At 43.6% G+C, this 72,089-nt stretch overlaps 1 protein-coding gene across 1 annotated transcript; it reads left to right on the top strand.

Annotated features, from left to right (window-relative positions):
• The first annotated feature begins 28,267 nt into the window (after positions 1-28,267).
• LOC137533835 (streptococcal hemagglutinin-like) lies at positions 28,268-50,010 on the top strand. The gene is made up of 6 exons (XM_068255080.1): positions 28,268-29,422; positions 32,590-32,742; positions 40,295-40,436; positions 46,380-46,516; positions 47,330-47,434; positions 49,688-50,010. The coding sequence occupies exons 1-6, from the start codon at positions 28,421-28,423 to the stop codon at positions 49,835-49,837; spliced, it is 1,689 nt and encodes a 562-aa protein (XP_068111181.1). The 5' UTR covers positions 28,268-28,420; the 3' UTR covers positions 49,838-50,010.
• The last annotated feature ends 22,079 nt before the right edge of the window (positions 50,011-72,089 follow it).

Raw genomic sequence — 72,089 nt, 5'->3', positions numbered from 1 at the left:
TAAAAAAGATCTATATCATTTTAAATATAATACTCTACTACAGTATAACCTATGTGCAAAATCCAATACTTTACATATTCTTGCATACCTGTGTAATAATTCATAAATATCATATCAACCACAGTGCATTTACTGTACATTATACATCATAATTATCTACTTTTCCACCTGAGGGTGGCTGACCAGGATAGGATCCCCCAGTGTCCACTCACCCACATCTACGTAACCTTGCTACCCTCCCCCCTTTAATCTAATATCTCTATCTTACTCTTACCCCATATCCTCCTCCCCTCTTTCCCCACCAGCCGGTGGGCCCAGACGTGAACCTATCCTATTCCCCATCTCTAAATAAATAAACATTGATCCTGCCCTTCTAGCCACCGTCCGTGGAGAGTAGTGTTGGGCGAACATCTAGATGTTCGAGTTCGGGCCGAACAGGCCGAACATGGCCGCGATGTTCGGGTGTTCGAGCCGAACTCCGAACATAATGGAAGTCAATGGGGACCCGAACTTTCGTGCTTTGTAAAGCCTCCTTACATGCTACATACCCCAAATTTACAGGGTATGTGCACCTTGGGAGTGGGTACAAGAGGAAAAAAAAATTAGCAAAAAGAGCTTATAGTTTTTGAGAAAATCGATTTTAAAGTTTCAAAGGGAAAACTGTCTTTTAAATGCGGGAAATGTCTGTTTTCTTTGCACAGGTAACATGCTTTTTGTCGGCATGCAGTCATAAATGTAATACAGAGAAGAGGTTCCAGGAAAAGGGACCGGTAACGCTAACCCAGCACCAGCAGCAGCACACGTGATGGAACAGGAGGAGGGTGGCGCAGGAGGAGAAGGCCGCGCTTTGAGACACAACAACCCAGGCCTTGCATGAGGACAAGAAGCGTGCGGATAGCAATTTGCTTTTTGTCGGCATGAAGTCATAAATGTAATACAGATGAGAGGTTCCAGGAAAAGGGACCGGTAACGCTAACCCAGCAGCACCACACGTGATGGAACAGGAGGAGGGCGGCGCAGGAGGAGAAGGCCACGCTTTGAGACACAACAACCCAGGCCTTGCATGCGGACAAGAAGCGTGCGGATAGCAATTTGCTTTTTGTCGGCATGCAGTCATAAATGTAATACAGATAAGAGGTTCCAGGAAAAGGGACCGGTAACGCTAACCCAGCAGCAGCACACGTGATGGAACAGGAGGAGGGCGGCGCAGGAGAAGAAGGCCACGCTTTGAGACACAACAACCCAGGCCTTGCATGAGGACAAGAAGCGTGCGGATAGCAATTTGCATTTTGTCGCCATGCAGTCATAAATGTAATACAGATGAGAGGTTCAATAAACAATAAACAGTAATTGGTGTTGTCCAGAATGCGCACAATGCGTGGGTCGCGTTCAATGCAGTCCTAGGCCGAAGAGGTCATAGCCTAGGGTCACAAAAACCTGTTTATTTGGGCAATTTCAATGGTGGCGAGTCTGACGTACATAAATCGCAGCAATGGCCGTTAGCAACGTCTGAATCTCACGAAATGTCTCATGCAGGTAGAAGACATATTGTTAGACTTGGGCTCCAAAGATGGGTTCCCTACATCTCTGCAAACCAGAGTTACAGGGCTCCAAATTTGGTAAAATCCCCCATAGGCTTTCATTGGGCCTCCTATTTACAGTTCCAAAATCTCACATCTTTTCAAAGGGCAATTGCTCAGCAGTGGCAAATTTTCTAGCATTGTAGGGACCCTTAGGGGGAACATGACTGGTGAGTTTCGGGCCCCTAGGCCAAAGAGGTCATAGCCTAGGGTCACAAAAAACTGTTTATTTGGGCAATTTCAATGGTAGTTATGCTGACGTACATAAATCTCAGCCATGGCCGTTAGCAACGTCTGAATTTCACGAAATGTCTCATGCAGGTAGAAGACATATTGTTAGACTTGGATTCCAAAGATGGGGTCCCTACATCTCTGCAAACCAGAGTTACAGGGGTCCAAAATTGGTAAGATCCCCCATAGGCTTTCCTTTGCCTCCCTATTTCACTTTCCAAAATCTCACATCTTTTCAAAGGGCAATTGCTCAGCAGTGGCAAATTTTCTAGCATTGTAGGGACCCTTAGGGGGAACATGACTGGTGAGTTTTGGGCCCCTAGGCCAAAGAGGTCATAGCCTAGGGTCACAAAAACCTGTTTATTTGGGCTATTTCAATGGTGGCGAGTCTGACGTACATAAATCGCAGCAATGGCCGTTAGCAACGTCTGAATCTCACGAAATGTCTCATGCAGGTAGAAGACATATTGTTAGACTTGGATTCCAAAGATGGGGTCTCTACATCTCTGCAAACCAGAGTTACAGGGCTCCAAAATTGGTAAAATCCCCCATAGGCTTTCATTGGGCCTACTATTTACCGTTCCAAAATCTCACACCATTTCAAAGGGCAATGGCTCAGCAGTGGCAAAACTCACCAGTCATGATCCCCCTAAGAGTCCCTACAATGCTAGAAAATTTGGTACTGCTGAGCCATTGCCCTTTGAAAAGATGTGAGATTTTGGAAAGTGAAATAGGGAGGCAATAAAAGCCTATGGGGGATTTTACCAATTTTGCACCCCTGTAACTCTGGTTTGCAGAGATGTAGGGACCCCATCTTTGGAATCCAAGTCTAACAATATGTCTTCTACCTGCATGAGACATTTTGTGAAATTCAGACGTTGCTAACGGCCATGGCTGAGATTTATGTACGTCAGCATAACTACCATTGAAATTGCCCAAATAAACAGGTTTTTGTGACCCTAGGCTATGACCTCTTTGGCCTAGGGGCCCGAAACTCACCAGTCATGTTCCCCCTAAGGGTCCCTACAATGCTAGAAAATTTGCCACTGCTGAGCAATTGCCCTTTGAAAAGATGTGAGATTTTGGAAAGTGAAATAGGGAGGCAAAGGAAAGCCTATGGGGGATTTTACCAAATTTGGAGCCCTGTAACTCTGGTTTGCAGAGATGTAGGGACCCCATCTTTGGAATCCAAGTCTAACAATATGTCTTCTACCTGCATGAGACATTTCGTGAAATTCAGACGTTGCTAACGGCCATGGCTGAGATTTATGTACGTCAGCATAACTACCATTGAAATTGCCCAAATAAACAGTTTTTTGTGACCCTAGGCTATGACCTCTTTGGCCTAGGGGCCCGAAACTCACCAGTCATGTTCCCCCTAAGGGTCCCTACAATGCTAGAAAATTTGCCACTGCTGAGCAATTGCCCTTTGAAAAGATGTGAGATTTGGAACTGTAAATAGGAGGCCCAATGAAAGCCTATGGGGGATTTTACCAAATTTGGAGCCCTGTAACTCTGGTTTGCAGAGATGTAGGGAACCCATCTTTGGAGCCCAAGTCTAACAATATGTCTTCTACCTGCATGAGACATTTCGTGAGATTCAGACGTTGCTAACGGCCATTGCTGCGATTTATGTACGTCAGACTCGCCACCATTGAAATTGCCCAAATAAACAGGTTTTTGTGACACTAGGCTATGACCTCTTCGGCCTAAGACTGCATTGAACGCGACCCACGCATTGTGCGCATTCTGGACAACACCAATTACTGTTTATTGTTTATTGAACCTCTCATCTGTATTACATTTATGACTGCATGGCGACAAAATGCAAATTGCTATCCGCACGCTTCTTGTCCTCATGCAAGGCCTGGGTTGTTGTGTCTCAAAGCGTGGCCTTCTCCTCCTGCGCCGCCCTCCTCCTGTTCCATCACGTGTGCTGCTGCTGGGTTAGCGTTACCGGTCCTTTTTCCTGGAACCTCTTATCTGTATTACATTTATGACTGCATGCCGACAAAAAGCATGTTACCTGTGCAAAGAAAACAGACATTTCCGCATTTAAAAGACAGTTTTCCCTTTGAAACTTTAAAATCGATTTTCTCAAAAACTATAAGCTCTTTTTGCTAAATTTTTTCCTCTTGTACCCACTCCCAAGGTGCACATACCCTGTAAATTTGGGGTATGTAGCATGTAAGGAGGCTTTATAAAGCACGAAAGTTCGGGTCCCCATTGACTTCCATTATGTTCGGAGTTCGGCTCGAACACCCGAACATCGTGACCATGTTCGGCCCGAACCCGAACATCTAGATGTTCGCCCAACACTACACGTGACCTGTTCGGCCAATCACAGCGCTAGCCGAACGTTCGGGGAACGTTCGGCCATGCGCTCTTAGTTCGGCCATATGGCCGAACAGTTTGGCCGAACACCATCAGATGTTCGGCCGAACTCGAACATCACCCGAACAGGGTGATGTTCTGCAGAACCCGAACAGTGGCGAACACTGTTCGCCCAACACTAGTGGAGAGGTGCCTCAAACCCAGCATTCTCATATCACCCCATAATATCATAATAATGTTTGGTCATCTCCACAAATGGGCACCCACCTAAATACGCACCCGTACATATAAATACCCCCCCCCCCCCCAAAAAAAAGGTTCTCTTTTAATGAGATTAACAGCAGGCAACACAGAGAAGAACTTACGAGTTATAGCTAAACGTTAAATAATGTTTAGTAACGTTTATAGCTTATTGTTAAATAACAATAAGAGCCAAAGCGGACATTTTTCATACATACCATTTTTGACTGGATCCACTGTGCATGCGCAGCCCTGGCTGCACTCCTTGACCGTACTACTGTCCCTGGGAGTGTTCTGCACCAGCACAGTTAGTTAAGGCTTGTCACTGCGCAGGTGCAGAATGGAAGCGCGGCCAGGGAAGAGTGCAGCCACAGCCACGCATGCGCAGTAGTCCCCCTAGTAGCACAATAAGGGTATAAGAGGTGCCCTGGTGTAATAAAAGCATCTAAAAGCAGTTTAAAAACGGGAAATAAATTTGAGGTAGCTTACCTCAGTGACAAAAAAAATCTTTGTGTTTTACAAAGGTTTTTATTAGTAGCACAGGCAACGCGTTTCGTGGGTCAGAGCCCGCTTCCTCAGGCCAATAACATTGCCAAACTAAATGACAGATTCAGCAAAGAGAGCCTCTGAGGCTCCCTTTGCTGAATCTGTCATTTAGTTTGGCAACTAAATGACACGAAACGCGTTGCCTGTGCTACTAATAAAAACCTTTGTAAAACACAAAGTTTTTTTTTCGTCACTGAGGTAAGTTACCTCAAATTTATTTCCCGTTTTTAAACTGCTTTTAGATGCTTTTATTACACCAGGGCGCCTCTTATACCCTTATTGTGCAATCATACCCCCTTACCTCACCCGTCTGAGGGGTGGGTACAGACCACACGTGGCTTCGACCACGGCGGATATCTGTCCCCTTTCTTTTACCAAGGAGAGCGACCGCATCCAGGGCCCTAGGGACCACCCCGAGTGGAGTCGGGTTTATTGTCTCCACCTGCTTCCTGCGGTCGGTTGCCCCTCTGCAACCCACCTTTGTGAGTAGTGTCGTACTTTTATTACGTTCCATTGTTTTTGACATACTACACCATTGGGCTCCCACTTTTGTCTCATGTATCTTTTCACTAGAGGGTGTTTTGACACCCACATCCCACTACCCCTACTAGCTCAGTCTGGGACTTTACTGGGTCTGCCAGTGGCACAATGGATTTACACCGAGGGGGAGTCCCAGGAAAGTATTTATCCTTGTGGTGTTTTCATCTCAGATACACTTTAAGTGTCAAGTGCAGGCACCTAGGCTTTGTAATACGTGTCCTGCAAGAATTAAAGCATCAGCATCGCCTCAGGATATTACCTTAGGTGATAAAGAAAGACTGAGAATGCTACTCTGTGCATATTGTAAGTGTGACTAGAAAATGCCTCGGTCTCTGTATCTGGTGTGTATTTGGACTGCCGATAATCATAAAACTGGCTCACATGATTGAATAGACAAAAATGGGGCCTTTAGAGAGAACCCAAGGGACACAGATTCATGTTCACATCTGCAGGTCATGCCTCTGTGTGCCCTGACTGCCGCTCTCTGTTCCCCCTGCGCCCAGCTTGCACCCCCCAGAATCTGGCGACATTGGCCTCAATTCACTACGCAGTTTAGACAAGTCTACTGATGGTTTTTAGTCTACTGATGGTTTGGTCAGTTGCATGAAAGGGGAATTCACTGTTACCAAATGTTTTTGATCTGTTTTTAGACCTGGTCTAAACCATTTGGTAATTAGGTCGGTAAAGCAGGGAAATGATCAAAAGATGCAATTCACAAACAAGTAGCTATGACTGACATCCTTCTCCTCTGATGAGCTCTCCTCTGCATACAATTAAACTCCTGCATTATTAATTCAAAAGGTTCCATCCTCACATCTAAAATACCTCACAGAATTACTTTACCTACAGAAAAAATCAGCTGGTCTAATCTCTGACAGAAAAAGTGGGCGTGGTTACTCCTTGTTTGCCTTTGTGAATTGTGTAATCCCTGATTGTTAGACCAGGTCTAAAAACAGGTCTTAAGCCCCATCTACATGATGGGACATTGCAGCAATCCGGCGGCTCGATTAGCCGCCGGATCGCCTCTTCCGCGTGCCCGCCGCGTCCCCGCTCGCCGCGCGTGCGCCGGCATCAATACCCGCTCGATTCCCGCTCGTCCCCGCGCCGCGCCGTTTATCTTCTGCTCGATTCCCTGCCATTGTCCCCTAGCGGGGAGCGAGCAGGGAATCGGCTCGATTGATAAGGAGCATCAGCGGCTCGATTGATAAGGAGCATCGCGGCCGCATCTACGCGTGTAGATGCGGCTTTAGGCTCCCTGCACACTGCAAATTCGTTTTGCGATTCCGATTCCGATTTTCAATTCCGATTTTCCCTGAATACATTCAACAGAAAAACGGATCAAAAAATGCAGCATGCAGTAAAGATTAAAAATCGGAATCGGATGTAAAATCCGATTAAAAAGCGGTATCGAAATCAAAATCACATGCAGTTTGCAGGGAGCCTTATGCTGGGGATACACGGTACGTTTTTTTTTTTAATCAATTGAGCCGCTGATGGCTCGATTGATAATTTCCGATGTGTCCAATACCCCGCCGCATCGATTCCGCGCTCGATACCGGCGGGCAAGACAATAGAATAAACGAAGTGGAAGATAAGAAACCCCCCGCGGAGACGAGCGGGAATCGATCCGGGCGGGCGGGGATGCGCCGTAATCGAGCCAGCGGCTCGATACACGGTACAGAAACGTACCGTGTATTCACAGCATAAAACATTACACCAAACCATCAGTAGACTAAAAACCATCTGCAGACTAGTCTAAACTGCTTAATGAATTGAGGCCATTGTCGACAGACTTTCAGGAAAGGGGCATCCCACTGCAGGCTAAGGAACGCCTGCAAAACGCCTCTTCCCAGCCTCTCCGAGCCTTTTACCAGGCTCTCCGCTGCTGCCTCCTCCCCTCCTCTCCCCCGCCCCTTCACATTAATCAGCGCTGTGCAGAGCACAGGCGCTTCCTCTCCAGCGTCGTGATCCTAAGGTAATGGAACTGAAAGCAAACAATTCCAGCAGCTAGGAGCGACGGGTAGAGGATGTAATAAGCACTGCCTGGTCCAGTAACTGCCTTTTTTTTTAACTCTTAGACGCAGCTCAGTTTCTCTTTAAGTTACAAAAAGTATGTCAACCCACTTTATAATTTTGCATGTCAACTCACTGCCCATACATTTCTATGGGGCTGTTCACAGTACTCTGTTGTAACTGATCGCGTTATTCTAAATCACTGTAAGCAAGCTTTGTACAAAAGTCTATGTCCAGTCTCCATTGTAGTTCACACTCAATATAACATGTGCGTTATGCAACTGACCACTGAGAACCTAGTCTAGTGCTCTCCCCACTTCAGAGAGCTGAAGAGTGTCAGAGAATAGGAGCTCGTATTCTCCAACCACCTCTTGACTCTACACAAACCAAAGTCACTTAAACTTTATATAATGACAGGTGTAATATAGCGGTATTTTAAAGGATAATATTAAATTTGCTAAAGCATTTATACTCAACTGAGGCTTCCTTCAGCCCCCTTTAGGCCATTGGCTCCCTCACCATCTTCCCAGGCTACTCCATTCATCCACTGGCCTGCCTGTCTCTACCTCATGTCACCGTCTGCCTCACAATTCTGCAAATGCCCAGCCGTGTGCGCGACCCCATCACGCTCCCTTCACCAAGAGTGTTCTGCACCTGCACAGTACTACTATGCAGAAGCTGAATGCTCCAGGCAATGGGGGTACAACACGACTGAGCCAACTGGAGGGAGAGACCGGGCCATCCAGTGGAAGATCAGAGTGGCACGGGATGATGATGAGGGAGCTAACAGCCTAAAAGGGGCTGAAGGGAGCCCCAGGTAAGCATAAATGCTTTAGTCATTTTGATCTCCGGTACAGAGCCGGGACAAGGTCCTCCAGCACCCAAGGCTGAGACACCAAAGTGCGCCCCTCCATCCCTCCCACCCCAGCCGTCACACACTGATTGTTATTAGACTTAAGGTCCGTACACACGCCGGACTTTAGGCAACGACGGGTCCGTCGTTGCCTCCCGCTGGGTGGGCGTGCCAGCGACAGTCCGGCGTGTGTACGCTCTGTCGTCAGACTGATACGGCTGTTTCTGAGCGATCCGCCCGGCGGATCGCTCAGGAACAGCCGTATCAGTCTGACGACAGAGCGTACACACGCCGGACTGTCGCTGGCACGCCCACCCAGCGGGAGGCAACGACGGACCCGTCGTTGCCTAAAGTCCGGCGTGTGTACGGACCTTAAGAGGTGCCACAGGGTCCACAACTTCCACAACACCTTAATATCTAGTTATCTGGCTTGCAGTCACTGCCATGTATCCCCTTTTCTTATTTCTTTCTGCTTCAAACACAATTAGGAATGACAGCTGAATGAATTCTGCGCCCCCTACTAGACTGCGCCCTGAGGCTGGAGCCTCTCCAGCCTATGCCTCGGCCCGGCCCTGCTCCGGTACACTTTAATTCGGTAATTACCGTTCAATGTACATCTTCAACGTGAATTTAAAAAAAATTAAAATGTTTCTGACCAAAATGGGGAATTTATCGAATAAAAATAATAAAAAAAAACCAAAAAACAAACAAATACCTTTACCATATTCAAAGTTGCCAAGGAAACTACTTTTTTTTTTTGAATGTGCATGTTCGGTATTTGCCAATTTCTTCTCTAAATAAGAAACACTTTTATCATTTCCATATGAGGTAAAGCTTCATGAATTTAGCCCATGGTCCTCTAATGTGATTTATCTAGAGTTCCTCTTTAAAGGGTACATGTGAGACTTAAAAGTTCCCCTAGGGGTACTCACATCGGGAGGGGGAAGCCTCGGGATCCTAAAGAGGCTTCCCCTGTCCTCTTCTGTTCTCGTCCCAGCACTGGACCCCCGAATAGTGGCCTTTCTGCGAATGCGAGCTAGCTCCATCCCGCTTGGCCTCTGGCACAAATAGCCAAACCAGTTTTGGTCTGTGCTACTGCGCAGGATCAAATGGCTTGTGCCGGTGCAGTAGTGCGGAACTGATTTGGCCCGGCTATATCTAAAGAAAGCCGTGTGGTATGGAGCTAGCATGCATGTGAGTCTACAAGCGCCGACAAGCTGATTTTTGGTGGTCCCTGCACTGGAGTGAGACTGTGGTGGAGGATGGGGGAAGCTTCCTTAGGATCCAGAGGCCTCCCCTTCGTAAGGTGAATACCACCCCATAGGGGCAGGGGCGTAACTATAGACCCTGCAAGCGATGCAGCCACAGGGGAAACCAGGGGGCCCCAGGGGAAGGGGGAGAAGTTTCTTTTCTTTTCACCTGTCCGGAAAGACTGACAACTGAGGGCATGGAGAAAAAAAAAACTTTCTGCTCTCTGTACAATTGTTCTAATGACTGCATCTGCTCACTGATATGATATCATACAAAGTTTTGCAGGCAAAGTTTTGTAGACAGCCCCTATTCAGTATTCAGCAGGGTCTTGTGTACAGCTCTGCTCTACCCCCACCCTCTCTACCACTCCCCAAGTAGAGCTGCTCAAATCCGGATCCGGGAGACATCCGGTTATCTCCCAGTTACCTGTGCGGGGTGAACGGGGGGGGGTCAGTCTTACCGGTCTGACGTCTTCTTCGGTCCGTCCCTCGGCGCCTCCCACAATGCAGTCCAAGCGGCGGTTACGTGATTACAAACACTTCCTCCTTCCGGGTTGAAGGAGGAAGTGTTTGTAATCACGTGATGCGCGTGGAGCGCATCGTGGGAGGCGCTGAGGGACGGACGAAGAAGACGTCAGACAGGTAAGATTGACCACCCCGCACAGGTTTACTGGGAGATGTCCGGATAGCAACTATCCGGGTATCTCCCGGATCCGGATTTGAGCAGCTCTATCCCCAAGTGCTCTGTAATGTAGTGATGCTGGAGAAGTCTGCAGAGCCAGTTCTGCTCCATCAGAGATGGACAGAGTGAGTGTAATAAGCTGAGACTGGAAGCACACTCGTCTGTCGGTTTTCTGTATGCATTTTCTGCACACCATGGGCTTGATTTACTAAGACAAATAACATGCTTTATCCGAGTTAACATGCCTTATCAGAGGTAATATGCCTTATCAAAGTTAACGTGCCTTATCAGAGTGGCATAGCAAGCGCTGCAACCTTATACCTGCTAACTGGCAATGACGTGAGCTCCACTCGTCCTGCCCTGAGCCCCTGCAGGTTCGTACTGTAGCACTCGCTATGCTACTCTGATAAGGCGTGTAACCTTTGATAAGGCATGTTAACTTTGATAAGGCGTGTTATATCTGATAAGGAGTTTTAACTTGGATAAGGCATGTTATATCTGATAAGGTGTGTTAACTCTGATAAGGCATGCTATTTGAATCAAGCCCCATGTGTGTCTGTATGTGTGAAAACATGCACATTTTATCACAGAAGCTAATGCTTGCAGTGCTTCACTGCTGTCTGTTTTTATCTGCATGGGGAAAAAACCTTCAAGTGTGCACTAGCCAAATGAATAACATTGCTTCTCTCAGTTTACCTGTGCAGAAAGCAGGAAGGGCGGCCCCATCCAAAGTTTTGCAGGGGAACCTAGTGATTTCTAGTTATGCCCCTGCATAGGGGCACTTTTAGATCTCACAGGTTCCCTTTAAATGAGTTGGTTCACACATCAGGAGCATTTTACGTTACATATTCACAGCCAGTGTTTTGGCCGAGAAGTGCTGACTTACGGCAAACAAGTTGCTTGTTTTGAGAACTAACTAATCAAAGTATTTGACACTTGTGTTGTGAGGGCAGCTGTACTTTTTAATGGACTAACAACGTCTTGTATTGATGATGTAACGTGTCCCTCTTGTTCTGTCAGATATAGTGCACTGGCAGGCATTTTGCGGATCTCTTGAAAGGACAGTCCTTTAGCTCTGCTCATCCAGCTGACAAATAATACTGCTGGACCAATAAACAGCAACTGTAGAAACCAGAATAGTTTCCTCTTTATTTATTGATCAGTTATGCCCTGTTTCTTTTGGAAATCATCCAACTTCTGCACAGTTTGATACAATAAAGAAATACTCCTGACATTGATGTTATAAAATGGAGGAGAAGGAATACTTTGAAAAATGTTTAGCTTTATTTCTTTTTGGCAAATGGCAGTTATATTGGATGCATCATATCTCGGGTGAGAGGCATGTTTGTAATCTCAAAGCTGTTATACTGAGGCAGCAGTCCCTGCAGCTGCAGAGCAGTCTGACGTTGTGGGGGGCCTCAACTTCTTATCATCCCTCCCCTCGCCAATACACAGCACAGTGACTGTCCTATAATCTGACTTCTAGGGTAATCTGTAATCTGTTGGCGGTCTTGTTTTCTCCAGTCCTCCAATGATCAATTACTAAAAAGGTTAATGAGTTAGGACTAACTGTGACAACGCAGAGCCACCAGGGAAGCATTAAGGGACACACTGGGCCATCAGGGAAGCATTAAGGGACACACTGGGCCACCAGGGAAGCATTAAGGGACACACTGGGCCATCAGGGAAGCATTAAGGGACACACTGGGTCATCAGGGAAGCATTAAGGGACACACTGGGCCACCAGGGAAGCATTAAGGGACACACTGTCCCAGTGTAGGTAGTATAGTTGCCCCCAGTGTAGGTAGTATAGTTGCCCTAGTATAGCTAGTATAGTTGCCCCAGTGTAGGTAGTATAGTTTTCCCCAGTGTAGGTAGTATAGTTGCCCTAGTATAGCTAGTATAGTTGCCCCAGTGTAGGTAGTATAGTTTTCCCCAGTGTAGGTAGTATAGTTGCCCCAGTATAGATCGTATAATTGTCCAAATCAAACTAATGTCGTCCGTGCCCTCCACCCTTCTCCATACAGTTACCCTTGCAAGGTGTGTACTTTTGTAGTACCACATTAGATTCGGTGTTGCCAGGCCCCCATCTTCCTTTTTCCTATTTATTATATTATATTTTATCCATATGAAGGTTTGAAAAATTCTGTGGCAGGTCTTAAACAGGGATGGTCGTAGTCAGCCAACTTCGCTACGCTGGAACTACGCGTAGTTTTACGCAATTAAGCTTCGCCAAACTACGGCTTCAAAATCAAATATTCGCTTCGTATGCATTTCGTAGACTACGCATTAAAATACGCAGTTACGCGTAGTGCGAAGCGTAGTGTATGCAGATGCTTATGCCCGTATGAAGAAAATTGTACGCATTAAGTCCTTTTTAAATGCTTATCCCGGGAACTCTTCTATGCGTACATTCCCCTTTCCAATGCGTAATTTGTAAGCATACAATCGCACGCAGAAAATTAGATGCGAGTAATGGATTCGTAGTTCACTACGCAATACACATGTTAACTACGCATAGTGGGCGTAAGCTACGCATAACAGTACTTCGCTACGTGTAAATTCGTAAGCGTAGTTTTGAAACTTCACCTACGAACTACGATGCGTAGATGCGAAATACGATGCGTACATTCACACTGGCGTAGTTTCGGCTCATCCCTGGTCTTAAACCATGGTTTATTGGGACGCACTGCATTATAAATAAGATCATAGGTAATATCATCAATTTAATAATTGCAATGCGCCCCAGGACATTAAAGAGAGGCCTATCCCAATTCTTCAATTTTTTATTTATTCCATCCATCAAAGGTTTATAATTAGCAGCAAATAGACTATCTAACCTATCCTTCCAGTTCTGACAAGATTTTGTCAGAACTGAAATATATCAGTTGCTGTCAATTATATTTCAGTTGCTGTCAGTTATAACTGAAAGGACAACTGATATGCAAGGTAATGTCCATGTTTCCCTATGGCTCAAGTGGGCAATATTACAGTTTAACAGCGTGCTAACCCAGAAGCTGTTATAGAGTCATCAACATTTATAAAAATAGAAAACTGAGAATTCCATCGATTGCAGTGGACCAACCGGATACAGAAGAAGAGAAAGCAATTGATGAGTAGACTACATGGGGAGGTAAGTATGATGTGTGTATGTTTATTTTGACTTTTTTATTTTTAGTTCAGGTTTACACCCCCGATCGTAGTACAGAGATTGCCCCCAGGGAAGAAGAACGGGTACTCCCCTGTACTATGATTGGTGATATTGAAGCATCTAGCAGATGGATCCAGTATGCATGCACCCATAATGTGAGTTGAACCTGTTTTTAAAGTGATTTTAGTTGTTTTTAAATAAACTGTAACCAAGCCTGACTCCGGTGCATCTGTTTTTATGGTGACGCTCATTTGTCCCCATTCTGAGCACTGGGGCCCATATGCGATTAACTTTTTCTCTTGAGTTTTCTCCAAGGTGATCATTTTTCATCTTCTCATTAAAATAACTTTTCTAGCATTTTCGATTAAGAAAAGTACCCAAAGTAGTAGAAAATGTACTGTTAAAAGGATTTTGTGTATTTTCTTGCTAGCTGGGGGTTTAAAAGGCATTTTATTGGCAAGGTGTGAAAATATCAACTTGGAAAAAACTAAGGAAAAAAAGTGAATTGCATATCGGCCTGAGTGGGGCAGGTTGCACGGGGTGTGGGATCTGGACTGACGGCGCTGAATTTCCTTGTACTTGTGGAATCCCAGCACCATGCTTGTCAGTGCTATTTGTAACCAGAGACGTCATTAAGTCTCATAGCTAGCATATACTGTATGAGGCGTATTCCTAGTCCTGCTGTTCTGACGGAGAGCTTGTCTTGCGCCTGCTCAGCAGGATAAAGCTTTCACTTTCATTCTTAGTATGCCTCCTTTCTTCACCAAGTTAGGAAGTGTTTATATTTTGTCCGGTATATCGATCTATAGCTTGTAATTGCTGTTTCCTGTTCATTATGTAGCCCGTACAGGGTACACAAAGGCTGTTTATGCACTCATGGAACTTCTCAGCGATTCAGCATGAAGTTTTACTAACGCAGCTGGATTTGGTAGTGAAGGTGGAGCCAGTAGCTCGGCTCACAACAGGACAGCCATGGATTGCTGTGCACGTGACCTCTCCACTAGCAGCAATGGTAAGTGTATATTCTGACTCTTGTGAAAGTGGACCTGAACTCTTGCACAGGACAGAAGGAAAACCTACAGAAATGCACCCTGCATGTATTTAGGCCTGGTGCACACCAGAGGAGTTTTTCTGAGCGTTTTGAGTGTTTGAAACCTCCTGCTAATGTTATCCTATGTGTCTATGCACACTGGAGCTATGAGGTTTTGTAAAAAAAACATCCCATAGCATTACATTGGGAAGAGCTTTTGAGACCTCTAGCGTTTGGGGAGCTTTTCTGGTGTGTCTCAGCCCTTAGAGAGTTTTTCCTGCTTAATCCCCCCTTATCTGTGACTAATCCCAAACTGGAATCTCTCATCTGTGTCAGTTGATGCCACAGCAGATAAGATAATTGGTAAACACAGGATGCTAACAATATGTCTGCTTCCATGAAAGCAGGAAGTAGACACTGCAGTTTTTTGCAGGATTTGTATCAGCTTTAACGAAGAAATGTTTTTCTTTAAAGGTTATTATGATGTTGCTTATCTTTTAGAGTAAAGAGGAAGGTTGTTCGCTTTAAAGGAACACTGTAGGGGGGTTGGGGGAAAATGAGTTGAACTTACCCTGGACTTCTAATGGTCCCCGAAGACATCCTGTGCCCGCGCAGCCACTCACAGCTGTTCCGGCCCCGCCTCCGGTTCACTTCTGGAATTTCAGACTTTAAAGTCTGAAATCCACTGCGCCTGCGTTGCCGTGTCCTCGCTCCCGCTGATGTCACCAGGAGCGTACTGCGCAGGCACAGACCATACTGTGATGGAGCAATACACTCCTGGTGACGTCAGGGGGAGCGAGGACACTGCAACGCAGGCGCAGTGGATTTCAGACTTTAAAGTCTGAAATTCCAGAAGTGAACCGGAGGCGGGGCCGGAGCATCAGTGAGTGGCTGCGCGGGCACAGGATGTCTGCGGGGGACCATTAGAAGCCCAGGGTAAGTTCAACTCATTTTCCCCCGACCCCTTACAGTATTCCTTTAAGCAAGATAACCTGTCTGTACAGTAAAATACCCTAATAACAAACATCAAGGGACCTGACCAAGTAGTTTACTATACAGGAGGTCCCCTTTTTTTCAATGTGCTTTTAAAGTTCTCTAAACTACTTAAACACTTTATACAAAACTGTAACATAACAAAAATATGTAATAAAAAAAATAATACAACTTTGTATGTCTGAAATGTAACTCTAGTCATTTGTTAGTAAGGGACTGTCTGTATCAGACGTTTACTATATCAGCATTCACCATACATTGCATAGCTCCAAACTGTCCCTCTTTCAGAGTGACAGTCCCTCTTTGGGGACCAAATCCCTCTGTCCCTCTTTCTTCCTCATTTGTCCCTCTTTCAGGACCCATGTACAGATCTGTGTTAATATACTGTATGTATTTTACCTACCGAAAAATGTGTTTAATGTACTTTATTCCCATGCTTTAAATTGTTACATTTCTTATTTCCAAATGTTATGAAGGAAAATGAATCCGGATAGAAAGGACCAGTGTGATTTGAATTATAAAACATCATATTTTTCTTATGAAATGTTTATGGTATGCTTGACAAGTGGTGTGTTGGCGGTGTGATTGAGGGTGTGGAAGGGGCATGGCTTGAAAGGTATGCATCTATAGCCAGAGGTTTACTGTATTTAGATTCTACTGTATCACACAGTGCAAAGCACATTGCTGTAAGAACCTGTTTGTTTGTTTTTAAGTAAACTGAGTATATTATTTTTATTTTATAATTCCTACATAAACAAACCAAAGATTAAGGATGGTTTCACAGTGGGACATTAAAGTCCCACGTTACAGCAGCCAAAGTCCCACGTTACAGCAGCCAGCAACGCAGCCTAACTCACAGCACTGTAAAATCAATGTTGCTGTTCACAGTAACATGTTGTGTTACATGGTAACGCAGCACATTAAAAACAAAGTGATGCATGCTGTACGTCATACTAGGCTAAGCAGCGTTAGACTGTTTGCACATGCTCAGTAATGTTGGAGGAGGAGGTCTCCCCTCCTCCTCCTCTGCGGCCAGCCACATGGCTAATTAATATTCACTGCACTGCAGAGACTCGTGGTGGGACTGTAGTGTTGTCCGGATCATGAACGAATCGTTCATTTGATCGGGATCTTTTTTATGAGTCGAATCATCCGGATCATCACAATGAAAGATTCGGTTCACAGTGGATGTCTGTCTGGAAGAAACAGGAACATACAGAATGTACAGTGCAGGGAAAGTCCTGTCCTGCTAATCATTTCACCCAGTCTGCTTCCCTTGTAAAATGATTCAAATGATTCGGTTCAAAGATCCGGATCTTTTCAATGATCCGATTCAAATGATCCGAATCCTTAAAAAGATCCGGACTTCCTATGACTAACCTGGAGCGGCTGCTTTGAGAGCTGCATAACGCAGCTCAATCTGACGTCCAACTTCAACACCACCATAGGTTGCGTTAGGGGCACGTTATGCGACCATAACGTCCCCTAAAACGCAACGTCTTGGTGTGTAAGTAGCCTAAAGGGAACCTGAAGTGGGAGGGATATGGAGGTAGCCAAATTTGTTTCCTTTCTAAACATTACAAATTGCCTGGCTGTTCTGCTGGCGTACGTGTAAAAGGGTTCCAGATGTAGCCAATAAGTTACATTTCAGTTATAAAAGGGTGTCGAATATAGCCAATAAACATGATTTTGTTAATAAATATAGCCGGATAAACATGATTTTGGATGTAGCCGATAAACATAATTTTGTTTATAAAAGGGCATCAGATGTAGATGATAAACATAATTTTGTTTATAAAAGGGCGTGTTTATAGCCAATGTAAAATACAATAAATGGTATTCAAAATGATCTTTGGTATAATGTTGAAATGATTTAACCAGTAAAGATATAACCGGTATTTGGCTTGATCAAAATAACCAGTACTTTGTGTGCATTGTAGTAGCTGCAAATAAAATTAAATAAATAATGAGGCAAAAATGTAGTTGTAAAAATATAGCCATGCGTGCATGAAAAAAGGGCTTTGCTTGATAACGAAGTGGCAATGGGTGGATAACGAAATCTGATAACAATATATATCGTTGTCAAACTTGGTCAACAATAAATACCATTGTAATTACAGACGGGAAATAATAATGAAAAGATATTGACGTTAAAAATCGTTACATAATTCAACAATACAGCTTAACCCAACCCTACTCTTACACAGAACCCTCCCCTGGTGGTGGTTCCTAAAACTAACCACTCCCCTGGTGGAGCCTAACCCTAATTACCCTCCCCCCTATGGTGCCTAACCTTAATTACTCCCCCGGTGGTGCCTAACCTTAATTACTCCCCCGGTGGTGCCTAACCCTAACCACGCCCCCCCGGTGTTGCATAAAACTAACCACCGCCCGGGTGGTGCCTAACCACTCCCCTTGGTGTTGCCTAACCCTAACCACTCCCTCTGCAAAAACACCCTTTTACTCATAGAAACAATAATATCTTTGATAACTTAAAATCTGCACATACAAACAAAATAATATGACAAAAACTATAACATTGCAAGCTTCTAAAATGATAACTACTTCAAAAACTATAATGTTCTAATGTTGTTAACGATATTTTTCACAGCGCCCTTTTTTCTGCTTTTTTCGCTGTATTAACGATAATTGCATTAAAGTCTATGGTGGTGCCCTTTTCGTCCACCCTCGTCCTGCGCCCTTTTTTCCTGCTACCATGGCCATTATTATATAGTGTGAGCGTAATTGAAATCGGGTACTTTATTGTAACTACCAACATTTCCATGATATAGCCAAGATGTAAAAAACTTGCAATGTAAAACTTGCACTCTGGCCCAAAGCTCCATAGCTATGCCACGGAACGGGGGCTAAATACAATATCATATGCAATAAAATGGGGGCTGTTTCAATCAAAATACATGTTTTGCCACACCCACTTTTCCCTGAGATCTGAAAATTATATGAATGGTTCCTTCAGGCCAAAAAGGCCGAGAATAGCCGACCTAGACCATCATGGCCTCTCCGCAGCCTCCCATAGGTGGATTCTACCTTTTCTGTTGGTAGTGGAAAGCTCCTTTAATACATCCAGTTTATCTGCTGATAAAGGAGTCCTTTGCCTATATTTTAACGTTGTTTACATAATTTGCAAGCTTCTTTTTTTTGGGTTGATGGAGTTGGAAACAAAGACTTCAGCACAGACTGAGACCCAAGAGAGCTGACGGTGGAATTCATCAGCTTGTTTTCGTCTGGTTCTCTCTCGGTATCTTAATGTCTGGCTGCTCAGCTAAAACCTTAGGAAGATAGTTTATGTTCTCTGGAATGGATTTCCAGTGACCCTCCTCTCCTTCTCACTGTCAAACACATCTGTCCTGCATCTCCTGCTCATCCTGCAGGGAAGGAGACAAGTGTCAGCCACTGTGATAATTACACTAGACCTGAAAGCCAGTAATAGACCTGACTGTGTATGTGCTGCCTGCAAAAAGTTTGTGTCATTATTACACTTTCTGATTACCTGACATAGTACATTTGTTTGTTCATTAAGGCTTCCCTGTTGAGACTGCCTCGGATTCTACAGAGAGAGCCAACAAGGACTGCTGTACGGAGTAAGTCAATAATTGCATATACATGGATTCTTTTAAAGCAACCTTGGCACACGAATAAAATGGTTTGCCACAATGAGTATGGTAATACAGATAATACAATAAATGAGTTAAGTTGGGGCTTCACTTGTTCAGCTAGAAAACAGAATTTTAGGTGTTGTACTCCTATGGATAATGCTAAATTAAGGCATCATCAACCGTAATCAAAATACTGGGTGCAGCGTCAAAATCACAATACAACTCTCAATATAATGGACGCACACCATGCTCATGCGCATGGTGTGAGTGTCCATTATATTGAAAGCTTCACTTGTTCAGCCACATAAAAAGGAGGCAGGGAATTTGGGTGCCAGTTAGCAGCAGGAGTTTGGGTGCCTGCTATTTGAAACTGCATTTTTCATTGCGGGCAGCCCCAGCGCCTGCTATTTATCAAATGCCATGGGCGCCCAAATTTCATACTTAGGCTCCCTGCACACTGCAAATACGATTTGTGATTCCAATTTGCGATTCTGATTTTTCCCTGGATGCTATCAAAAGAAAAATGCAGAAAAAAACGCAGCATGCAGTACCAGTTAAAAAACGGAAATCTGAATTGCATGTGAAAGTCGATTAAAAATTGAAATCGGAATTGCATGTAGTGTGCAAGAGGCCTAATACCGATATTTTCTATGGGCTCCTTCAGGCCACCCTGATATTTATCTTTTTTGTGGCGGAATTGCTGCAGGGGATCAGTTAAGGTTAGGTGTCCATGGGAGAGGGGGTTAAGGCTAGGCGCATGGCCGGTTTTAGCAACAATGGAGCCCCAGGGCAAAATAAACCTGGGGGGCCCCCCAACAGATACCCCAGGACAAAAATCGGCATTAAGGGACCTTTTTTGCAGCTGTTGTTGTCAGGGTGTGAAGCCCCAATCGGTCGGAGCACCACATGCTGGCTATCCCAGCCTGCATGGGGGACAAGGGGTTAAAACGTTTCAGGAGGGGGGACCCCATAAAGAAAAAAAAATTGGGAAAATAGGAAAAGATGCCAGGGATCTTCATACAGCCATATTGCGGCTGTATAGCGATCCCTGGCCAAAGCGCTGCTGCTGCGGAGGGGTTTCCAGGAGGTCCATACATACTGCGCATGGACCCCCTGGAAACCCCGTCAGGAAATTTATTGCTCTTTCTTTTGATACATGTAAAATTACACTACCGTTAGGTTTGCTACTAAAAGTGACATTTACTGCATTTAAAAGTATACTTTTTTCCCTCGAAACTTTAAAATCGATTTTCTCAAAAACTATAAGGTCTTTTTGAAAAAAATGTTTTTCCTCTTATTCCCAATGATCTCTTTAACATATCCTGCAAATTTAGGGTTTCTAGGATTTAAGGTGGATTTGCTATTAACCGTTAAAGTCAGCGAGTTTTTAAATATGTATTTTTTTCCTTTGAAACTTTAAAGTCGATTTTCTCAAAAACTATAAGGTCTTTTTGAAAAAATGTTTTTCCTCTTGTAGCCACTGGGGGCCATTACACACTCTGGGGCCCTGGGGCAATTGCCTCCTTTGCCTCTATGGTAGCACCGGCCCTGGTTAGGCGTGGGGGGTCAGTTAATGTTAGGCATCGGGTGGGAAGATTTAGGGTTAGGTATCAGTAGGGGGTGGTTAGGGTTAGGTATAAGCAGAGGGAGGATTCTGTGTGAGAAGAGGATTGGGTTTAGTTGTAGTAAAATATCAGTATTATTTAACAATATTTTGCTATAGAAGTAGAATATTGGTAAATTTACTGATATTCAACTTGCTGCCCAAATTACTTGGCAACTTTTTTTCATGCATGCCATGAAACTACTGGATCACTTTTTGGGTATTAAAACCCACATCTGCATAGGCAGGCGGCCGTAGCAGAGCACAAATTACCTAGCCCATCACTGGATTCTCTCTCCTTCAGCACGGCAGCCTATCACCATGTGGTAGTGCCTCTCTGTAGGCTCCCGACACGTCATGTGACATCGGGAGTCTACAGAGAGGCACTGCCACACAGTGAGAGGTTGCAGTGCTGCTGCTAACAAACTATGACAGAGGAATTTGGGGGTGTGTGGGTGGGAGGGGCTGACAACTAGACTTTTAGGTATAAGAGAGATACCACTAGACTACTAGGGATAAGGGAGATACCACCAGACTACCCAATAATTATTAAAGGGGAAGGGGGATACTACAAGACTACCAGGAAAAGCTATTGGGGTGGACAATGGGGGTACTATCAGGAAGAGCTGTGTGAAAAGGGGGGGGGGGACTAGACTTCCAAGGAATGCCTAAAAGGAGAAGGGGGGGGGCATTAGACTACCAGGGAAACCTTGAGAGGAGAAGGAGATAACACTAAATTACCAGGAAATGCTATTGGGGTGGAAGGTGTCACTAGACTACCAGGAAGAGCTTTGCCAAAGAGAGGGACCACTAGATTACCAAGGAATGCCTAAAAGGGAAATGGGTACCACAAGAATAACAGGGACTAACTTAAAGTGGAAGGAGGGTGTCCGCTACTGTAGACAACATGGGAAAAAATTATGAAGGGGAGTGGGGCCACTAGACTCCAGGGAAAGCTCCACTAGATCTCAGGGAGAGATAAGAATAAGAGGGGGAACCCACTAGATTACAGCACAAGCTATGATTAAAAGGGGAACTATTACTATCACTATAAAAATACCATTTAGCCACATCTTATAGCCTCACACACTTTCGAAACCACAGCCCTTGCATATAAAGCAACTAATTGTGATTTCTATAAACTTTTTATTCCCCGTTTACTTATACATACTAATACTTATACATACATACTTTTTACATAATGCAGAAAATTATACCTTTATCACAAAATGTAATATCATCACCATACATGGTAGCAGCAACAAAATTTAAGTTTTATAAATGGTATAAATAGTCAAATTTAATTGGTGTATATTATCTACTGTAGTGCTTTTTACTTTCAAAGGATAATAGGTGAAAACGGAGAAACTGTATTTTCTCAATTTTTTTTCTTTGTTTTTCCTTTAAAATGCATAGGAACTAAAATCATTCCTGGCGAACAATAGCAACTGTAGAATGTCTAGTGAGTCCCCAAAAAAAGATGTATATATCACTAAGGTGTCATAAGTACCGTATTTTCCGGACTATAAGACGCACCTGGGTTTAAAGAACAAAATCCAGGGGAAAAAATATATACTACACCTGATGCATCCATGGTGAAGGTGCATCTTGTGGATTATGCCACCTCTGTACCTCATTCATCCTTGCACCTATTGTGTCTCCCCATGTCCTCCTCTGTCCCTCATGTGTCAGCCTTTATCCCCCTCGTGTCCTCCTCTATGCCCCTTTGTGTCTTCCTTGTGTCCTCCTCTATGCCCCTTTGTGACCCCCCTGTGTCCTCCGTTTGTCCCCCTCGTGTCCTCCTCTATGCCCCTTTGTGTCTTCCTTGTTTCCTCCTCTATGCCCCTTTGTGACCCCCCTGTGTCCTCCGTTTGTCCCCCTCGTGTCCTCCTCTATGCCCCTTTGTGTCTTCCTTGTGTCCTCCTCTATGCCCCTTTGTGACCCCCCTGTGTCCTCCGTTTGTCCCCCTGTGTCCTCCTCTGCATGGGCACAGTACAGGGAGTCCCCGACATTGCGGCGGGTTGGAAGTCCGTATTGGCAAGCGTTCACAAGTCAGGAATTCCCTGCATTTGGACTATGACGCAGTGGCGTTTTTTCCCCACTTTTGGGGGAGAAAAAGTGAGTCTTACATTCCAAAAAATACAGTCAGGCCCGCCATCAGGGGGGTACAAGCGTGACTGCCGTCATGGGCCCGGGGCGGGCCTAGGGCCCGCAGCCTCGCCCCCCCCCCCCCCCCCAGGCATTAACCTCCTGAGAGGTCTTTTCCCACGTCCCCTCCCCCAGCGGCCGCCGCTGTTAATACCTTAACAGCGGCGCTCTCCCCTCTCCGGCGCGTACTTTCCAGCAGCATCTCCCGGCTGCTCTGTGTGAGGCGGCAGGAAGCATGGCTTGGTTCCCATAGTAACGGCGATACAGATCGCCGTTACAGGAATCCGCTGCCATGCTTCCTGCCGCCTCACACAGAGCAGCCGGGAGATGCTGCTGGAAAGTACGCGCCGGAGAGGGGAGAGCGCCGCTGTTAAGGTAACAACAGCGGCGGGAACGAGCACCACCTACCCATACTGGGGCACTATACTGACTATACTGGGGCACTATACTGACTATACTGGGGCACTATACTGACTATACTGGGGCACTATACTTGCACGCTATACTGGGGCACTGTACTGGCTATACTGGGGCACTATACTGGCTATACTGGGGCACTATACTGACTATACTGGGGCACTATACTTGCGCGCTATACTGGGGCACTGTACTGGCTATACTGGGGCACTGTACTGGCTATACTGGGGCACTATACTGACTATACTGGGGCACTATACTGGGGCACTGTACTGGCTATACTGGGGCACTATACTGACTATACTGGGGCACTATACTGACTATACTGGGGCACTATACTTGCACGCTATACTGGGGCACTGTACTGGCTATACTGGGGCACTATACTGGCTATACTGGGGCACTATACTGACTATACTGGGGCACTATACTTGCGCGCTATACTGGGGCACTGTACTGGCTATACTGGGGCACTATACTGACTATACTGGGGCACTATACTGGGGCACTGTACTGGCTATACTGGGGCACTGTACTGGGTATACTGGGGCACTATACTGGCTATACTGGGGCACTATACTGGGGCACTGTACTGGCTATACTGGGGCACTATACTAGCTATACTGGGGCACTGTACTGGCTATACTGGGGCACTGTACTGGCGCGCTATACTGGGGCACTATACTGGCTATACTGGGGCACTATACTGACTATACTGGGGCACTATACTAGCTATACTGGGGCACTGTACTGGCTATACTGGGGCACTGTACTGGCGCGCTATACTGGGGCACTATACTAGCGCGCTATACTGACTATACTGGGGCACTATACTGGCTATACTGGGGCACTATACTAGCTATACTGGGGCACTATACTAGCTATACTGGGGCACTATACTGGCTATACTGGGGCACTATACTGGCTATACTGGGGCACTATACTGGGGCACTATACTGGGGAACTGTACTGGCTATACTGGGGCACTATACTGACTATACTGGGGCACTATACTAGCTATACTGGGGCACTGTACTGGCTATACTGGGGCACTGTACTGGCGCGCTATACTGGGGCACTATACTAGCGTGCTATACTGACTATACTGGGGCACTATACTGGTTATACTGGGGCACTGTACTGGCTATACTGGGGCACTATACTAGCTATACTGGGGCACTATACTAGCTATACTGGGGCACTATACTGGCTATACTGGGGCACTACTGGGGCACTATACTAGCTATACTGGGGCGCTATACTGGGGCACTATACTGGGGCACTATACTGGCTATACTGGGGCACTATACTGGGGCACTATACTGGCTATACTGGGGCACTATACTGGCTATACTGGGGCACTATACTGGCTACACTGGGGCACTATACTAGCTATACTGGGGCACTATACTGGCGCGCTATACTGGGGCACTGTACTGGCTATACTGGGGCACTATACTGGCTATACTGGGGCACTGTACTGGCTATACTGGGGCACTGTACTGGGCGTGCACAGCAGTCTGTAGGGGGGCCCAGGCTTGATGTTGTGTGAGGGGCCCCAAAATTTCTGATGGCGGCCCTGAATACAGTAGTTATAAAGTTATTGCTGATTAAATAGGGACAAAGCTAAAATGTCCAAACTGCTCTAGTCCATAAGAGGAAAACAGATCTAGGTGTTGTGCAGACGTTTCTTGAACTATTAACTCTCTTCCCTGCTCTCAAATGTGTTTTTCTCAGCCACACAGTTTTAAAATCTCTAATTCCTGTCCTCTGATTCCTGTCCTTTTCCCTGCATGCAAATTTGGATGCAATATTATAGCCCATTGAAATATACACTATAGGCTGCTTCTGAATTTATGTGCAGGGAAAAAAAGCGGATAGTTGGCAGCATTTCTCACGTCACACATGCACATCCCCCTAGCCGTGTATGATAAGGCAAGAGAGAGGTGGGTAGGATTTTGCATCAGCATGGGTGCCATGTCCGATTCACACTTTCCAAAATCGCTCCCTTTTTTCCACACTGCGAAAGCGTATGGGAAAATGCTTCCCAATGCAGAATCACAGTGCAGTGGGAGTAATACGCGTTTTCCCACTGTGGTCCAAAAAAATCCTCAGTTAGCAGGAAGGAAGTTTGTTATAACCATATGTTAATAGTGGGTATGGCATATTATTTAAACTGATCCATGTTCTTTTCTGTTTACAGTGTTATAAAAGAAAACAGGGATGTGTATTTCAATCTCCCTTTAGATGGCACTACTCAGCACACACGTGACTTTCAAGTCCTAGTCCAACAAATTGAAGAAAACCAAGAAGCAGCCATGACTCCAGAGGCTTCTATTGAGATGATGGAGTATCGTATCACCACAGAGACCTACATTGATACTACTGCACAGATGTTGCCCTCTGGAAGGATGGAAAGTCACTCTCACGTGACAAAAACTGCAGTCAGTGAGACCTTGCCTCCACAGTCCGAAAAAGAACTTTTTCTACAAACAAAAATGGATGATTTCAGTGGCCACCAGCCCAGCACTACTGATAGTCTACCTGGTCACCAACTCATCACTGATAACCTAACTGAACACCAGCCAAAGTCTTCCTTACAGAAATTTTCTCAAGAAAAGCAAACAGTACCTACTACTGTTCCATTTACTTTTGGAACGTCCTCAACCATTGAACACATAGAAACTTTATTTGACAGAGAAGTGGATGATCTAAAAAATGAGATTATTGCAGATCACTTCACAGCTAAACAATTAGCATTTCAAGATCCAATGATCTTACCTGAACATTCAATAAACCAACCTTTCTGCGATAGTGTGGACCATCATAATTTAATCAACAACAAAGATCCTCGTGCAACAAACCTCATCAGTCAGAAAATAATGAATCAAATATTTAGTGGTGATGAAAAACAAGTTGGACAGGCAACTCAACCGACCAATTTAAATAAAATGCACCCGGAGAACTTATATGAAGATCTGTACACCGTAGATGAGGATCTATACACAGAATTTGCCAGTACTAAACAAGAAAATACTTTGGGGCTAAAATGCTATGATCAAACACCTTTTGATATGGGGAGTCATAAAGTACAACATTTGAAAGTTCAACCCAAAGAAGTGGGTTTAGTAACACACTCATTGAATGATTCTATGTTTAAAGTATGGCATGTGCCAGGATCTGAGAAGAGCAAAAATGAACATTGTTCTGTTCTTGAGGAAAATAGTAATGTTCGGAGAACTGAACAAGAACCAAGTAAATCCTGCCCTCCATATAAACTTCCATGTGATTTAGGTTCTGAAAAAGAAGCGACATTCAGCAATACATTACTGGAAACAAAAAATCCTCCCACCGCTACTGAAGTTATTGAAAACCATGATATTGCTACTGATACGTTCCCAAGGGTCCCTCATGATGAAATGTTAAATTGCACAATCAGTTGTACTGATGAATTGTACCAATGCACAAACTACACAGGTGGTCAGTCTAGCCAGTGTTCAACTACATCCACTGGTCAATTCAACAAACCAGAAAAACAAAATGATTGCATAATGTCCTGTTCTGGTGCAAGCAATAAACAGAACAATCATACTTCTGTTCTAGTCTACCAACAGACACTCATTTTGCTGGATTCATCATCATACACCTGTACATTGACTCCTTCAGCTTTGTTCGACCAGTGCCCTGAAAGCTTAACTGATTCACTGCATCAAAACAGCTCACACATGGAATCCATAGCTAAAGATGTAAGTTTTAAAAGTGCTATTTCTAATAATGCTGAAATGTTTGAGAGCACAATGCCCTCTGCTGATTACACTTACACTACCGATACAACTTTGCAATTCCCGGACTTTGCTGCCGAAACAAACACCCACAGCACAGCCTCTACCAGTGGTACACTTCTGCAGAGCACATCCTCCTCTACTGCTGGTACAACCACCCACAGCACAGCCTCTACTAGGGATACAAATCTGCAGAGCACATCATCCTCTACTGCTGGTACATCCAAGCACAGCACAGCCTCTACTAGTGATACAACTCTGCAGAGCACATCATCCTCTACTGCTGGTACATCCACCCACAGCACAGCCTCTACTAGTGATACAACTCTGCAGAGCACATCCTCCTCTACTGCTGGTTCAACCACCCACAGCACAGCCTCTGCTATTGAAACCACTTTACAGAGCACATTCTTCTCTACTTCTGGAACAACCACCCACCACATAGCCTCTAGCAGTGATACAACTCTGCTGAGCAAATCCTTCTCTACTGCTGGTACAACCACTACCAGCAGAGCCTTTACTAGTGATACGACTCTGCAGAATACATTATCCTCTACTGCTGGTACAACCACCCACAGCACAGCCTCTACTAGTGATACAACTCTGCAGAGCACATCCTCCTTTACTGATGATACATCCACCCACAGCACATCCTCTACTAGTGACACAACTCCTTGGAGCACATCCCCTTATACTGCTGGTACAACCACCTACAGCACAGTCTTTACTAGTGATACAACTCTTCAGAGCACACCCTCCTCTGCTACTGGAACAACTACTCCCAGCACAGCCTCTACTAGTGACACAACTCCTTGGAGCACATCCCCTTATACTGCTGGTACAACCACCCACAGCACAGCCTCTATTAGTGATACAACTTCTTGGAGCACATCCCCGCATACTGCTGGTACCACCACCAATAGCACTGTCTCTACTAGTGATATAACTCTGCAGAGCACAACCTCCTCTGCTGCTGGTACAACCACCCACAGCACAGCCTCTGCTAGTGATACATCTCTGCAGAGCACATCAATCTCTACTGCTGGTACAACCACCCACAGCACAGTCTCTACTAGTGATACAACTCCTTGCAGCACATCTTCCTTTACTACTGATCCAACCACCCAAAATAAAGTATCTGCTTTTGACACAACTTTGTATAGCACATCCTCCTCTACTACTGTTCCAGCCACACACAGCACAGCTTCTACTAGTGATACAACTCCAGAGGGTACATCCTCCTCTACTACCTGTAAAAGGACCCACAGTGCAGCCTCTACTATTGATACAATTCTGCAGAGCACATCTTCCTCTACTGCTGGTAAAACTACCTGGAGTACAGCCTCTACTAGTGATACAACTCTGCAGAGCACATCCTCCTCTACTACTTTTCCAGCCACCAACAACACAATGTCTACTTCACAAAGTACACCCCCTACTGCTGATATAACTTTTCAGGGCCCAAGCTCTACCAGTGAAACAAAAATTTTGAACACATCCTCCACCACTGATGCAAGCTTCCATATATCAGCATTCAACAATAAAGCAACTTTTCACAACACATTTCCTACAGCTACTGATTCAAACTTCCAGAGCACAACGCCTATTGATAAAACAACCATCCATAGCACTGCTTCACCCATTTGTGAAAGTTTCCATACCCCAGCCTCCTCTATTGATTCAGACTTCTATAACCTATTCCACTTTGCTCAGAGCATGTCCTCCTCTTCTAATTCACCCTGTCAGAGCACAACATCTTCTGCTGATTACACCTACCACAAGAATGACCCATCTCCAGATCCACCTTACCAGAGTTCAACCACCTCCTCTTATTTATCCTTTGAGAGCACAACCTCTTCTACTGACTTACTTTATCCGAGCAACATTTCCTCTTCTAACCCATCCTTGCAACAGTCAGAGGTTCCTCCTAATCCTCCCTGGCAGGGTTCAAACTCTTCTAAATCACTTTTTGAAGCTGGATCTAATCAAAACGGAACCATCTTATGTGATCCAATCAAGAAATGCTCATTAACCTCTACTGATTCAATGAATGCATGTACATTCTCCCTTGATCCATCAAATAACTGCGCAACAGCCTCTTCTGATTCAACAGATCTGTGTACCACTCCTCCAGATCTATTCACAGAACACTCTTCAAGTGATTCAGACCTTCAGTCACTGTTCGTAAGGGATGAAATAGATGAGGCAACTCCTTCCAGTAGTCAAAATACTATCAGGTTGTCAATAGAAGATGAATATGGAACTCTAATCAAGCAAAATGACCAGATTTTCCGAGATGAATTAAGAAAGATATTCTTAGACCACCAAGGTCAAGGCTTCACACTTTTAGACTCCGGGATTGTTGTGACAAGATCTGTGACCGTGGAGAACACAACTGCTCTAGTTAAACTGGTTAGTTATATTTGCAAATTTATGGTTATAATTTACTCAGGCATAGATCACTAAAATATAGCACTTTGTTGATAGTAAATGAAAATGAAATGTTATCAAAATGCATGGTCTTTCAGAATTGTCGGTTTTTTAATCAGTATAGCTCTAAACCAAAGTGAAAAAATAAAATAGTGGTAATAAATTGCTTGTTACAAATATACTTTACAGGGTATCTGAACTGATCTTTGACATGATGAGATAAACATGTAAGTATGTATAGTCAAATTCCTACATAGAAATAGGCTGTGTTCTTTTTTTTTTTTTTTATCACTGTAAGGGTAAAAAATCCAGGGCTACAAATCAAACTTTCTCTGTGGTTGGACTTGAATTGTACCATAGCGTAACTCTCAATGATAACTAATTACACACCATAAAACTCTTGAATGGCAATTCTGAGTGCAGGGAATAGATAAAAAGATCAGTAGTTCAATATTGTACCTGTGAGACATTATCGACTGTTGTAACATTTTTCGTTTTTAAACACGAAATAATTCATTGGACTTCCACAATAGTACTATTTAGGAATATAAGGTCAGAGGAAGAGGCACCTTTTGCTCTGGCTTTGATCTCTCTGGCACTTTATTCGGCCTGAGGAAATGGGCTGAGACCCAGGAAATGCGTTGCCAAGTGCATATTAAAGTTCATTGTTTATCACTCAAAATTGTCATCCTTGAGTTAAGCCATGTATTTTTTTTCATTTTAGCTGTTTTTAACGCAGTTTCATCATACCCTGGCTGCCCCCCCCCCCCTTGTTTCAACTACCCTCCCTTGGGAGGGGTATTTTATTTGGTCAGGTGGCTTACTCCACCTCTACAATCATCTACAACCTTTTGCACCAATAGAACGACCGTGTCCAGTTTGACCGGACACCACAGTGGAGTCGGGTTTGTGCATCTCCACCTGCCTACAATAGTTGGTTGCCCCCCTGCAACCCCCCTTTGTGAGTACCTCTGCCTACTCTACTTCAGTTGTCCATTGTTGTGACTTACTGCACCATCGGGGCTCCCCTTGTCTCTTGGTTTTTTGTTTCCCTCCAGGGCACTTCTGTTACCCCTACCCACCTGTATTTAGGAATATGACTATAGATATAGTTATCTCATCAGTTTATTTTCAGTTCAGGTTTACTTTAAGGCTTTATCCACAGTGGTCTGTTGCATAATACACGTGCTATAATGAGTGTGAACTACACTGAAGTCTGGACATAGACTTTAATACAAAGCCTGTATGCAGGGATCTGTTACTATGCAATACTGTGAACAGGCCCATAGAATTGTATGAGTAGTGAATTGACATGCAGAATTATTCTGCAACACACATGAGCCCTAAAAGATTTCTTTTTTACTATGGCAAAAGACCAGTATAGTTTGCAGCAACTAGAGGAGCAGTGCCATTACCTAGAGTGGGGCTTACAGACCTTTCAATGCTTATAAAAAAAACTGTTATTGGCAGATCTAAATGCAATTGTTATGGATAATGTTACTATTATTCTACTTCCTCTAGTCCTGGTAGGCCTTGTTCACATTATAAATCGCCAGCACTATCTCAAGCGCTGAGCGATTTATTGAGAGTTTTGTAAGCACTTTTCCCTGCACTTTGCGCTTAGAAAAGCTGTTCTAAGTGCCTTTGAAGAGCGATTCATTTTTTCACTTCTTGACCTGTAATTAATAAACACAATGTATTTATTCATAAAAGCGCTCAGGAAATCGCTATACCAAGCGATTTTTTTTTAAGCGCCTTGCGATTTCCCTATACCTTCCATTCAGCCAAAGCGCAAAAAAAATGGTACAGGCAGCACTTTTGCGAGTGGAAAACAATCAAACCACTCATATGTGAACACTCTCATAGGGAATCATTGCACAAGCGATTTCTAAAATCCCTGCGCTTACAAAAAACCACAAACGCTCATGGGGCTTGATTCACTAAACCATGATATGACAAATAGCACACCTTATCAAAGATAGCACACCTTCTCAAAGTTAACACACCTTATCAGAGTAGCACAGTAAGCACTACAAACCCGCAGTGGCTCAGGGCAGGTCAAGTGCCATTGCCAACTAGCAGGCATAAGTTTGTAGCGCTTGCTGTGCTACTCTGATAAGGTGTGATATATTTGATAAGGTGTGATATCTTTGATAAGGTGTGCTATTTGTCATATCAGGGTTTAGTGAATGAAGCCCATAGTGTGAAGAAGCCTTAACTCCTACTACTGTGGCTGCTGCTATTGTTACTCCTAATTTTTCTATTGCTGCTGTTAATACTACTAACTATGTTATACTCCTGCAGTTATTTTTGCTGCTAGATTATTACTGCTGATGTTTCTGCTACTGCTGTTATTACTACTACTGCTGCTATTACTGCTACTGCTAATACTACTTTGAGGCCCCTTTCACAGTGGCTGTTGTCACAGCTGGAATGCCATGGATCGAAACAGCGGCGCCACACATTATCTGCGAGTTGTTTAGGGGACAGTGAAACATAAAGTCAATGGAAAGTATGCCTCACTTTGACTGTTAAAGTGAGCGTTTACTATACCCCAACTTGTTGTGCTGCAATGCACTCGCTGCTCTATGAACATGACATAGGTGGTGCATAGCAGTGCGGTAAGATACGTTACAAAGAGGCCATTACACCACACCATTGTATGGCCTTAGTTTTATTACTGCTACTGCACTCACTACTACCATTGTTATTACTACTACTGTATGTCTGCAGCTGCTTCTATTGTTATTACTACGTCTACATTATTGGTCCTGCTGTTACTATTACTACTGCTAATGCTACAACTGCTACTTTCACTACTACTTCTGTTGGTGCTGCTGTTACTCTCTACCAGTACAGTACTCTTTCTATTGTTGCTTTTACTAGAAGTACTCCTATTCCTGTTGCCACCACTAATATTGGAAATGATATTGAGACTACTAAATTACTTTTGCTGATACAGCACTACAGCTCTTATAAGTGCTACTACTGCTGTCACTACTAGTGCTACTGTTGCTACTTGTACTACCACTGTACCTGCTACTACTTGTACTATTTCTCTTTCTATTACTATCTCTGCTCATACTAATACCAGAATACTACTGGTGCTTCTGCCATTACTACTGCTGATAACATGATTTGTGTTTCAGAGAGATGGATCTGAGCTTGGAATGACCGTTTCGCATTCAAATCTTTTTCTTTACTACCAACTGGGGAAGCAGTTTTACATCACTGAACAACTGAATGAGCATTGGTATTATGTTCAGGACCGTATAACCAAAGTTGTCATGCTGATGAAAAAGGTAAAATATATTCTATCTATGTTGCTCCCCATACCATAAATGACAACAGATTGTGCTGTTTTGTTTACTCATTCAAAAAAGTTAACGTACACCAACCCTTTCTGTTTCATTTTTCAAAAGGGGATTGAAAATGTGTTTGTACTTATACTAATGCCTCTAACTTCTCTTCACAAATGATGGACTAAAGTGAGTTTTGTTATCTAAGAGGTTTTCAGATTAGTATGGCTGCAATCCTCATCTGAAATCAGTGTGGCATTCTTAACATATACTTACTAAAGTTATTTGGTGCGCATGTGCAGAGCTCTCCCAGCTATGGAGACACGATCAAGGTTGCTTGCAGCCGGGCACTCCTGCACATACATGCCTGGAGCCTCCGTTTGTACAAAGGCGTTCGCCTCAGGTGTCCTTTAAGGCTCTAGCTGATTAGGCACAATACCTGAGGAAGTGGGCCAGACCTACGAAACCGCGTTATAAATATACACATAAAATCACATTTATTAACAAAATAAAGCCAGACACTCCCGTGAGGTAAATGTAATGCTTACTGGCAATTTGTTTATATACTATTGATTATATTTTTGGGTGCCTCATTAATATTGATTCCCAGTATCCAAGAGGGCGTGGCTGCTTTTTTATAAACATTATTAACAGACAAGACGGGTTCGCTTGCTGTGAGCAAACCTGGGAAATCCCTTTATGCCGAGTCACTTATTCCAGGCATTCTTTCCTGGTACGTGCCTGGCAATCTGCGCGCAGCCTAAAGTTTTGCAGAACTTCCAGCAAATGGTTTACCTCATAATTGGCAACATAAATTGTTTGTCGGAGAAAATTCAGCAAGTGGAATCAGAGAAGGAGAAACAACTCTGTTTGGCTTCCTTTATTTAAAATTATTGCTCAAATTCATCTTTTTTACCCTCCTCCTCCATAACTACATCTCCCCACTGCATTTCCCTAATCATGATAAATTCCTGCTCATATCCTCTCCTATCTCAGGCGCGATAGCTCAAAAAGGAAGTTCTGTCCCCCCTTGCTCATCTCAGCAGCCATTTGGCTGTTTGCCGTCATTATTTCTTTAAAATATTTACTCATGAATATTAAGCACTGCTATTAACAAGGGAACCTGCTGACAGAATCCGGCATAATGGAGACTATCATTTCTAGATATTCTCAGGCCCAACGGGAGTGTGGCAGGCTGAGGGGGATGGAGCATTTGTAATTAAAATTTGAGACTCTTCGATTAACTTGTGCTTAGTGGGTTTTTTTTTATTTGTTTTTATTTTTTGTACATTGTCTCAGAATAGATTACAGTAGCTGGGACAAGCTGCTGAATGGAAATGTGGCAAGCAGTGTTTTTTTTTTTTTTTTTTTGTTTAGTTTTTTACAGATTTGCCTATTTGTAAATGCAATCAGTATTTTGTTCTCTATTTTGCCAAGTTATTAGGTGTTTTTCCCTTGTGTATAATTGAAAATGTTAAAAATGTTAAGGTGGCCATACACTGGTCGATTTGCCATCAGATTCGACCAACAGATAGATCCCTCTCTGATCGAATTTGATCAGAGAGGGATCGTATGGCCACCTAACTGCAAACAGATTGTGAATCGATTTCAGCCTAAAACCGATCACAATCTGTGGAGCTGCCGCTGCTGCCGCCCCCCCCCCCCCCCCCCCTGCATACATTACCTGTTCCGGACGGCGCGAGTCCCCTGGTCCCAGCTGTCTTCTTCTCCGCTCCGGGCTCCAGACCATTCCTGCAGCTACTGAACTTCCTGTCCAGGGGAAGTTTAAACAGTAGATGGCGCTCTACTGTTTAAACTTCTTGCCGGGACAGGAAGTTCTGTGTGGCAGCAGCCAGTCCGGAACCCAGCGTGGAAAGAAGACAGCGGTGACAGCGGGGACTCGCGCTGGCCGGAGCAGGCTGTATTGCGTCGGTCGTTGGGCATTCAAACGCCGCTATCGACGCACTCCCGACCCGCCGGCGATCGAGAGAAATCTTCCGCACGGATGGATCGACGGGAATCGACGGGAACGATAGATTTCGGACGGAAATCGATCATTCTGTCAGCGGTGTGCACGCCGATTTCACAGCCGATTCAATCACTGTGATCGAATCGGCCGTATATCGGCGGGAAAATCAGTAGGTGTATGGGCCTATTTAGTGTAGTTATATTTAAAGGACACCTGAAGTGAGAGGAATATGGAGGCTGCCATATGTATTTCATTTTAAACAATGCAAATTGCCCGGCTGTCCGACTGATCCTCTGCTTCTAATACATTTAGCCATGGACCATGAACAAGCATGCAGATCAGATGTTCTGAATGAAGTGTGACTGGTTTTGCCATATGCTTGTTTCAGGTGTATGATTCAGACACTACTGATGCATGAAAGATCAGCGGAATACCACGCAACTGGTATTGTTTAAAAGGAAATAAATATGGCAGACTCCTTATAGCTCAGTCAGGTGGTGTGCTTTGAGTGTGCTGAAAATGGGACCCTGATCAATAATGAAATGTACTTTCATTATTGATTTTATCTATCAACCTTGGTAACCAGCTGCAGTTTGTGCTAATCACTGTTTAACATGTACTTCTAAAGTAATCTCTTTTTCTTCTGTTCCCCTTCCTTGTTGTAAATTGCCCCCTTATCATCCCTCTGCAGATGTTATAAGCACTTCAGCAAAAGCTAAGTATGAAATAGTGATTAGTCATTATTGTAATAAACAGTAAGGGCCTGATTCGCAAAGTGGTGCTAACCTAGTTAGTACACCTAAAGACTTTGGACGTGCTAACTAGGGTGCTAAGTAGTTAGCACGCAACAAACTAAATCAGTTCACGCGCTTTAGTTTAGCGCTGCCCAGTGCGCACGAAATGGCGCACTGGGTGCAACGAAAACGGTGCACCCGATGCGTCCAAAACGGCGCATTGGATGCGCCCTAAACGTTGCACCCATGCAACGTTTAGGGCACATCCAATGCGCCGTTTTGGATGCATCGGGTGCATGGTTTTTGTCGCACCCAGTGCGCCGTTTTGCATGTACCGGGCAGCCCATAAACTTAGCGCACGAGCGTTAATTAGCACGCGCAAAGTATGTTTAGGCGTGCTAAAGGGCTTTTCACAAGCGTGCTAACAGTTAGCTTTGTGAATCAAGCCCTAGGTGTGATGTGCTAGTATTTAAAAAGAGGACTGAAATAAATAATGCAAGTACTACTGATCAGAACTTCATTTTAAGTTAAGTACACTAAAGGTGCCTATACATCAGACGGTGTATGGGCAAATCGACCAAGAGACAAATCTTTCTGATTGGAGAGAGATCTGTTGGGCACCATAAACCACAGGACTATTCCCGATCACTTTTCAGCATTCCACACTCCTTCCGGATTCTCACCCCACGTGGTTGCCGGCAATTTGTGTTATAGCATACATGGCGCGTGTGTGACGTCACACTTATGCCCCATGTGCTATACCGTAATGCACTGGCACCCACGTGGGGTGCAAATCCAGGAGTGTGGAGATAGTGACAGAATAAAGTATAACTACATAATGCCAGGGGGGGGGGGGGAGTGTGTACATGGAGGGGGGGCAGCATCCAGAGGTAGCGTCATGAGCTGATTCCAGCAATATTTCATGCTGAAATCGATCAGGAATCTGCCTGTGGTTTATGGTGTCCAATCTCTCACTGATTAGATTTGATCAGAGAGAGATCTGTCTCTCGGTCCAGCTGCCCATACATCGTCTGATGTATGGGCACAGTAACACTTTAAAACCCACTCCAGGCTCAGTTCTCAATACTCTATTAGAAATCATAGTGCCCAAATAATCTGAACGTATGACCTGAAATAGCTTAGGCTGCTGCGCTGTGGGCAGGGCTACTGCTTCAGCTCCCATCAGCATTATCATGCTGTTCATGCTGCAAGGGTGGTGCAAAGAGACAGAGGAGATTGCAACTTCAAGCCCTCTGAAGCTGTCACTTGCTCTCTGCTTTTCCTATCTTTCCCATGCTTCCTTTATTTATTAATCAAGCTGGTCACCATTAACCATTAGCTTCTGAATCTGATTAGCCCTGTGCAAAGTTGCAATCATATAAAAAAAAACACAAAAGCATAGGGTTTACATAGGGTTAATATAGATGAAACATTGTTTTTAATAGCATATTCAAGCCATAAAATTAACAGTATCATATGTGTAAAAGCATCCCCATCAAGCTTGTCATAAACATATAAATAATACAAATAAATGCCTGACACGCATTTAAAGAGGAACTCCAGTGAAAAAAAAGGTAATTAAAAAAGTGCTTCATTTTTACAATAATTAATATAAATGATTTAGTCACTGTTTGCTTACTGTAAAATCTTTCCTCTCCCTGACTTACATTCTGACATTTATCACACACATGGTGACATTTTCTACTGCTGGCAGGTGATGTCAGTGGAAGGAGATGCTGCTTGATTTTTTTGGCAGTTGGAAACAGCTGTAAACAGCTGTTATTTCCCACAATGAAGTTCAATTCTTGGTTACGGTTTCTCTTTAACAGCTATAAAAAGCTTCTTCTTCAGAGGCATAGAAGATGCACTATACTGTATATCTCCATAATGTTGTAGGTAAAAAACAGACTATCGTTAGATATGCACAGGGCCAAATCTCTGGGAAGGCCTTCAAGGCCCCGGCCTTGGGCTGGAGCTGGTCAAGGGGCAGCTGGACATGGAAGAGGGATTGCTGCATATGGGAGAAGTGAAATGGGAGCAACACATAGAAGAGGGGAGCTGCTGCACAAAAGATCTGTATGTAACTGAAGGGGGCTGCTGTACATGAATGTTAAGCCCTGTCTACACTATGAGAGATTGCAGCGATCCGCCGTCTGGATTAGCCGCCGGATCGCCTCTTCCGCGTGCCCGCCGCGTCCCTGCTCGCCGCGCGTGCGCCGCATTCGATTCCCCGCTCGTGCCCGCTCGTCCCCGCCGGCGCCGCTTATCTTCCGCTCGATTCCCTGCCATTGTCCCCTAGCGGGGAGCGAGCAGGGAATCGGCGGTGCGGAGATCCGTCCTGTCGGATCTTATCAAGCTCGATTGATAAGGAGCATCGCGGCCGCATCTACTCGTGTAGATGCGGCTTTAGACATGGAAGAGGCGGCTGCACAAGGTGCTGTACAAGAAAGTTGGCCTAGCGGTGGAAAAAAGTATAAACCAGGCCTTGGATATTCATGGTAGATGCCACATCTAGTAGGTCCAGGATGTTGCCAGAATTATTGCCCCAACTGTTGATGCAGAATAAATATCTCCTGCAATAGATGTAAACTGCAAAACACTAGCAATAGTAAATGCTTGGAAATTGTTTAGAACCAATTATCATGTACTATGATTAAATATATTTTTGTCAAGGGGTACTTGTGATAATGTTTACTATGCTAGGGGGTACTTGGTGTCATACATTTGAAAAAGTCGCGGTCAAATTTAGGCGCGATTTATCGGGAAAAGAAAAATATCGTAATTTAGAAATATCGATAATTTAACGGTATTTGTAATGTAAAATCGATAATTCTGACTATTATTATTACAGGTATAAAACTGATGTGAGATGAAAACGAAAATATAATAACGTTAAATATCGTAATGTAATTCAACACAGCTTAACCCAACCCTACTCTCACACAGAACCCTCCCTTGGTGGTGCCTAACCCTAACCCCCCATGGTGGTGGCTAACCCTAAATGTACCTAACCCTACTCTGACACAGAACCCTCCCTGTACCTATCCCTAACCCCTAGACCCCCCTATTGGTGCCTAACCCTAACCACCCCCCTGGTGGTGCCTAACCTTAAAACTCCCCTGGTGGTCCCTAACCCTAACCACCCCCTGGTGGTGCCTAACCCTAACCACCCCCCTGGTGCTGCCTAACCCTAACCACCCCCCCTGGTGGTGCCTAACCCTAAAACTCCCCTGGTGGTGCCTAACCCTAACCACCCCCCTGATGGTGCCTAACCCTAAAACTCCCCTGGTGGTGCCTAACCCTAACCATCCCCCTGGTGGTGTCTAACCCTAAATTATCATAAATACTTTATATATTATCGTAAATAGAAATGTCAAATATCGGTATTACATCTGTACAGTGAATGTTATATTTTCGTAATTACAAAATTATATGTATTTGGACAGAATTTGCTTACATTCCTTCATTAAACATATTCATTTACCGTTATTACACCAAAAGACTTTTTAAGTTATCGTTATGACTTACATCATTTTTTCTTTATTTAGCGTTATGATTTTCGTTCTGATATATTATCATGAACTTTAAATTACCGATATTACTGATTCCACAACATAATTAGGAATATTACCGAGTTTACTTTGATTTATGTAAAATATCGATTTTAGGCACTTGCGCCCAAACATATGCAAAATTGAGTGTAAATTTACAAAAATGATAATTAACATTAGAAATATAGCCGCGCCCAAATCTATTAGCGCTATTTTTAGCTGATCCGTACTTGGGTACAGGGTTTTAAAAGGGGTACATACCAATAAAATGTTGAGAAACACTAATCTACAGCATTACAGAGTTTTACTGAATATTTCATCTTCTCCGCCTCCAAAGAAGTGGCTTTTTCTAGCTGTGAAACACGTCAGGATGTTTGTGACAACTGTGATTTGGATGCTTTTTGCACATTTGATACTGTTCATTTTATTTCTTTAGTATACTATTAAAAGCTATTTTTAAATATTGAATCTATAAACCCTGTGCCTTTGTTATTTTTTAAACAATTGCCCATATACTTAAAGAGGAACTTGAACCAAGGATTGAATGTCATTCCAATCAGTAGCTGATACCGCCTTTCCCATGAAAAATCTTTACCTTTTCTCAAATAGATCATAGGGGTCTGTATGGCTGATATTTTGGTGAAATCTCTCCCACAGTGTGATGTCATGACCATGGTCCTGACAGTTTGCTGTCTGTGAACTTCATTGCATTGTGGGAAATAACGGCTTTTTCCAAATGCCAAACAACCAGTATCTCCCTCTGTGCATAGAACTCTCAGTAACGAACATTCCATACAGATCACATGGCAGATCTAAAGATGTCACCACCAGTGATAAATGTCATAATGTAAGCCAGGGAGAGGAAGTATTTTGTAATGGGCAAACACTACCTAAATAATTTATACATGAATATTGAAAAAATAAGCAATTTTTTTCCTTATGTTATTTTCACTATAGTTTCTTTTTAAGAAGGGCTTACATTGTAACTACAACTATTGAATTAGCTAGGTCCTGTGCAAAATCCCGGTTTGACTCCCACTAATTCTTTTTGTGGTAGAAAAAATAAATAGTCAAAATAACCTGATAATTTGTTAAACATGCTTATGACCCTCAGAAGGGAGGGTCAACTGAAATCAATTTATCTTAATAACTAAGCACTGGAGTTTAGCTTGATTGTAATCCATAGAATCACAATAGCGTTGTCTTTCAGTAACCAGTGATAAACGTTCACTGTCCTTGGGCTCATACTACACAATTGTTATTTGCAGTTAAATACAAACCAAGTTTTATCTGGTTCCCAGGTTCCTGTTACCTCCAACTGGGTGAAACTGTTGCATAACTTCTTACTTCTGCCCAAGTACCCCAGACTCCTGACTACATATGCGGCAATTACTAATCGTGATGGCTTCATCCTCTTTCTGATGGAAGGAAGACCAGTGCTAGGTAATATTTATAAGATTCTCTGCTATGATCAACAGAATATAACTTAAAACTCCAACATGCGATACTGTGCTGACAAGTGAAAGGTACACAATATATAACACAAATAATTAGTTGGTATGCTTCTATTATCAAAACAGTCAATAAAATGAAATATAGCTAATGCTCTAAAAGTTCATGAGCCCATGTTGTCCCAGAAAGCACAGTTCCCTTCCCTAGCCAGCCAAGTGACCAACACACGGGAAAGAGCCTGTAAAAACTCTGAGCAACATTTTACTGCAGATCTATGTGAGTGCACAATTTAAACTTTATTAACATTTTCAGTATGGTTTTCCGCTGTGGTGGTTTGAATGTTCTTTATTTGAGATATAAAGGGTTGCACTTGCATGAGACTGTTACAAGAAGCCACACTGACGGAGTTTTCTGGATAAGGCCTAGATGACGCCAAAGCGCTGTTGACACAATCTCAGGGTTTATAAAAAGGGTGAGTGCTCCTTCTTACAAAGTGAGGTGGTGGTATCACCTAAGGCCTAGAGATTATCCTTGCTGCAGAAATGTGTTTGTGAAAAGTGGAGTTTAGAGGCTCTTTCTGGGACACAGTGGACTATGGACATGAACGTCTAGAGTGCTATCTACATTGATTTTTATAGACTATAATTTAAAGGATACATGAGGCAATGCTAAATAAAAGAAACGTTTTACTCACCTAGGACTTCCTCTAGCCCCTAGAAGTCTATTAGGTTCCACGCCGAAGTTCCTCTCGTCTCCAGGCCTCCACTGTCCCCCTCCGTAAGGTCACAACCCACAGCTGGCTTGTAGTCCTCGACACATGAACAGGTGCGCCACACGCCTCTCATGATTGTCCTCCCATAACTGGAAGCCCTCTACACTTGTGTAGTTCAAGTCTTTCTGCGCAAGTGCAGAGAGGTCCCAATCGAGGCAGCATGACCATGAGAGGTGCACCTGTGCATACGTAGAAGCCCCCGATGACTAAAACTTTTCTTTCTTAGCTTTGCTTAGTATATCTTTTAAAGCTACTGAGATCTAATGTTAGGTTGGGCATACACGTTGGTGTAGTGGTTAGCACTTTCACCTTGCAGCAGCGCAAATTCCAGCCAGGGCACTCTCTGCACCAAGTTATTATGTTCTCCCTGTGTCTGTGTTAGTTTTCTTCACTCCCGTTCAGTATCCCAGATCCACTAGGCAGGTACTGGTCGGTCGCTCTCCTTAGATATTTGGACACATGGTGTACCATATACTACCCCGAAGGGTTGAACTACAACTGAGAGAACTTGCTGGAGGCGCCCAGAATATAACTTATATCTTAAATCATAGGTGTAGAAGTAATCAGATCTTACCTCCATAAATGGAACAACCATATGGGTAAAATTGGTTTTAATAATGCAAAAAAAGACAATGGCCTCAATTCACTAAGATGGTGCTGGAGATAATAAGGCAAGAGATAACTTGCCACCACACAGTGAGAGAGTTATCTTATCTATTCATTCCTTAAGTTACCTCCTCTGTAGTTAAATTACCTCCTCTGCAGTTATTTTCACACACAGTTATAAACAGCCTGTCTTTAACTTTAGAATTCTGGAGTTATTTTAAGGATTGAATAGTTAATTTTAGAGATCTCACCTTAACTTAAAGACAGAAGAGTTAACTTTAGGTTTGCCTGAGGTAAAATGTTTCCTGAATACTACATGTCTTATCACCATGGTGATTACTCTAGAAATGTTATTAAAGACAGGAGATAAGCTTAGTGAATTGAGTCCAATGTGTTTTACAGGTACTGGTTTGCTTCTTCGGGTTAATAACAAAGTGCCTAAGTCTGTAGCAGTCACATCTGTGGGCGCCTCTCCCCCTAAAATTGGCCCTAGACTACGATACATACATAGACATATGACTATGGCAAGGATTAGATTGTGAGCCCCTCTGAGGAACAGTTAAGTGATAAGATAATATACTCTGTTCAATAATAATAATAATAATAATACATTATTTACTATTTAATAGATTAAACATTTGATTTGATAAGAGTATTGGTTCAAACAAGAATCTGTTAAAAACTAAGACCCTCTTTACCAACTGGTTCAGTCACCTCAGTCGGGGTCTTCTGCGCATGCGCGGGAGAGGGAAAAAAATCAAAAAGTCCTTATAGTTTAGGAGAAAATCGATTTTAAAGATATGATAGAAAAAAAAGTATATATCAAGAGAAAAAACAGTGAATTTCATGATGGGGTTTCCAGGGGGTCCATACACAGTGCGTACGATCCCCCTGAAAACCCTGTGGAAGTGGCAATGATTTGGCCAGGGATCGCTATACATCACGATATGGCTGTCCCTGTCAACTTTACCTTTTTTTTTGTTCAGAGTGTGGGAAATAAAAAAAAATGATGAGGGGTCCCCTATCCCGAGCTTCTTTATCCCCTTGTCCCCCATGCAGGTTGGGATAGCCAGAATGTGGAGCTCCACCCGCGTGGGGCTTCACACCCTGAGCTATACCATCCTGCATGGTCCATGTTATGGGGGGGGCTCTGGAGGAGAGGGGCGGCCAAGCCTACCCTTCTCCCCAGAGCCCTTTTCCAATCCACGGACAAGGGGCTTTTCCCCACCTCCTGTAAGCATGATTGAATCTGCGCGCGCATCTCCTGCTTGGAAGGCAGAGCTCCGATCCACCTTTAGTTTCCCAGCGGTGATTGCCGCTCAGAGACTGTCAGACGGCGAAACTATCTATAAGCGATCTGCAGCAGTGCTGTACTGGGGACAGCCATGTGACACGGCTGTCCCCTCCAGTACTGCGGAAGTGATCCGCTGTCATCGGCTGAAGCCTATGACAGCCGATCACACTGATTGATTGGCTGGAGGAGGGAGGTAGGAAGTGGGGGGGGGGGGGAAGAGAAATTTATTGTAAAAATCGAATAAAATATTTATTTAAAAAAAAAACAAGCTCTGGGGGAGTGATCAGACCCCGCCAACACAGAGTTCTGTTGGTGGGGAGAAAAGGGGGGGGGGGGGGGGGGTAATCCACTTGTGTGCTGAGTTTTACGGCCCTGCAGCTTGGCCTTAAAGAGTAACTGTCAGGCTGCAGAAGCTAATTTAAACCTCTATTCTCCTGTGTTAAACAGTTTAGAAGGAAGCCAAAAAGGCATTACTGAAGATAAAAATCTCTCTTACCTTTGATGTGTGCTTATCAGCAAAGCTGTTAGACCCAAGCAGGACGCAAGCCGCATACCATACTGCAAAGCATTCTGGGGCCCTCCCCTCGGCTGCTAATGAGACTACAGGATCGAGTTTCAGCAGCTTGTAATCAGTCCAGCGCATAGCACTGATAAATCTCCGGGCAGAGTACACTGCAGGAGTCCGCTATTGTTCCTAGCCACATGGCTAATTAATATTCACTGCACACTGTGTTATTCAGTACGAGCTTTTCTGTGATCAGGAAGCAGGCAGGACATGACGACACATTTGGCTTCATAGGAGACAGACAATCATGGAACCTGCCATGAGCTGTCAGGAGCATCAATCTCTGCATATACTATATAAACATTCTGTGAAATCCAAACGTGGACAGTGAAATGCATATGTAATGTAAGTACAGCCAATCTTTAGCTACTGATATATGTGTTTATTTTCTCTGAGACCTTATACCTAACAGCTCCTCTTTAAAGCTGCAGCGGCCAATTTAAAAAAAAAAGGGCCTGTTTTTTTTTTGGGGGGGGGGGGGGGGGGTTAACACCACGGTCCTCAAATAAATATGGCGGCCTCCATACACCTCTCACTTCAGTTGTCCTTTACAACAGAAGGTATTTAATTAATTTTAAACAATGCAATGTACGTTTCCGGCTGTCCTGCTGATCCACTGCCTCTAATACTTATAGTCCTAGACTCTGAACAAGCATGCAGAGCAGATGTGTAATCTGAGTCTGACTGCATTTGCACATGCTTACTTCTGGTGTATGATTTTCACACTACTGATGCATGAAAGATCAGCGTGACGCCAGGCAACTGGTATTGTTTAAAAGCAAATAAATAAGGCAGCATCCATATTCCTCTAACTTCAGTTGCCCTTTAATAAATCACCCCAGAGCAGTCATTGGAAGGTATCTCCTAGATATAACCTAACTTGCAGTATGCAGGCAGGGATCAGCTGACAGAAAATCCCAACGACATTGTTGACAAGATTCTTCCTTTCTGTTGCTTCTATCCAGCTGGGTTCCTCAGTTTGAATAAACTCTGTGGAAAGCAAGTGCTGTTTAACATTCATCCTTTCACAGCTCATAGGATTGAAAATGTTGCATTAATCAGTTTTGAGCAGCAACATCATATTTATTTTCTCTCTCTCTCAAAGCTACACATCGTTCAAGCTGGGGAATCTGAAAATGCCTTCTATAGAGAGTCCTAAGTATAGCCAGGCATGGCTGCCCCCAGTATAGCTGCTCACAGTATAGCCGGGCATGGCTGCCCCCAGTATAGCCAGGTATAGGTAGCCAGTTAGGTGCCTCATGTCCAGGGTCGCAGCACATGAGGGGAGAGCAATAGGGATGCTCGCTGAATTCCGCAGAATTGTAAATTCCGTGATTCCGGACGGAATTAGGTCATTTCTGATTCCGGTAGTCGGAACGGAATTGCTAAACCTATCAAACCTTCTATTGAATTGATCATAATGGTACATTAAAGGCCAGCTTTAGCATGTAGTGTGGTTGGTGGTCTAGGGGGTAAGACAGATACCTACTACACACTGAGATCTGGGTTCAAATCCTGGCTTCGGTATGTAAGCTGGCTTTTAAAAAAGGACAAATCCTTAATCATGCTACTTTTTCTATTGAATTGATCATAATGGTACATTAAAGGCCAGCTTTAGCATGTAGTGTGGTTGGTGGTCTAGACTCTAGAGGGTAAGACAGATACCTACTACACACTGAGATCTGGGTTCAAATCCTGGCTAAGGTATGTAAGCTGTTTTGAAAAACTGCAATTCCCTACAGGATGATGAAAATAAAGAGGAGGAGAAGGAGGAGGAGGAGGAGGAGGAATTGCAATTCCGAGCATGCCTAGAGAGCAATGGCCACACAGAGCGGCAGGGAGGGGGGCCCACTACACCCCTCCCTCACCTTGGACTCTCCCTTCAGCACTCTCAGCTCCAGCATTAATTGGCAGCAGCAAGCAGGCAGGGAACAGTGAATACGGACATACCTCTTTCGCGTTCCACTCGACAGAGATCTGGTGTTCTCTGTAATAGCGCCTCACGCTACTTCCTGATAAACGGGAATTAGCATCAGGCGCTTGCAGAGTGGAACCTCCGTTGCATGAAATGTGGAAATATGTCCTTGTTCCGTGTTCCCTACCTGCTTGCTGCTGCCAATTAATACTTAAAGGAGAGCCCAAGGTGAGGGAGGGGTGGAGTGGGCCCCCTCCTCGCTGCTCTGTGTGGCCATTGCTGTCCCCTCAGGTGCTGCGACCCCCCCTTCCCCCAAAAACAGCCCCCCGCAGCTGCATCCCTTGCAGGGGGGATTGTTACGCTCCTGGTCAGGAGCCAATGAAATCAGGTCCTAACCGGCTCACAGAGCTCTGCCGTCATAGCGATGGCAGAGTGAGGGGCCTGCGTCGATGTATGAACTGCGAGAGTGGCGGGTCTGTGCGGCAATTCGTTGGTAGGATTATTACCAGCACAGGGCCAATAGAGAGCTAATATTGTGCTTGAGGGAGGGCCCCTCCGACCCAAGGGCCCCGATGCGGTCGCTACCTCTGCAACCCTTATTGCTATACCACTGCCCCCTGTGGCTTCTGGCCCCCCTACGGCTGCATCCCTTGCAGGATCTATTTTTACGCCTCTGAGCATACCATAGAAACATGTGACTTACTTTTAAATATGTCTGCTTTGCATGTTGAGAAATTGTTCACAAAATGAAAAGCCATGTAAAATGTGTCTTCTCTGTACAGGTTTGGGGATTCCTCCACTGAGGTGTGCAGCAACCAGACAAATATGCATTTTGGGAATTATACTTTTCCTGAGATACTGCAAAATCAACAATGTGCTACCAAGACAAACGGCAGACTCCATCTTGTATACACATCAGGTAGGGGGATAGATGTGACTACAGCATTGCTACCCTGGCTGCTACTCCATTTCAGTGACTCATGTCAGGAATGGAGCTTTCTCCCGAAGAGTTGGATTTCTCCTGGGTTCTCCAAGACCCTCAACCCTCTCCCAATTCTCCTACTTTTCTCAACCCCTCTGAAAGCTCTACCCACACTGCAAATAGATTTCAACTGTGTGTATCAGCACTGGGTAAACTACAGTCCACATGCGCTGTAAATCCGGCCATCGTTGGACAGCCCTATTTCTCTCCTCCTTCCCTGCAGAGTTACAAGCGGGCTGAAAGGAAATGGGTAACTCACACAACCGCCGCTTCCAGCATTCGGGTGTTCATGGCCACAGTGATGTCATATGACACACCTGATGGCTTCTCAAAAGATGACACCTTGGCCATGGAGCATAGCAGGATCATCCACCAGGCAACCTAGGCAGGTGCATGGGGCCTAGTGGGTGTCAATGCCCCCCCCCCCCCAGGCATTTTCTCTTACCTCTCTCCACTTCAGCTTACCCAAAAAGACCACGAGGGGGCCTAAATGCTTTTACCTTGCCTATGGCCCCATTTAATCTTAATTCATCTCTGCCATGGAGACCCGACGCTGGAAGCGGTGATGAGGTGAGTTAACCATTCCCTTTCACCATGCTCACAACTCTGCAGGGAGGGAAAATATGTTAGGAACATGTCCTGTGGACTGCACTCTGTGGCCCGGGCAATGTACAGTGTGCCCAGCCCTGGTGTATACACTGACAAAATGATCAAAATGGGAACAGACTGTATTTCTCTTGTCTTTCGCAGGGTTTGTGGTTTGACCCCAGCAGTCTTGATGGCAACGATGACCTTTATGAGCTTAGAAAGAGTCTGAAATCTTTTTTTTCAATTTTTCTATGTAGAGGACAACAGGTATGTGGAGTGGATGTGGAGATTACCTTGGGAGGACTGTTGTTTGGAAATATGTTTATACATTTTACTTGAGTCTGTAATTCATAAAGCAACAAAGTTAAATTTGGACCACTGAGTTTTAAAGAATGACTCTCCACATTATTATTAGTAATGATCGAACACCTAGATGTTCGGGTTTGGATAGGTTCGGCTGACGTCATCCAGCCCACCTGCCCCCTCCCGCCACCAGGGGGCGCCGGTCCTCCCGAGAGCTGGCCTGCTCCCCCCCCCGCGCTACCCGGGCAGGCGGGCTGGATGACGTCAGCCGAACCTAACCGAACATCTAGGTGTTCGATCATCACTAATTATTATTACTACACTTTCATATAGCGCTGACATATTTTCTAGTGAACTAACTCACCCTTAGTGGGGCTTAGCTTATCTAATCGAGGTTGTGCTGGCTAAGGCGACCGCGCACAGATGCGAAAATGTGAGCGAAAACGGCCATGATATGAGTTATCATGGTTTAGTGACTCAAGCCCAATGTTTCTAATGGTTGCTCATGTGACTATCCTCAAAGCTACAGCAGAGTCTGCTGTGACAGTAGCTCGCTGCCTGCTGCAGGTCTGAGAAAAATGAAACACTGAAGGGGAATAGTGATGTAGTGAACATGAATTTACCACAAATGTTCACGGCGGGCTCTATAGACTTAAAGTGGGTACAAAAGGGGAAAAAATCAAAAAGACCTTATAGTTTTTGAGAAAATCGATTTTAAAGTTTTCGTTCTGAGTGTGGTGGGAAATGTTTTCAGGGCCGCTGACTTTAGCGGTAAATAGCCAAGCCCCCTTACATGCTAGAGAAAACTAATTTGCAAGGCATGTAAAGGAGGACAGAGGGTACAAGAGGAAACCTTTTTTTCAAAAAGACCTTATAGTTTTTGAGAAAGTTGATTTCACATTTCTGAGTGCATGAAATGTTTCCAAAGTCACTGACTTCAGCGGTTAATAGCAAAGCCCCCTTACGTGCTAAAAACACCACATTTGCAGAGTATGTGAAGGAGGACAGAGGGTACAAGAGGAAAATATTTTTCAAAAAGACCTTATAGTTTTTGAGAAAATCCATTTTAAAATTCTTGTTCTGAGTGTGGGAAATGTTTCCAAGGCCGCCGACTTTAGCTGTTAAGCTTTCATTGGCTCCTGACTGTGTGATCACTGTAAGCCAATCACAATTGATAGACAGCAAGGAACTGGCTTAGCATATGAGTAGTCAGAATGTCACGATGGACAGATTAGTGGGTAGTGGCTTTAGTCGCTTAAAGAGGAACTGTAACCAAGGATTGAACTTTATCCCAATCAGTAGCTGATACCCCTTTTCCCATGAGAAATCTTTACCTTTTATCTAATAGATCATCAGGGAGGTCTGTATGGTTGATTTTGTGGGGAAACCCCTCCCACAGTGTGATGTTAGGACCAAGGTCCTGACATCACACTGTGACAGCCTTGCTGCATTGTGTGAAATAACAAAATAACAGCTGTTTCCAAATGCCAAGCAAACAGTATCTCCCTCTGTGCATTTTGCAATGTATTGATTTATTTTTTTCCCTTTTTGCTAAAGTTCCTCTTTATATTAAAGAATACATCTATGGGGAATGTATTTTATGTAATACAAAACTATGCCTATTTTTGGGAAGGAAATTCCAGGTTAGTTTTCAACCTATCAGCTTTATACCCTCCCTTTATACCCTCTCCAACCTTTGTTACCTTTAAACGTTCTCTCAAAACTCACTTGTTCCAACAAGCATATGCTCTACCTTAGGCCGCTTCCCCTTTGTCCTGAGCGAAGTTGCACTCCTACTAGATATCCTAAAACACACTGCCTCTAGGGATTTATATTGCATACTAACCTACCTCTTATTTCCCACTATTCCTTTAGGTTGTAAGCTTGCAAGGGCCGGGCTCTCTCACCCTTTGGTGTCTTGGAATTTGTTATACATTTTATTTATCATGTTACTTTTGTCACTTTCATTACCAATTCTGTATTTTGTATCTGTTCTACATTTTGTCACCAATTATGTATTTTGTATATTGGTGTATTCCATTTGTCTGTATTATTATATACCTCATATTCGTTTCTTTGTACAGCATCACAGAATATGTTGGCGCTTTATAAATCAATAATAATATCAGGTCTCATCGGTCCCAGGGATTATCTGCATATAACATATGCTCATCAATTATGATTAGTATATAATTCTTTATTATTATTTTTTTTCAGGAATTAGATCTGTGCTTCCAGGTATTACTAGATATTGCACACCAACTCCTGGAGGAGGATAGCTGGTGGCCAAGCCAGTTACGTCATGCAAGTCTTGCATTCTCATTTCCGGAAGGATCCGTTCCGTTTTCTCTTCCAGGTGTGGATTAGCTGTCTCCGTTTAGTTCTGAAGATGTACAAGTCACCAATCAGACATTATCCACTCATTGTGGTCTCATCAGCATCATCAGAGCCTTGAATCTTTAGGAGATACATGTGACAAGCCATTGTCAGAGAGAAATTGTGGTTTAGTGAATGGGACTTTTTTTTTAAGGAATACACTTTAGAGGGGTAGGTAACCAATTATTACAATTGGCATCAGCATTACTTACCACACACTAATATATTCAAATAGAATCATCTTAAATGATTAATGTTACAATTATGATAAATTATTCTAAAGATGTAGTCTGATTGCTTTAAAAATTGATTTTGTTCAACCCAATCAAAAATGTTTTGGCTCTTCAATTCCATAAAATGGTTGCATTCGACTTAAAATTAGATTTGATTTTGCATGAATGCAATTGTCTCATTGAATTTGCAAAATTTTGCCCTTACACTCTTCCTCAGGTTGAACTTCAGACTATGGTTTCTTTGTTCGCTTTTAAGCTGGGTTGTTGGTTGCCCCATTGGACCATAAGCTTCCTACAAAGGACAAGGGTGGCCCGCAGACCTCCTGTCATGTGCTGTAATAAAGAAAGGTGCTCACCGTCATTTATTTTTTCCACCTATCAAAAACCATAATATTATATTGACTTTTTAGTATGTAGTCCCAAAATAGTTAGACTGTGCCAAGTTCTGTTTTCAGTAAATACTACATGGAAGAGGAAAACTGTAATCCACTTGAAACCGCCCAGCTTCTTCATTGTGAAATATTAGCTTTTGCAGTCTATTTCTTGTCAGTGTTTAACATGAACCCAAGAGGCACCCCAGGTCAAAAATCAAATACCACACCATCCTCCGGACATCTACCCTCCTGCACATTGCGACCCCCGCTCCTCTTTATGAACAGAGCAACTCGTTCATGTTTTAAGTTGCAAGGAGATAGACTGTGCAGTGAAGAGTTGCATTGAGAAAGAGTGAGGAGGCCCCTGTCCCACCGCTGGAGGCGAAGGATGATGCTCTACTACACCTACGGGGGTCACAGGGCCATTGCTACCATATGCCCCTGGTTCAAAGAAGTGGTTTGCTGTTACCAGGCTACCACTCATTTATTAATAATCCAAATACACCCGAGAATTTGGGCTACGTACATGTTGACAGTTGGGTAGGTTAGTGTGGATTTACCTGGCAGACTGAGTAAGCCAATTCCATGGAAAGCCTGTTAAAATAAGTCTATGATGGCTAGACTGTTGTAGATTCTTTAATAAGTTATCTTTCAGAAATTAAGGATGTTGGCTACGTGGTGAATTTTAACATACTGAATGTATTTTTTTTATGGATCTATTTAACACTGTGACATTTTCTAAAACACATTAAAGAGTACATAAACAATTCACATAACTAGTCAGTAAGGGCTCGCAATCTGATGTTCCTATCACAGTCTAGAGATATTAAATATATAAACTGCAGATGGTATCTGGACTAGGATATGTAGTATGGTATCAGCAAGTACTCCTCAAGACACTGCATATAGTCAGCATGTAGTCATTAAATACAGTATTTCAGGGTCTTGAAGGACTTGATTATCAAGGTAAGAAAAAAGCAAAACAGGTGTATTTGACACCTACAATTTCAAAAGAAAAAAAATACATACAAGAACACTACACCATTCCTTTTGTGCTGGTGACACTCTCTTCTATGCCTTGTACACCGTGGAGGTTATGTAGGCTCTTATGGGCTGTTTGACATTTAAGATTACACCTGCCTGGAGAGACTTTCATTTAGCTACATTACTTCTACTGATGTCTTAACAGATGGGGTCTGATGCATATGTATTTTGTGGTGGTAGTGTTTCACAGTGGTGGTGTACACTGCATTTATAGCTGGTGATATTGTAGCATGTCATCTTTGCTGTTCAAATTCTAGTTTTTTTTTCTAGCATTGATACAGGGGTCCTTTGAGACTCCAAAATATTCAGCCTAACAAATACATGCTGACTATATGCATCGTCTTGAGGAGTGCTTTCTGATACCATACTACAATATTGTTTGTAGTGGAGCCATCTACTTCTTAGTTGAATGCACCCACAACTACTGTATTTGGCATTAGGCTTTAAGATGCGAGGGGCCACACCCAGCCTATACATGGGCTGGGATGCGAACCTAGAACTCTAGCACTGCTAGGAGTTTATAGCAATAATTTAAAGCAATAATTATGCATTTCCTTTTTCTGGAAGACCATGGGATTTACCAGTAATTAATGTAATTTTGGTCCAACCATTGTCAAAAGATAGCTGGAAAAACTGCCAACTGATATCACCCATCTGTATTAGTAACAGTCACCATTACAGGTTAGAGGAAGTGTAATCCTATGTAAACAGGCAGCGGGTGCAAGAGACAGCATCAATATAATCGTCAAACAGCAGAGGCGCCAAAAAGTGTAAAAGAATTCCTTTTAAAGGCGTTTAAAAGAAGGGAGGGATATGGGTGGATTCACCTCCCTTAAGTAAAGACCAGCCAATGAGCCGTAAACAGACAACAGTATAATTTATTGGGGATTCTCCAGGCAATGCAACGCGTTTCACGGGCAAAGCTCCCGCTTCATCAGGCAATCAAAACGGAGAAAAACATTAGCAGGTTATGTCCAGGTTTGAGCGCCTCTATGAGACGCTCAAACCTGGACATAACCTGCTAATGTTTTTCTCCGTTTTGATTGCCTGATGAAGCGGGAGCTTTGCCCGTGAAACGCGTTGCATTGCCTGGAGAATCCCCAATAAATTATACTGTTGTCTGTTTATGGCTCATTGGCTGGTCTTTACTTAAGGGAGGTGAATCCACCCATATCCCTCCCTTCTTTTAAACGCCTTTAAAAGGAATTCTTTTACACTTTTTGGCGCCTCTGCTGTTTGACGATTATATTGATTGAGTCCACCCTGGGTGGAGGGGTGTATCCCCATCTTTTTTCCCTGTCTACAGAGAGCGACATTTTAATACCTGAGTGGGGTCAGGTTATAATTCTCCCCACCTGCCGTTTCAGTGGTTGCCTGTGCGGTAACCCAATTTTGTGAGTATATTCATTATCGATTACCTTTTTCTCCTAATTTCCTGACATACTACACCATATCGGGCTCTCGATCTCTTTTGTGTGTTTTATCTAAGAGACAGCATCAGTCTCTACTAATTACCCAGCTGCACTAGGGCTAGAATGATGATGTCATAAGGATAACCTACAATCTTTATTTTTAAAAAAGTTGTCAAGTGTTCCTTATGAAAAGTGGGTTGGAAGTGTGTATGGGTGGATTTCTAGGTGCTAGGAGTTCCTTTTTCAAGGTTTTTCTTTTTCAGTCTACTGTTGTCTGTACTGTTGAATGCCTTTGCCATGTGCACTGTTATCCAGGGCAGTTGGCAGGCTTCTGAATCTTGTCCAGGAGTACCCATCCTTAGTGAAGTGTCTGTGCCCTGGAAGAAGAATGAGCAAATGTGGGCATTGTCGTTTCACCATAAAGTTGGTACAAGTTTCACATTTTTGCAAAAATAAGAATATTTGGCAAAATATATGGTTGTACGAAAAACAATTTTTTCACCAAATGCATGGATGGCAATAGTTGTAAAAAAACAAAACAAAATGCACTGATATACATGGCCATGAAAAAAGTTCTAATTTTACAAGGTGATGGCCTGTATGTAATTCTCTTTTTCTCCTTAGTTTTTTCCAAGATTATATTTTCACAATTTGTCAATAAAATGCCTTTTAAGCCACCAGAATGCAAGAAAAAAAAATTGTAGTACCGTTTCACCTACTTTGTGGTACTTTTTTAATTGCAAAGTGCTGAAAAGTTACTTAAAACAGTAGATGAAAAATGATGATCTAGGAGAAAACTCGGGAGAAAAAGTTAATTGCATATGGGCCTTAGGGCTTGATCCACTAACGATAGCGCAGCGTAAGGCCGCAAGTTAGCTACTGTTATGCGTGCTAGTGAATTGTCGTGCCTTAATGAGGGCTCCCTGCATGCTGTGTCAGGCTGAGTCCTGCGTAATTGGGGAGAGGGCACTCAGCGCACGCTATGCTGCTGTATTGCAGCATAGCAAACGCTAGGAACTTAACGTCCAATCCACTCCTCCCGCCCTGAGCTCCTTCGGGTCCAGTCACATTAAAGGACGTGATCCCCGCGCTCTGATTGGCCCGATAGGCTGCTTGTCACTTGACAACATAGCACTGTTATGATGCTCTATCATTAGTGAATTAAGCCCTATGTATCTTAAGAAAATGCGAAAATGTAAACATTTTATATCATCTCTAATGGGTCCTTTTAAAGTGTTTGTTGTTTGAAGCCTCCACAGATTTTCTGAAAGAGCTGGGCGGTTGGGAAAGGAGATTTCTGTTAGCTTTTTGTAGTACAGCTAATTAGAATCAGATTTCTGTCTGAGGCAGCCAGTCCTGGAATTTCCAAGAGATTCTGGTTTGTCTGCAAGTGCCTGAGAACAGGTTTAGTTGTATCCGTAATGTGTACGCTTGTACCTTGAAGTTTGTAGAAGTTTTATGTAGACCCTGATCAAGCTACAGCAGTCAGCAAAATCTTAGCTGCACCCCTGGGCTTACACTCTACCTGTCCAGCTGCGAGGTAGGCGGATGGTGCTAGTGTTTTTCTCCGTGGCTACGGCAGCATCCTCCTAACACCACCCTCTTACACTAACCTCCCCTCTACTCCTCTTCTTTTCCCTGCCTAACAGGCATGGGCTCACGAGTATTTATGAGTCCCTAAGGACTTGGATTCATGATTTAAATGAGGCTTAATTGCCTCAGGTGTGTGGTTGGATGAGAAGGAGTTAGTTACTCATAAGTCCGTAGTCCTCCCTGCGCTCCAAACAGCTTGCACGCGTCCCATTGGATGCTTTGCAAGACTCACTATGTGCACTTCCTCCTTCAAGCCAGGAGGAGGAAGTGCATGTAGTGAGGCTTGCAACGCATTCAATAGGACGCGTGCAAGCTGTTTGGAGCGCAGGGAGGATGATGGACTTATGGGTAAATAACCCCTTCTCATGCAGCTGTACACCTGAGGCAATTAAGTCTCATTTAATTCGAGTCCGTAACTTCTCGTGAGCCCATGCCTGCTGCCTAACACTAACCTCGTCTTTCCTGTGCCTAACTCTTACCCTTTCCTCTTGTCTGCATACCCCTAACCTCCCCTCTCCTCGGCCTAACACTAACCTCCCCTTTTTGTCTGCCAAACACTAACCTCCCATACCTTGTGCCTAACACTAACCTCGTCCTGATGTCCTTTATTCCGCCTAACAATAACCTTTTTTCCACTCCACCTAACACTAACTTCCTTCTCTTCTATTCAGTCTAACACTAAACTCCCCTGTCCCCTTCCTAACACTAATCTCCCCTCTTCCATGCATAACACTAACCCCCACTTTCTTCTGCCTAATGGACACCATCAAATCAGCTGTTAGCCAGATCATCTGTTTGTGTGTGTAGTGTTTGTAATGGGATCTGTGGGCCTCTGTACCACAGAGTATTCTAGATTAAAATGTGAGGCCATCTGTGTGACAGCTAAAACCTAGCTGAAATTGGGTCATACAACAAAACAGTGATCTCAACCACATTCGTAAATGTAAAACATATTCCTGAAAAAGAAAAGAATTAAGGTGTTAGAATAGCCCAGAGTACAGAACTCCGTTCAATCAATATGATGTAAAGGGATCTTAAAGGATAATACATGAGGTAAGAAGAGGAAGAAAAATCACCTGGGGCTTCTTCCGCCCCCTAGAAGGCTATGCCAGTTTGCCTCGAATGATTAAAAAAGAGAAAAAATAATTTTGTGTACGTCATGTGAAAATTAATTTCTATAGAAAATCATTTTATAATAATAAATCTGAGCCTATTATATTTAATGACCAATCCAATCCAAAAAAGCTTTATTGGCAGGACCAAATACATTTAGCATTACCAAAGCAAAACAAAACATTACCATGGGGGGGGGGGGGGGAGTTTTGTGGGAATAGGGGAAGGATATAGGGGGTTGGAGTATATAGTCCATAGGTGTGTGGAGGATGTAAGGAACAGTATGGGGGACTGGGATATAACTGTCTCTTTCCACCAAAACAAATATCAATAATAATGCATTTGTTTTGCCAGGGATTGCATCAGTTCATCGTGAGCATCACTGGTCCAATTATTAAAAAAAAAAAAAAAGGCAGGAGGCTATGTGAACTGATAAGTAGAAAAGCTCCATAAATTGCATTTTTTTCTGACTTTAAACAAACTTTGTTGCAATTTCTATGATGTTTAGAAATGGATCTGCGGATTTGTGCATGGTCCAATTTCAGCTTTTGTACAAACTGTCACAAGTCACAAAATAAATAGCATCTCTCCTGGCAAGATGCAACAATGAGCACGTTTTTGTACTTGTATGCTTGCATGTTCATGTGCACTGGTGTATCAGCCTAAGATTGGAACTTTTGTTTTTTTCTTGCACTCTCATGGCTCTGCAGAGTTAAATATTAGCAAAGCCGCAATATTATTTATTTTATTATTATTTCTTTTCTTATTATACTGTTCATGCATTTCCACAGGAAAACATTTCTAAATAAATAACCAATTAATTATTATATATATATACACACACACACACATTGGAGAAAATTAGAAAAAAAATGTAATCTTGTTATACTACCATAATTACATCATGAAGATCTATACAAAATTAGTTTTTTTTACAAATCGTAACTAAAGAGTTTGTATGCAAAATACATAGTGTAAAATATCATCATCTGCTATGTGCTGCAAATCAGTGCTGTGGTCATCAAGAGTAATATCAGGCTATAGTAATGGCTGGTGAATGGTTAGTAATTGGGCCCGGTCCCGTTCAGATTTTCTCCTAGGTGATATCTTAACATTATAAATAAATGGCCTTTTAAAGAGTAACTGTCAGGCTGCAGAAGCTAATTTAAACCTCTAGTCTCCTGTGTTAAACAGTTTAGAAGGAAGCCAAAAAGACATTACTGAAGATAAAGATCTCTCTTACCTTTGATGTATGCTTATCAGCAATGCTTAGAGCTAAGCAGGACGCAAGCCGCATAACATACTGCAAAGCATTCTGGGGCCCTCCCCTCGGCTGCTAAGGAGAAGACGGGATCAAGTTTCAGCAGCTTCTAAAACTCAGTCCAGCCACAGCACAGATAAATCTCGGGGCAGCGTACACTGCAGGAGTCCGCTATTGTTCCTAGCCACATGGCTCATTAATATTCACTGCAAACTAGTGTTATTCAGTATGAGCTGTTCTGTGATCAGAAGCAGGCAGGACATGACGACACATTTGGCTTCACAAACATGGAACCTGCCATGAGCTGTCAGGAGCATCTATCTCTGCATATACTATATACAAATTCTGTGAAATCCAAACGTGGACAGTGAAATGCATATGTAATGTAAGTACAGCCAATCTTTAGCTACTGATATATGTGTTTATTTTCTCTGAGACCCTATACCTAACAGCTCCTCTTTAAGTCACCAGCAAGCAAGAAAATACTCAGAATTATTTTGACATTACTTTTTCACCAATTTTTTGGGTACTTTTCCAGTTGCAGAGTTAAAAAGTTATTTTAAACAGAAGATGAAAAATTATCATCTAGGAGAAAACGTGAATTGGATCGTGCGCAATAGGGGATGTGGAGTCGCAAGTAGTTACAATCATATAACTACTAAATAGGATGAGCAGGGTTTTTTATTTTCTGTATCACTGGGGATAGCGGATTATTGAGACTTTAGTTAATCAGGCCCAATGACTTGTGCAGCACGCTTTTTATATGTACCAGTTTTTTTTTTAATTCTTTTTTGATAAAAGGCTTAATTATTATTACCTTAAAATTATTATTCTTTTTACTAACCAGGGTTTTCATTAAATATCTTCATTGTGTAAATTTAACTTTTAACAGAGTACTACGAGAGAACAGGATTACCAGAATATAATTCATTTTAATAAGTCAATGAAAGCACTCTTTCATAATAATAACATAATAACATAGCATAACAAGTGATACCTAATTATCTCATTCATCTCATTTTTTTATATTTCCTAGTATATAGCTGAGCATTCTATTAATATCACAACAGGAAGGTAAATATTTTTTTCATTAAATTCCAGATTTAATTTACATTATCCTTACAATGAATGTGCTGCTATAAGCTCTTCTGGCACAGTGATTTCTCTGTTCATTTAATAAACTGCTGTTCATGTTGATTACTACTTTCTGATTTATATCGATATGATCAAAGTTAGCTGGATAAACATTAAATTTAATCTCTTGTTATGTTGTGTTTCAATGCTTGTATTGAAAACTTGGTGAAAGAATAAAAAGGAGCTGAATCAAACATAAAGTGTTGCTTATTATTGGAAACATTTTATCATATATGATTTGATTTGTTTAACAAAATATATTATTTTATAGCCATTTTAGGGTTAATCGCAATCGCAGGACATACGGAATTTTGAGTGTATTTGTGCTCAATGCTAGGTATGGTAGTGCTGCAAAATCGCTTTGGGGGACAAGCGACTACAAATTTAAATAAAGTTATTTATACTTACCTGGTGTTCATATTTCTCTGTGCGCAGAAGAGCCAACTGGCACGATTGAGCATGATTGCGGCTGACTGGAGACACTCAGGGGGACGGCAAAAGACGCATCTGTGCTCATGGGGCCGGAGGAAGCCCTGGGTGAGTATAAAATATTTTTAGTCTGAGATCTCAAGTTTACTTTAACTAATACGCACTTTCTACTCTCAGCTTCAGCTGCTGCAATCAGCATCTGTTGATAACTGTGATATCAGGCACCCAAAGTCGCATTCATGTTAAAAGAGCGCCGAGAAATTTGGGAACAGGGAGAAGCTGAGAAATGGCTCACCCTGCTATTGCAAATTTCCTGGCAGTGTAGATAACTATTCACCCTTCAGGCCACCATGGATTCAGGGGTAAAGCCTAATCTACACGATACGATTCTTTGTGCGATTCAATTACGATTCTATTTACGATCCGATTAAATCTGACATGTTCGATCTGGATTCGATTCAATTCGATTTGCCATTGCAAAACAATGGCAAATCGAATTGAATCAAATCGAAACCCGATTGGACATATTGGATTTAATCGGATCGTAAATAGAATTGTAATTGAATCGCACAAAGAATCGGATCGTGTAGATTGGGCTTAAGAAGCAATTCTTCTTCCAGCTATTGCTGGGGGCCTAATTGCAGTATTTTTGTTTTTTTGTAAATTGGGCTCTGTCTTTTGCCAGCACCCAAATTACCCTCTGAGCGCCGCTATAACTAATTCATATTACAGTCTATGTCCGGCGTCCTTTTTTACCCGTCTCGTCCAAAGTCACCAGTATATACAGCTAAGTTTCCCGTTTAGGAACGCCAAGGTCCAGTGAATTTATACATGATAGATCAAGGCTCATACAGTACACCACAACGATCCAAGATAACTAGTTCTTGCAGCATTAGTAGTATAATAGAAAATAAAGAGCACAGCTTTCCAGGTTTTCCGTGACCTCCCTAGAGTCTTCTGTTATTCTCAGTTAGACTAGAATTTCTAACCAGAGCGTTGAGAATTGCCAGCAGAGGGCTTGAAATAATTTCTAGCTAATCGCACTGCATTTTTCAAATGTTGACAATTTCATTTAAGTACTTAGCTTTCTAAAGAAATGCTGAAAGTCAAGTGGCTTTTGGAAGGATACGTGTTATGGACTCCATGCGTACTAGGCATATTTTAAGGAAATTTAAAATAAACTTGTGAAAAAGTCCCTTTAGAGCCAGGTAAAAATATTATTGAGCTGTGGAGATGGTCAATGAGATGCAAATTTGACGCAAACTGTAAGTGCATTTCATTGGTTGCTATCCTTTGAAAGCTTAGAATTCAAAGAGTGGTGGAAACCGGTGCCGAACTTACTAAAAATGGGAAACTGTTAGCAGTGGGGTACCACAGGAGTCAGTACTTGGTCCAATTCTTTTCAATGTATTTATTAATTTAGTAGATGGAGTACAGAGTAATGTAACCATCTTTTCAGATGATACAAAATGATGCAGAATTATCAAAGCTAAGACGGATAGTGACCAGGGCCGGATGATAGTGCCTACAAGCGCCTGATGATAGAAAGGCAGCTCACTCTGCTACTTGAGCGCCTCCCACTCTCCTTCCCTATGCAGACTCCTGATGAGAGTGTAAATGAGAGGTTACTCACCCGGCTCTCGCCAACTTAATACTGAGGGGACCTCTAGCTACCTAATACTAAGGGGAACCTGTAGCTACTTATGGTGGGTAAGGGGACTAAGGTAGAAGTGACAGCGGGGCTAGCCAGCGCACTTGTGGTGTGGTTTGGCGCGGGTTTGAAGGTTCATGGAAGGCGAAGTCTAGAGTGCCTGGACATCGGTGCCTATAGGCTTGGGAATACTGGTTGATAACAAGTCAAGTAATTGTATACAGTGCCAAGTAGTGGTAGCTAAAGCAAATGAAATTCTGGGATGCATAAAATTGGAAACAAAATCTCAAAATGATAGTATATTACTCCCTCTGTATTAATCACTTGTGAGGCCACATGTGGAGTATGAGATAACATTTTTAGGCATCACACTATAGAAAGGACATTAGCCTTCTGGAATGGGTACAAAAACGGGCAACTAAATTAATCAGAGGGATGGAAGCTTTCACTTACCAAGAAAGGTTGGACAACCTGGGCTTATGTAGTTTGAAAAAAAAAAAGCATTTAACCTCATTAGCGGTAATACTCACTTTACTAGCTGCGTGAACTCACTGTCCGTCGCCATGGTGACAGGGAAAGCCCTAATGGAAATCCCGTTTAGAACAGGATTTCCTGATGGGCCTGATTAATTGTAACGCCAGGGGGGTTAAAGAGGGCTTGGATGCTTTCCTTGCGTTAAAGGGCATCCACGGCTATAATTACTAGGTAATTCCTGGGAGAGATGACCCAGGGACTGCTATCTGGATTCAGGAAGGATTATTTCCCTTTTAAAGTTCATTGGCCCAAGCCTTTTTTTTTTTGCCTTCCCTTGGCTCAACTGGTATATGTGAGGGTTCAGGATAGAGTTTTCTGTTTGTTTTTTCTTTTTCTTTCTGGTTAAACTTGATCGACTGATCCTTTTTTTTTTCAACTAAACTAACTATGTTACAATTTGCAGGAAATTAGCATGCAGTTTTTAGTATTCACTGGTGTTCTTATTGAGCACTCTCTAAAAAGGCCTTGGAGCCCGGGGAAGTCACCCCTCGCTTATATTCCCCTCTGCAAGGGGTGACTGCCCCAGGCTCCAAGGCCTTTTTAGAGTGCCACCGATGTACAAATTCCCTGTACCCATTTGGAGATGGTTATTCTCCACAGCTGTTGATTGGATGGTTGCCATTTCTGCAATTCACCCTTGTGAGTACCACAGTCTCTATTGTACACCAATTGAGATCATGCTTGTAAATACTGCACCATTCAGGCTCCCGGTGTCTGTGTTCTTTTTTGCAAGGTTTATTCATATCTGCCATTTCTGCAAAATACATTAGTAACTAGTTTTAAATGGTCCACTGTGGCTGTGTGTAATCTATCACAGGCAGCTGTTGTACAGTGGTGTGAAAAACTATTTGCCTCCTTCCTGATTTCTTATTCTTTTGCATGTTTGTCACACTTAAATGTTTCTGCTCATCAAAAACCGTTAACTATTAGTCAAAGATAACATAATTGAACACAAAATGCAGTTTTAAATGATGGTTTTTATTATTTAGTGAGAAAAAAACTCAAAACCTACATGGCCCTGTGTGAAAAAGAAATTGCCCCCTGAACCTAATAACTGGTTGGGCCACCATTAGCAGCAATAACTGCAATCAAGCGTTTGCGATAACTTGCAACGAGTCTTTTACAACGCTCTGGAGGCATTTTGGCCCACTCATCTTTGCAGAATTGTTGTAATTCAGCTGAGGGTTGAGGGTTTTCTAGCATGAACCGCCTTTTTAAGGTCATGCCACAACATCTCAATAGGATTCAGGTCAGGACTTTGACTAGGCCACTCCAAAGTCTTCATTTTGTTTTTCTTCAGCCATTCAGAGGTGGATTTGCTGGTGTGTTTTGGGTCATTGTCCTGCTGCAGCACCCAAGATCACTTCAGCTTGAGTTGACGAACAGATGGCTGGACATTCTCCTTCAGGATTTTTTGGTAGACAGTAGAATTCATGGTTCCATCTTTTACAGCAAGCCTTCCAGGTCCTGAAGCAACAAAACAACCCCAGATCATCACACTACCACCACCATATTTTACTGTTGGTATGATGTTCTTTTGCTGAAATGCTGTGTTACTTCTACGCCAGATGTAATGGGACACGCACCTTCCAAAATGTTCAACTTTTGTCTTGTCGGTCCACAAGGTATTTTCCCAAAAGTCTTGGCAATCATTGAGATGTTTTTTAGCAAAATTGAGATGAGCCTTAATGTTCTTTTTGCTTAAAAGTGGTTTGCGCCTTGGATATCTGCCATGCAGCTCGTTTTTGCCCAGTCTCTTTCTTATGGTGGAGTCGTGAACACTGACCTTAATTGAGGCAAGTGAGGCCTGCAGTTCTTTAGATGTTGTCCTGGGGTCTTTTGTGGCCTCTCGGATGAGTTTTCTCCGCGCTCTTGGGGTAATTTTGGTCGGCCGGCCACTCCTGGGAAGGTTCTTCAATGTTCCATGTTTTTGCCATTTGTGGATAATGGCTCTCACTGTGGTTGGCTGGAGTCCCAAAACTTTAGAAATGGCTTTATAATCTTTACCAGACAGATAGATCTCAATTACAGTACTTTTGTTCTCATTTGTTCCTGAATTTCTTCGGATCTTGGCATGATGTCTAGCTTTTGAGGTGCTTTTGGTCTACTTCTCTGTATCAGATACCTCCCATTTAAATGATTTCTTGATTGAAACAGGCGTGGCAGTAATCAGGCCTGGGGGTGACTACAGAAATTGAACTCAGGTGTGATAAACCACAGTTAAGTTATTTTTTAACAAGGGGGGGCAATAACTTTTTCACACAGGGCCATGTAGATTTGGAGTTTTTTTTTCTCACTAAATAATAAAAACCATCATTTAAAACTGCATTTTGTGTTCAATTATGTTATCTTTGACTAATAGTTAATGGTTTTTGATGAACAGAGACATTTAAGTGTGACAAACGTGCAAAAGAATAAGAAATCAGGAAGGGGGCAAATAGTTTTTCACACCACTGTATATTAAAAAACATGGTGCGCTAAGGTAGACTTTGGAACTTGTTAAAGAGGATCTGTAACATCAAAAGATCCCCTGGGGGGTACTCACCTCGGGTGGGGGAAGCCTCTGGATCCTAATGAGGCTTCCCACGCCGTCCTCTGTCCCACGGGGGTCTCGCTGCAGCCCTCAGAACAAGATGACATCATTATTTACCTTCCCGGCTCCTGCGCAGGCGCTCTGACGGCTGTCGGCTCCGAACTACACGGAAATACCCGATCGCCGTCGGGTCTGCTCTACTGCGCAGGCGCAAGTTTCCGGCGCCTGCGCAGTAGAGCGGACCCGACTGAGATCGGGTATTTCCGTGTAGTTCGGAGCGGAAAGCAGCCACAGCGCCCCCGCTGGAGCCAGCAAAGGTAAATATTGCACAGAAAAAGTGGGATCAGCGCATCACCAGGCCGCCTCTGAATGGCCTCAGCTCAGAGATGCGCTGAGCCCCCCCAGAGACTACAAACGCACCTTGAACCCAAACAGAGGCTCTGCATATACACCAAAGAAAAACTAACAAGTGGGAGCAGCTGACCAGAATTAAATCAAACATAGCAAAGAAATGAACAGCGCTACTTAAAAACAGATGAATGCTTACCTGCAAAAAAGTGCAGACCCCACTCATGGGATACAAATACACAATGAGCACACATACAACCTGTCTACCACTTGGAGGATGTTAGTTTCCACTAACACCTTGCATGCAATTTGTTAGGTACTCGTCCCTCCCACTGTCGAAGAAGTCTTTCCTCCATGGGAGGGGACCTAACACTAACTAAATCCTACCTATGCACAGGGCCGGATTTGTGGGCAGGCCACCGAGGCCTGGGACTGGGGCGGAGCTAAGGCTGGGGCGGTGCTGCAGCTCTCGAAGATCAGCTGTTTCTTAATTGCTTCTCTGGGCAGAACGGATTTCTTTCTCCTCGCTTCTCTCATGCATGCAATGCACTCCCGCCCCTTTCCTTCACTCTGACACTGAGGGGAGGAGCTGAGCAGGTTAGTAGAGAGGATACCCGGGAAATTGGAGACCGAGGAACACAGCGCTGACTGACTCGTAATCTAACAGCAGATCTTCTTCCTCCACGTGTGAAACTTCAGGGGGCGGGGAGATGACGGTCAAGCAAACCAGCGAGGCTGGAACAAGACTGGAGGCAGCAGCAGCAGCAAGTGTGGATGCTGCTCTGAACGTCTGGGCGCGCTTTTACTTGCCTGTCAGCCTGCGCCCATGATGATCAAGCTGGGAATCGGCAGCCAGTGCCAGGGAGACTGCATGGGGATTGGTCTGGTCCTCAGGCTTCCAAGGCTCCTCCATGTCCCCAGTGCTGTGTACACTTTGCTCCTCTGTGCAGCAGTTGATGTTGTACGGTGTCCCCACCACACCAGGATCTTCCCTGCCAGCCACGTGTCCTTTCGCTGTCGGTGTGTCACATGATCACAGACATGTCTGCCCCAGCGCCGCTGCTATCTTAAAATGCATCCCCAGGCTAATCATACAGCCACTGCTCAGAGGGACACTCACTGTGCAAATGGATCATCACTACAACCTGACTGCCTCTGTGTGGGTAAGAATGTGTGTAATGAATTTTCGGCCTGCTTGTGCTGGAATGCTGGGGGGGATGCGAGGGAAGGAGGAGGGGGAGCAGTTCCCGGGACTCAGGGTAGAGTCTGTCTGTTTTCTGAAGTTCTGGTCTAAGCTGTTGTCCTGTCTGACCTCTGCAGTATAACACGCAGACAAGGTGTTCTCAAGCCCTGTACTCACTGCTAGATAGATCGGAGAACGATTAGCGATTCTACTCGGCCAACAAGCGTTCTCCGGTTTATCTTCCTTCCCGTGGGAACATACAATGTCACGCGATGGGCTTGAACGAGAGTTCAAACGATCGCTCCACTTTGCATGGGAGTTGTCTTGTCGGGTATATATTCAAGATCTGACGATCATTATCACCGTCGCAAAGCGTTGTTTTCCCTGATCACGCACCTACGATGCAAGCTCACAGAAATGATCGCTTGTTGCGCAAAAAAATAGTGGGTAGAAAAATTGTTCAAAAAATTGTATTGTGGGTACGTAGCTTAAAGTGGAGCTCAAGATAGTAGATAGTTGCAAAAGAAACAGTTTCACTTACCTGAGGCTTCTGCAAGCCACCAGCAGCCGTCCTGTCATGCTCCGGTCCTCTATGATCCTCCGTTCTCCCGCCGCCAGCTACTTTTGGTTTCGCCCTCGGGCCACTGTGCCTGCGCGGCTCTGGCCTTGCGTATCCTCCTTCCTATTCCAGTGCGCAATAGCGCTATTGCAGACAGGAACGTGTAAAAAATGATACTCTTGGCAGGGCTGCACAGGCGCAATGGCCCCTCGACTTACAAGTCTAGGAACGAAATGGAGCAGTGGAGGGGAACAGAGGAGCGTGGAGGACTGGCGCGGGACAGGACGGCTGCTGGGGGCTTGCAAAAGGCCCAGGTAAGTGAAACTTTTTTTTTTATTATCTTCAGTTCCGCTTTAAATTTAAAGTGGTATATGTATCTCAATATAAACCAATAGCTACCTGGCTGATTCCTCAGTCTGATTGTACAAGAGTGCCAAGCACACTACCACTCCTCCCCACCTCCTCCTTCCTAGTGACGCATCAGTCACATAAATGGACCTGATCTGGCCAGAACAGGTTGACGTCACAGTGACTGACTATGTTAAAGTTCAACTGAAGTGAGAGATATATGGAAGCTGTCATATTTATTTGCTTTTAAAGTTAAACAGTACCAGTTGCCTGGCAGCCCTGCAGATCTCTTTGGCTGCAGTAGTTTCTGAATCAGACCAGATACAAGCATGCAGCTAATCTTGTCAGACCTGACAATGTCAGAAACACCTGATCTGATGATGCTTGTTCAGGGTCTGTGGCTAAATGTATTAAATGCAGAGGATCAGTAGGACAGCCAGGCAACTGATATTGCAAGGAAATAAATAATGCAGCCTCCACATACCGCTCTCACTACAGAATCCAATGAAAAGCTGCACAGATCAGGTGCATTTATGTGGCTGATGCATCACTAGAAGGGAAAGACATACCTAAGAGTAGGTACAAGAGCTTTAAAATATTATTTCCATAATAAAAAATTATTTCCTGGTGCAGGGCAGGGGGTGGATATAGGTCATACTGGGGGTGGTGTGTGGGGTGCTGTGGGTCATGGGGCGGCTGGTGAAAGTTGGCCTAGGGCGGTAAAAAGTACAAATCCGGCCCTGCCTATGCATATGCATAGCCTGGGCGCGCTACCAGGTAAATATTGATTTTACAGTCGGGCCTCTCGCCGGCTGTTCGGAGGGCTGCAGCGAGACCCCCGTGGGACAGAGGACGGCGTGGGAAGCCTCATTAGGATCCCGAGGCTTCCCCCACCCGAGGTGAGTACGCCCCAGGGGATCTTTTTGAGGTTACAGAGTCTCTTTAAGATATAAAACTCACAAACCTTTAAATGAGGTTGTGTGAAGATCCGCTCGGCTGCCTGCACAGGCAGGCAGCTTTTTGATCACTGTTCAGGTCTGCATTCTGCAGGTCTCTGGAAGAGAGACCTTTTGTCAGTTTTGCAGCTTGCTGCTGCTGGGGAATTTGCATACGTTGGTCATGCAAATTTCCTAGCCACATCCTCTGGAGGTTTGTACTATAAATACCATGTAATATCACAGACCTGGGCTGGTCATAAGGGTTAGTCCTGTGAAACACTCCTGGAGTGTCAGCCTTGCTCATTGTTTGAAGATTAGCCTAGAGTAATTCCTGGGACTGCACTAGGCAGGTTCCCTAGTGCAGTTAGGATTGCATATCTGTTTTGTTTGTCTGTTGCGATTGTCCTGTCCCAGCGGTGGTCGACAGGAAGTCGTTCTGATCTTTGTTATTGGAGTATAGCTGGAGCAGCGGTTGCTACCAGCTATCTCATCTGATCTGTCTTGCCTGGATCGCACTCGCCTTGCGCTAGTGCTGTGGATCCATCTGATCTCCATCTCTCTTGCTGTACTTGGATCGCACTTGCTCTGGCGGAAAGAGCAGTGGATCCAGCTCGCTCTGTTTCTATACTTGGATCGCACTCGCTCTGGTGGAAAGAGCAGTGGATCGTATCTCTCACTTATTCCTGTTTTCGTGTATCTGTCTTGTCTGCTACGAACGCTTGCTGGAGGCTCGGTGAGGTAACCGTTAAGCAAGCGCTCGCATTTTCTGTTTCATGTTTGTCTGTCGGTGGTTAGTTAGGCGTGCTTGTCTCTGTTGTGCTTAACACGCGGAGACCGCGCAGAAAACGCGTTCGCTGTTGCGAATGAGTGCGGTGTTCGCGTTTAGTTAGCGTTTGTTATTTTCCTTATCTTCTCATTGTATTATTTGCTGTGCCTTTGCTACTCTCGTGCTCTACCTTGCTGTAGCCTTGTGTCACCTCTGGCAATCTCCTCTCTCGCGATTGCGTTCCTACTTCATATCTGCTGTTGTGTATGCACCGTCGCGGGTTGGCGACTAGTTTGGTGCACACACATACAATCTGTCTCTTTGCTCAATCTCATTCGCAATCGCTTCTCAGGCGATTGCGTTCTCACTCAGTTTCCTTTGTTGTGTGTCCACCGTCGCAGGTTGGCGACTAGATTGGTGCACACACATACATTCCTCCTCTGTGCTTATTCTGTCTTGTGTCGCTGTTAGCAATCGCCATCTCCTGCGATTGCCTTCTCACCTTATCTTCATGGTTGTGTGTCCATCGTCGCAGGGTGGCGACTAGATTGGTGGACACGCATACCCTCTGTCGCTTTGCACTCTCTCTTTCAGGGCTATTGCCCTGCGTTTCTTCCCTTCGTACAATTCCTGTCTGGCGTCTGTGGCAGGGCAGAGGAGCTGTTCCTCTGCACTCCACAGCTCCACCTGCCGACAGGAATTTCCCTCTTCAGGTGCGTTGCACCTTTTGCTGGGTTCCCGCAAATTATACGCTTGTGGAGGATTTCCGCCGTGTCAGCGCACGCCTTGTGCGCTGATCACTGAGAGAATTCCACAATCGTTACAGGTTGGTCTTCAAACTAACCTCAAACTCATCCGCACTGCTTATCACAGCTAAAGGATTGGAATTTGCAGCAGACCCCTTGGAAAAGCAGTGTGCAAACTACAAAAAGAGCACACTGTAGCCACATTTATTAACTTTGTTAATCAAGCTTTACAAGAGAGTTGCCTATTTAAATTGAAAAAGAAATTGCTAATCGGAAGCACTGTACAGCTTACTGGAAACGCAATCGCCCTAGGAATTGCTGCATACAGGGCTGCGCCAATTTTAATGCACTGCAGTGATTCCTAGTGAGTTCCAGGCCTTGTGTTCATCTGTATAACATATAACCCCATATAAAACTAATAAAGCAAAGTACTTTTGAATCATTTGGCCTAATAGCAAAGCTAATAGAGCACCATCTATGAAAACTTTTTTTCTAAATATTTTGGAAAGTTTTGAAACTTTCAGGAAGTTGTAGTAATGTGACGAGCATTTATTATGGTCTGTAGAGTCATTCACATAATAATAGTTACATTGCAAGAGTTCACTTTCTTTTTAGCATGAGAGCTTTCCTGCACAATCTGTTCATAATATTAGTAATGGCCCTCATACCGCATGGAGTGGTGAATTTGACCAGTCATTGGCCAATCAATATTAGATGTGTGCCAGGCTTTACACCTGAGCTATGGCTTTTTTCACAAAGAATCTCCACTGAGTTTATTTCCCTGATATCTACTTCTTCATTTGGAACAGGACTTTATTATCTCTTTTCAAAACATCATATTACTATTACCATGTTATTAAAGGATACCCGAAGTGACGTGTGACATGATGAGATAGACATGGGTATGTACAGTGTCAAGCACACTAATAGCTATGCTGTGTTCCTTTTTTTCTTTCTCTGCCTGAAAGAGTTAAATATCAGGTATGTAAGTGGCTGACTCAGTCCTGACGCAGACAGAAAGTGACTACAGTGTGACCCTCACTGATAAGAAATTCCAACTATAAAACACTTTCCTAGCAGAAAATGGCTTCTGAGAGCAGGAACGAGATAAAAAGGATCAATTGTTCATAGATTTTAGCTCTGGCATACTTCAATGAATGTGTCATTGAGCAAAAACAATAAAACAGTCAAAACTTAAAAAGTAGATCTAAACATAACATACAACTGTGGAATATCTTGAAAAGTCATTTTTAGGAGAAGGAAGATAGATACAATTGTTTATTTCATTCGTTTATTTTCGCTTCTGGTATCATTTAAATGAAATCAATATTAACCTCCCTGGCATTCAGCTTCTGCTGGATTTCTGTGCAAAAAGTGATCCAATTAACTTTCATAACCTTTTCTCCTGTAACTTACCAAATGTGTCAAGCAAGGGTATAGTATATACTTTGTGTATATTAAAAGCTTGAAAACACAAAATCAAATTAAAACAAATTCCAAAATTAGTTCCCAAAGTATCTGATCATTTACACTTCCGAGCTTGTTTTACCTGCACTAATATGAATGTAAAGGTAGCTATACTTCTAGCGATGATAGGCAGACATCTATACAACAAGTGGAACAACCCGAACCACACACATCAGCAGACTCTACAGACTCTACAGATGCCAGTCAGAAGGGTTGGGGAGCCCACTGCGACAGCCAGTTTGCCCTGGGACTATGGATTTATCCAGCTCACCAAGTGCCGGCGAATGTGTTGGAGTTGAGAGCAGCTTACCAGGGGCTTCTCAGTTTTCAACACTTAATCCAGGGAAAGACGGTACTCTTAAAGATGGACAACAGGACCGCGGTTTCTTATGTAAGAAAACAGGGAGGTACCAAAAGTATGACACTATTACAGGAATCGGTGGCGATTTTTCAGTTCGCAGAGAGAAATCTATGGAACATCAAGGCGCTTTACATCCCAGGTATCGACAATCAGACAGCGGATTATCTCAGCCGGAGGAAGTTGAACAACAATGAGTGGAGTTTACCTCAACAGATGCTCCAATGGATATGCAGCCAATTTGGAACTCCAGAAATAGACCTGATGGCCACTCCAGCACAAGAAGTTCTATTCCAGGTACCAGTACAAACAATCAGCGGGACTGGATGCTCTATCTATTCCTTGGAATTTCTCCCTAGCATATGTCTACCTTCCAACACCAGTGATCCGTCCATTACTTACCAGACTATACCAGGAGAAAGTAATGCGTATAGCGATCATCCCCTTTTGGCCGAGACACCCATGGTTCCCCCTCCTGTGGGAATTGAAATCACAGTATCCACTACCTCTCCCGTATGACAAGAATCTTCTGACACAGGGAGAAATACTCCACCAGAATCCAGGAAAGCTCAGACTTATGGTCTGGATATTAAAGGAGAGAGGCCAAAACTTTCAGGATGTTCAGAGGAAGTTATTGGGACGTTACTAAGTTCCAGGAAACCGACTATGAATGCAACTTACTGTAGAGTGTGGAATATTTTCCAAATATTCGCCAAAGAAATAAAATTCGATCCTTTGAAACCTGAGCCACATGGATTTTCTGCAAAGAGGTCTAAACAAAGATTTGGGCTACCATACCATAAAGGGACAAATATCGGCCTTAACAGCTCTGACTGGAACATCATGGGCTACTCATCCCCTAATAAAGCAATTTACCAAAGGGGTACTAAGATTAAGACCACTAAAGAAGAACATGTTCCCTAAATGGGACTTACCTCTTGTGTTGGAAGCTCTTGCTAAACAGCCGTTTCATCCAGCAGAAAACTGTAACCTGTGGCACACAATGCTTAGGACCATATTCTTAGTAGCGATCTCTTCGGCCAGAAGAGTATCGGAACTACAAGCACTGGGAGCATGAACCATATCTCTCTTTCTTCCCAGATAAGGTAGTTTTAAGACCAATTCAAGAATTAATTCCTAATGTTGCATCAACATTTCACCTAAATCAAGACTGGACTCTACCGGCTTTTCAGATGATGGACTCTGATGACTCACATCCTTTGGAGGTAGTCCAGGCACTAAGCGCTTACCTAGAAATGACCTCACAGGTCAGGAAAAAAGATAGATTATGGGTCATACCTGCGGGATACAGAAAGGGTCAGGCAGCTTCGACCAGAACAATTGCATCCTGGTTGGTTAAAACCATCCAAACTTCATATAGGACTCTCAACCTAGACCCGCCACACCAGATCAGAGCTCATTCTACACGTAGCATTGCTACGTCATGGGCAGCTTATAATAAAGTGATAGCAGAGAAGATCTGTCAGGCGGCCAATTGGTCCAGTATACACACGTTCATGCGCCACTATAGAGTGGACTTATCTGCTCAAACTTCTCTTTTATTTGGGAAAACTGTGTTATCTACAAATTGATAATGTACATTAAAATTGTGTGTTCAGCAGTTAATTTGCCCTCCCTTCATTCTTTCCTAGTTAAATCCCTAGTGTTTATGACACGGAAGCATAGGGAATACGGAAAATTGTTACTTACCTATCAGTAATTTTCCTTTCCCGATGGTTACATGTCATAACATGATCCCTCCCTTCTATGTGGCTTCGGTGAGCTCGAGGCTGACGTAGACTGGGGGGGAGGCGGAGCAGTTAGAATTTATAATCACGCGATCCTATGGGGTAGAGTGGGCGGGGCATCTACCCAAGTGTTTATGCCATGTAAGCATCGGGTAAGGAAAATTACCGATAGGTAAGTAACAATTTTCCGTAATCAGGGCACTCTGTATGGCTGATACTGTGGTGAAACCCCTCCCATAGGAAACTGTGAGGACCATAGTCCTGGCAGTTTCCTGTCTGTGAACCTTGTTGCATGGTGGAAAATAGCTGTTTGCAAATGCCAAAAGCAAGCAGCAGCTACTTCCACTGTCATCACCTACCAGCAGTAAAAATGTCACCATGTAATAAATGTCAGAATGTAAATCAGGGAGAGATAAGATTTTACAATGGGCAAACACTGACTAAATCATTTATACATAATTATTGTAAAAA

The sequence above is a fragment of the Hyperolius riggenbachi genome, chromosome 10 (genome assembly GCF_040937935.1).
Source record: "Hyperolius riggenbachi isolate aHypRig1 chromosome 10, aHypRig1.pri, whole genome shotgun sequence".
Classification (NCBI taxonomy): Eukaryota; Metazoa; Chordata; class Amphibia; order Anura; family Hyperoliidae; genus Hyperolius; species Hyperolius riggenbachi.
The sequence above is the reverse complement of the archived record's forward strand: the minus strand, read 5'-3'. Positions and strand labels throughout refer to the sequence as shown.

Excerpts from the sequence above, each read along its gene's own strand:
- LOC137533835 (XM_068255080.1), top strand. The coding sequence starts at position 28,421 with ATGTCTACTTCACAAAGTACACCCCCTACTGCTGATATAACTTTTCAG. Across the intron at positions 29,423-32,589 it reads CAACTGCTCTAGTTAAACTG|AGAGATGGATCTGAGCTTGG; the intron begins GTTAGTTATATT and ends TTTGTGTTTCAG. Across the intron at positions 40,437-46,379 it reads GGAAGGAAGACCAGTGCTAG|GTTTGGGGATTCCTCCACTG; the intron begins GTAATATTTATA and ends TTCTCTGTACAG.